The sequence below is a fragment of the Ahaetulla prasina genome, chromosome 2 (genome assembly GCF_028640845.1).
Source record: "Ahaetulla prasina isolate Xishuangbanna chromosome 2, ASM2864084v1, whole genome shotgun sequence".
Lineage (NCBI taxonomy): Eukaryota > Metazoa > Chordata > Lepidosauria > Squamata > Colubridae > Ahaetulla > Ahaetulla prasina.
In genome coordinates this window covers 213743079-213815167 of record NC_080540.1, presented here as the reverse complement: position 1 = coordinate 213815167, position 72089 = coordinate 213743079, and positions in this window count along the sequence as shown.

Sequence of the window (72089 nt, the reverse complement as noted above, 5' to 3'; positions counted from 1 at the left end):
TACCACACAAAGCAAGAAGATCTTCTGCACACAAATTCCAATCATGCTTTCTATAATTTTGTTAACAACAAACTTAAAGAATCAAGATCCATCCCACCACTAAGAGAATCTAATGGCAATGACTATAACAATGAAACAGTTAAAGCAAACCTCTTTAACACATTCTTTGGCTCAGTCTTTGTTAACAGTGATGGCTCATATCCGACATTGCCCAATCGTACTAACAATGATTACAACGACTTAACTCATATAGACTTCACAGAAGATTATGTTGAAAAAGCTCTTCGCAAACTGAAACCATCTTTATCTATTGGACCTGATGGAGTATGTGCATACTTCTTAAAAAAACTTTCCACTAATATAGCAGAACCCCTAAGCATAATCTTCAATAAAGCTTTCAAGACTGGTTCCCTTCCCAAACTTTGGTCTCTAGCCACAGTCATCCCTATCTTCAAAAAAGGAGATCCCAGCCTAGCTGAAAATTACAGACCAATCTCTCTATGCTGCGTCACCTGCAAAGTAATGGAATCTATCATCAACCAATCCATTACCCTCCACCTAGAAACAAACAACCTACTCTCTAATAAACAATTTGGTTTCAGAAAAAAATTATCATGTAACTTACAACTTCTCCACTGCAAAAACACATGGATTACTAATCTTGATCAAGGCAAAGCAATAGATGCAATCTACATAGACTTCTGCAAAGCTTTTGACTCAGTAGTACACGATAAACTTCTCCTAAAACTAAAATCCTACGGCATTTCAGGACCTCTTCATAATTGTATAACTGCTTTCCTGTCAAACAGACAACAAGTGGTCAAAATTGGCAATGCTCTATCAAATCCTGTCCCTGTCAAAAGTGGTGTTCCTCAAGGTAGCGTTCTTGGACCAACGCTCTTCATACTATACATAAATGATCTCTGTGACCATATCTCAAGTTATTGTGTCCTCTTTGCTGATGATGTCAAACTATTTAACACCACCAACAATAGTAATACCCTTCAAAAAGACCTTGATTTTGTATCCAATTGGTCTAAAACTTGGCAACTCCAAATCTCAACCAGCAAATGCTCAGTCTTACATATTGGAAAAAAGAACCCAAACACTAAGTACAAGCTTAATGAACATTATCTTACAGATGACCCCCACCCTGTCAAGGACCTTGGAGTTTTCATATCAAATGATCTAAGTGCCAAAGCCCACTGCAACTATATAGCAAAAAAGGCTCTAAGACAGCGGTTCTCAACCTGTGGGTCGGGACCCCGTTGGGGGTCGAATGATGATTTGCCAGGGGTCACCTAAGACCATCGGAAATATGGGAAGTATACTTGGAGTAGAAGAATTGCGCTCCAATGATTGACTCCACATGCCAGCCGCAGGCTCTTCAGATCGCTAGCCAAATTCGGCTTCTAGCACGATGAATTAAAAAAGAGAGAAATCTTTGCTCTGATGTCTCCCTCTCAAGCCAGCTGCAATCACTCCCAATCGCTAGCCTAATCTGGCTTCAGGTGCGATAAACTTAATAGGGGAGGAGTCTCCGCTTTAATGCCTCCGTCCTCAAGGCAATCGCAAGCAGTTCAGATCGCTAGCCAATATGGCTTCAGGCGCGATAAATTCAAAACAAAAATAATTTTACAGTTGGGGTTGCCACATCGTGGGGAATTGTATTAAAGGGGTCGCAGCACTATAAAGGTTGAGAACCACTGCTCTAAGAGTTGTAAACCTAATTCTGCATAGCTTCTTTTCCCAAAACTCTACACTACTAACCAGAGCATTCAAAACATTTGCCAGACCCATTCTTGAATACAGCTCACCTGTCTGGAACCCATACCACATCTCTGACATTAATACAATTGAACGAGTCCAAAAATATTTTACAAGAAGAGTTCTCTGCTCCTCTGTAAACAACAAAATACCATATTCCACCAGACTTGAAATCCTGGGATTAGAGAACTTAGAACTCTAATGACTCTGACAAGACCTGTGTTTAACACACAGAATCATCTATTGCAATGTCCTTCCTGTTAAAGACTTCTTCAGCTTCAATAGCAATAATACAAGAGCAAACAACAGATTCAAACTTAATGTCAACCGCTTCAATCTTGATTGCAGAAAATATGACTTCAGTAACAGAGTTGTTAATGCCTGGAATATACTACCTGACTCAGTGGTCTCCTCTCCAACTCCTAAAAGCTTTAACCAAAAACTGTCTACCATTGACCTTACCCCATTCCTAAGAGGTCTGTAAGGGGCGTGCATAGGAGCACCAACCTGCCTACTGTTCCTGTCCTATTGTTTCCTTTCAATATATGTTCCTGTATATAATGTTGTGACAAATAAATAAATAAAACATCAATCTTTATTGTGGTCACAGACACAACAATTTTATAAACCAAGTTAACTTAATTTAATGATTTAATTTAATGTAATCAGTTTAAACACTGCCCAATGCCAAGCCATCCTGGGTGGTTCACAATGTAACCATGATAAAATATAATATGAAGGAGAAAGTTAGAGAGATAAGGGAAAACTGAATTTGCACTTATTTCGTAAATGAAGTGTAAAATTAGCTAAATGCTAAACGCTAGATATGGATAAATTTGTCAATGTACTTTGGTATCTTTTCCAAAGTTGATAAGAGATACAGAAATGGGAGAAAAGCAAAGGTAATCATGTGAAATGTGAATTCGCTAGCATGCCACTAAATGTAGTTATATGAGTGCAAAGGTTGGGCAAAACATTTTAAAATAAAAATGTTTCAAGCTGAATACTTTCAAGTTTACTATGTAGCAGCTATTTTGACCTCATGCTTAAAGAGGCCTGATGTTGTGATGAAGGTTAAAAGTCACTTTATATATTTCTTTTATCTTTTATATTGCATTCATACTTTTCCTTTTTCCTTTTATTTCTTTTCCATTTTGTATATTTTTTTCTTCCTCTCGCGCTCTCTTTTTTTCCTTTTGTCGTCCTTTTAGTTTGTATTAAATTTTACTATTGTAATTAAATTCCTTCATAAAATTAGATATATATTTTAAAAAGTGGCCTGATGCTGTTTCTGATTAATTCTGGAGATTTCCAGGCTCTAAAAAAGCCCAATTTTCAACGTAGAATCTTTTTCAATTCTGAGACTTTTCTACAATGGTTTGAACAGCATCAAAATCACTTCTGAAATGGGAAGTGTTTTGAGTACAGGTAGTCCTTGACGTATGACCACACTGGAGTCCAAATTTTCTGTTCTTAAATAAGACATTTGTTAAGTGAGTTTTGCCCCATTTTACAACCTTTCTTGCCACATTTGTTAAGTGAATCACTGCAGCTGAAAAGTTAGTAACCCAGTTGTTAAGTGAATCTAACTTCCCCATTGAGTTTGTTTGCCAGAAGGTTGCAAAAGGGAATCACATGACCTTGGGACACAGCAACAGTCATAAGTATGAACCAGTTGCCCAGCAGCTGAATTTTGACCATATAATCATGGGGATGCTGCAAAAGTCATAACTGTGAAAAATGGTCATAAGTCACATTTTTAGTGCCGTTGTAACTTTGAATGGTCACTAAATGAACTAATGTAAGTCAAGGGCTACCTGTATGATCTGTGTTGATCATTGTTTATTGCAATTGTCTAAATATGTGTAATGCAGTGGCTATGAGGTTCATTTTTGCATTTTCTTGTATATGTGTAATTTGCAAGCAAATTTCTTTGAGTGTCATGGCACTTCATGTGTTACTTTCAAAAATATATTCGTACCTGCGTATGAAATATATTCGTATATTTTTAGCAAAATATACACATTTCAAACATCTAATTCATGGGTATTAAACTCGCCACATCACATTGATCTCACATAATGTATTGTGATGTTTTTGCCTTTGTGGAGCTTGGGTGGCATGACACATCCGGCCCGTCGGCCACCAGTTTGACACCCCTGATATCTTGAGGCATTAAACACTGGTGACAGCTCAAGAAAATTGTCCGTGTTGCTCCTGCTGTGATTTCACGAGCATCATTTCAATTTCTTTTTGTTATTGTTGTCCAGTTGCTTCCAAGTCTTTGTCACCTACTGGACATTATTTCACTAGGATGAGCAGTAGCTGCTTTTATTATTATAAAGTATTTATTTTAGTTCATATTTAAAAGTATCCCCAACCAAGAGGAAAAGCTGAAAAAAGAATAACATAGTACAAAAGAGATTTACAGGCTGTATTAAATTGAATAAAAAGGCCAGGAAAATGTTTGATTAGTGCTGCATATTAATGCATCATATTAATTTAAGACTTCAGGGCCATTATAAGGAAGTCAATATTTATTAATTAACAAAAATGATCAGTATGATACAAATCATAAATCAGGATGAGAGATAATTAATGAAAATTTCTATCTAGTTTTAAAATTATAGCCATATTCAATGAATGAAGCAAAAGTTAATATGTTGTAGCTGTTACTAAAAATCAAAATTTCAAATGGGATACATGCTCACGTGTACAACTATAATTCACAACTGGATTCCAATTTAAATTAAAGCCTGTATCAGATCTACCTTTTCCAATGTTATTTTTGACATTAAAGCATATTCCCACAACCTAACCTGTCATTCTTCTAGAGAGGGAATTTTATGTGATTTCCAATAAAAGTCATGAAGTTTCTTGGCAGCAATTGCTATATCTGAAACCAACTCAGTATATACTTTGTAGGGGTATTAGATCTGGTGATGTTTAGCAGAACAGTTTTGGCAAAAATGAGAATTCCTTCTCCAAGTTCTTATCTCAAGCCTTGCCAACAATGATGATATGTATCCAGTTTTTCTTCTGTTGGCCAATATCAAGGTCTTCTCCAATGACTTTTGTCTTTGCATGGCAGGTGTCCCAAAATGCTTTTGGTTAGTGCTTCCATTGAGCAATCTCATTTGGTTCTTATTAATCAAGTGACTTTCTTATAACATCCCATGGCATATACTGTAGGCAAGGCAATATATATGTCCTGAGAAATACATGGTCATCTTCTCTTGTGGTCATTGTATGTGACAGGAGCTGCTTGCAAGTGGTAGGAAGAGTTGCTTAGCTCTTCACTTGTCCATTAAATTTCTCCTCTTACCATGCAAGGCTGTTTGAAATGCTTCTTCGATTGGTGAAGTTTCCATATAGAAATCGCCATGTCTCCAGCATAATAATTCTTGCTAGACAATCCGCCCCCATCCTCATGTCAATATTGCTTCAGCAATTGTGGGGATCTTCCTGAGGTAATGTATTTTTATTTCATTCACAGGTGATCTCCTTCCTTTCTCATAACTCATTTTCTCCCATCGTTACCTACAAAAGCTTTTTATGCTTAAGCAAAACACTTCTTCTTCCTAACTAAACAGCCTTATGTAATTTATTTCAACTATTCCTTTTTTATGATAGGCCAAACTTTGCTTTTCCTTAATAGTACCATGACAGCTGAGGGTCAAGCTCAACCTTAGTTTCAGTGTTTAAGTAAATGGTTTTGGCGGAAATATCTTAAATAAATAAAATTATTCTTGGCAAGGGTAATTTGTTGGGTACGCCTACACCCATTAGCCTGTCAGTGACCCAATGATGCTGAAAGCTTGGTGGATAATTAGGCTCAGGAAGAGTCCTAAATTGTTTTAATTGGATAGCAAAATATTCTATACTGCAGATTCAAGATCTCTGTTACATAAACAAACAGGGTAGTAGTTTTACTTGCAGGACAATAAAATCACCAGCATACAAGATAATGGACTATAGAGGAAAGGATGGGAGATTAAAAAAAATACAGAAATATAGTCCTACCCTTGAACTAATGAACTGGTGAGACAGAGTTGGTATTCAGCAGGTTCGTACCAGTTTGGGCGAATGGGTAGTAAAGATCGTGGGTGTGTCAGCCCACCCACCCACCCTCCTGCCCTGGCTCTATGACATCCTATTTAGGCCCATTTTCGAGGCTGGGCGCATGCACGGAAGGCACGCGAGTGAGCAAAGAGCATATGCGGAAGGCCGGGTGCATGTGCAGAAGGAGCGTACGGGGCTAACCGGTGGTAAGAATATTGTGAACCCACCGCTAGGTGAGACCCAATTATATGATTTGAGTTGAATCACTCAGTAAGAAACAATGTCAGATCATAGCTCCTCCTTGCTCATGTTGACTAAAAAAAATGGAGGGAGAGAGGTCTTGTTAGCCCTATCTGAAGTAACTGAGGATTGAATCTGAGATCTTCTACTTGAGAAACATTTATTCTGCCACTGGATTATGCCTCTCTTTCATCCTGTCCTTCTCTGTTGCATCTAGTTTCCAACCATTCCTGGGATAACTTTTCAGTGACCCTATTCCAGCTTCTGCTGTCAAAATATCAAAGGAAGCCTTTAAGGAAAGCGAACGGTGTAGTACTAATTTTAAGGCATGATAAAGCTTCATGCCTTTAGATGAGGGGTGGACAATTAATTTTCCCAAGGGGCCACATGAGAAACTGAGACTGTTGTGGAAGACAGCCACTGCTGCCCCACCAGTGCTATTGGCCTGTCACCCCACCACCACCACTGACCCCAAACCCGTTGTTGCTGCGGGACAGACAGGAACGACCAAAGTGCTGGCTGTGATTCACAGGCTGTAAAATACCCAGGTCTGCTTTAGATACAGTGAAATAGGACAGTGGAGACTCAGCTATTCCACAGTAATGGAGAATATCTTTTACTTTCCCTAATGTTTGCTCTGCATACGTTTGGTTCAGTATTGACTGAGGTCTCTCTCTGTCTCTGTCTCTGTCTCTGTCTCTCTCTCTCACACACACACACACACTCACACACACACAAATAAATAAATCGGCAAGTAGAAAGATAGCCAGTTTCCACACAAATTTGAGAGTTGTATTTTAATTTGTTTTGCATCGGGGTGGGCAATTAATTTCCCCAAGGGGCCTAATTAGGACCTGAGATTGCTGCCACCCCACCCCCAGCTTCCCAATCTTCTCCAGAATAAGGTATCTATCTATCTATCTATCTATCTATCTATCTATCTATCTATCTATCTATCTATCTATCTATCTATCTATCTATCTTCCAAGTTTAGGAGAGACTTTTTAAGTTAGGAGTACAACCCATGCAATGCCATTTCTGGAAATCTAAATGCCTACCAAGCTTTAAGGGCAGCATAAAGAGATGTTCTTTTCTGCATGCTTTCGAACTAAGTTTAGATTTATGGTATTGCACTGATGGATTGCCCTTGTTTTACAGCTAGTGTTCCTGTGCTTTTATCTTTTGAAATATGTTTATATTAGAAGCTTATTATTGATTGCAGGCATGCCTGAGAGTTTGAAATTGGAGGGAAGCCTAAAGTTATATAAAAGTTTCCAAAGCTGAGTATATTGTGAAGCACCAGAGGAAAACCTATGTCTTTTAAAATAAACACATCCACACAAAAAACGGATACCTTGATATTTAAATCTCTTAATAGCCAAACTGCACAGTATTTGAAAGGTTGTCATCTTAGGGAAATCTGTATAATTTTGGGATGATACAGTTAGATTAAATTCTTTCATTCAGTTTGTGGGGCTGAAAAATAGCCTCATCAGTTGAAGTCCACACATCTTAAACTTGCCAAGTTTGAAAAACACTGATTTAGAGCTGAAGTACAATAGAAGAAGGGGCAATGGCTTTGAAGTACCCAACACAACACCTGAGCAAGCAAACTGAGCAGATAAATAGGTCAAGCGATTATGCTTTTCCCCACTATGTGGATCTGTTCCTTACTTTGCACCTAAATTAACATATACAAATATAAATATCTACCTTATTTTTTTGGGGGGGGGTATTTTCTCCTTCTAATTCTAAAGAAAACAGATGTTAAACTTCTACACCACCCACCTCCTCTAAATGATTCGGTTCAAAGAATTATTGGGACTTACTCTTCACAGTTAATACCAGGCCCTTTAATTGGTGTAGAAAGTCAGCTTCTTCCCACACTGCTATCTTCAAAGAAATTAGACATGAAAACTCCCAGAGTTCATTTCCACTGGAGATGCTGGCTGGGAATTGGGAGAGTCATAATTTCCTAATTGAGTTGGAAGAGGTAGGGCTATGCATTCATTCTTCTTTCTCTTTAAAAAAAACCATTGCTGTTGATTATAACATTTTAATAATGGTAGAGACTTGGCAATTCTACTAACCAGCTTTGTGGACACCAAGCATGGGGAATCCATTGTCCTCTCATTTTAAAAGAGTTAAAGTTTTTTTTCTCCCCTGTAAACATTGGCCTAATAATTAGATAATGTGTGGCATTGATTTTTGCTTTTTAGCACATTTTTTGTCTCACAGGCAAAAGCGTATCCACACACAGACACACAGACACAAATATAAAGAAAATTGGCACTCTCTTAAGGGAAGGATAAAACATAAAGCAAAACTCCAGACAATTTTTCTTGGCAGAAGAATTTAGGAGACAAAAGCAATTCCTATATACTTCTAAACTGCTTTTTTCCAAAGAAGAAATTATTACTAGAAAACTACTGAAAAGACCTTGGAAGCTCTTCTTGATTCCAAATTAAATAGCATGAAGGAGGTGTGGCCTTATATCATTAAAAAGTCGTTTTGTTCAAGGGACTAGGAAAATATAGTCTTAGTTAGATGACAAAAGATTAATCTGTGTTGATAATCTGAAGGCCTTAAACAAGCAGTGCTGAAACAACTGCAGATTCTATCCTAAACAAAATTAATTTATTGGGAAGGTAGACAGGTTTTATAAGTACTAACATAACGTTTCTCAGTACTTTGTGCTAAAGTGATATTTATTACTATATCTATCTATCTATCTATCTATCTATCTATCTATCTATCTATCTATCTATCTATCTATCTATCTATCTATCTATCTATCTATCATCTAGCTATCTTTTTGTCTATCATCTATCATCTATCATGTCTGCCTATCATCTACCTATCATCCATTTCTCTCTCTATCTTCTAGCTATCTATGTTCCTATCTTCCTGTTTTCTATATCACGATAATAATGATAATGAGTATTATCATAAATCTAATATCTATCTATCTATCTATCTATCTATCTATCTATCTATCTATCTATCTATCTATCTATCTATCTATCTATCTATCTATCTATCTATCTATCTATCTATCTATCTATCTATCTATCTATCTATCTTTTCAGCAATCCCCAGTAATCTGTGTGAAATCTTTGGATAATCATCAATCAGAAGAAAGATAATATGAACCCAACACATTTATAGGATTTAGAAAAAGCCTAATTCATGAAAAATGATAGGGGTTTTTGTTTTAAAGAAGTTAATGCTTTCCTACATTTTGTGTTTAGTGACTGCTTGAAATTACAATATCATTGAAAAAAGTGACTTATGAACATTTTCCACACTTTTGACCACACTTTTGCAGCATCCCCATGGTTATGTGACTAAAATTCAGACTATTGGCAACCGATGCATATTATATGATGGTTGCAGTGGTCAGAGTTCATGTGATCCCCTTTTGTGACCTTCTGACGAGCAAAATTAATTGGGAAGCCAGATTCACTTAATAACAGTGTTGCTAACTTAATAACTGCAGTGGTTCACTTAACAACTGTAGCAAGAATGGTTGTAAAATGAGGCAATGTTCACTTAACAACGGTCTCAGTTAGCAACAGAAATTTTAGGCTCAGTTTTTTTCTTAAACATTGTGATAAAGAAAAAGGTAAAAAGAAAAAAAATCATTAACAGTTCTTATTCATTCCATTTAAAAAGTAGCTTGTTATGTTCTTCTCTTCCTTTGTCCTTTTATAGTTTCACTTTCCTTTGTATATTGCAAACACCATTTTAAATCCACTCAAGTTGAAAGTTAGTTCAAAGGAAAGCTATTTAAGAGCTGAAGTTAAGATTTATTACTTGCAAATTCTTGCTAGTCCTCCTACTTTGTTCTGTCTGTGTTGAGTTCTCTTTAAAAATAAATCTTGGCACAGAGATGGTCGCGGCTTCTCGTTCTGTATAAACAGAAGCACCCTGGGCATGGAGCTTCATCAGGCTAAAGGGGAGCTCTCACCCTTCGATCCCCTGGTTAAATTCCAGAGGCTCCCGGGGAGCTCTACCCAAACCTGACCACTCTTCCGTCCCCCTTCTCCCGGGGGAGAGAATTCCAAACCGTTTGACAGCCCATTTACGCTGTCAGGGACAGTTTGACGAAACCCAGGGCAGACGATCCCAAAGGAACGTCCACGAAGCCTGCGTTGCCAGCAGAAGTATAAGAGACTGTATATAGGTTGTTGGAAAATAGAAATAAAACTTTTTTACTAAAAAAAAAAAAGAAAAAAAAAAGAAAGAAATTTTAGGCTCAGTTGTGGTTGTACGTCAAGGACTGCCTTTACATGCTGATCACTGTTACTCAGAGTGAGACCTGCGTGATGTAACATAACCAGCCTGGATATCAGCAGTTTTGCTGGAGACCAGCTGATGTTTTGCCCAGCCCAGCCCAGCAGTTTTGGTACATGAAAAGCTCACTACAGCCATCTCCTTCGATCTTATATATAAAATCTGCCACTGAAGCAGAAATTTCTTTCCTTGACCACACGCTTGATTTATAGCACTAATAAAATCAAAGTCACTCAGGTACAGATCCTTCCAAAAAGAGATGAAGCCCAAGTACCTTCAGGTCAGCTGGAAATCTAATTCACAGCATAAATAAAGAGATCAAGATATGATTAATCCTCTTTAACCAGATAGCCTCTAACCTACAGACAAACAGCACCTTGTTTGCAGCCTCCCATTGTTGTTCTTTATTTATTATATTTCATGTTCGATAGGAAAGGTAAGTGAATCCTTAATACATTAATAAGTCCTTGAGAGGCCCCATGTCAGATGCAGCGGCGCAGTTAATTTAGCACACACGCACATGTCTGACTTCAAAACAAGTATGAGCTATGAAGCTTGTCTTCAGATCTGAAATGTAGGATGCTGACCTGAATGTGCTGCTTTTATGCTTGTGATTGTGAAGGTACAGGACACCCAGCCAATCCAACTTGTTTCTACTAGCTGTAGACCAGGGATGTCAAACTCAGTTTCATTGAAGGCCACATCAGGGTTGTGTTTGACCAGGGGGGGGGCAATGGGGGCATGGCCAGCTCGATGTCACTCATGTCAGGGGTGCCTGTGGTGGCCCGAGCATTCTGCCAGTGAAAACGGGCTCCCGAGCTCCATTTTTGGTTTTGACGGCCTCCAGTAACCCATTGCCAATGGAAATGGAGCTTGGGAGAGCTGCATGTGGCCCTCCTGACTTCTGTTTTTGCTGACAGACGGTTGCAGGAGGCCGTCGCAGTCAAAAACGGAGTTCAGGAGGGCTGCAGGCTCCATTTTTGCTGGCAAAGGCACCATTGGCTGCTCCTTTGCTGTTTCCAGGGCAGCCCCGTGGGCTAGATTTAAGTACCCTGTGGGCTGGATCTGGCCAGCAGGCCTTGAGTTTGACACCCCAGCTGTAGATCATGCTAAATGATTTGGGTCCAAGAACTTTAGTGAGTGGGGCTATGACTCAAAGTGGGCGGGACTGGCCAGCACTTTCCAACTATCCTGGTTTGCACCTGGTTTGCACCTGGTTTATTTTTACTGGGGAGAGCAATTAGCAGAGTTAAGTCTATTTAAGTAATTTATGACTCAAAACAGCAAAGACCTGCCTTGTTAATTTTCACCACTAGGTTTTGACAATTTCAGAGGCCAAAGATGCTCCACCTTGCCAGAAGTGTTTGTGGGGAGGCTAAGGGGGAAAAAAAATATAGTAGGCACAGCTATGCAATCCGAGCCCTGTCTCTTTAAGTGGCCCATATTCACATATAAATAAAGTGAAGTAGGATAGTATTAAATGTTGTGGGAATGCAGGCACAATTAAACCATATGGAATTGTATTATGGCTTTCATGCTGCTGCCTATCGTTTCAGCGTTTTCAGCTATTTTATTGTTCATAGCTGACTTTTTTAGATTGGTTTTCAAGTCTTGAATATAAAATCATAAACATAAAATAAGACGGGGGTAATAAAGCAAAGATTAAACAGAAAGGCTGGATTGCTGTGGAAAATTCAAAATGCTTCCAATTCTCAATTTGATGATTGTGCCCTGTAGGGCCACTGTAAGTCCAAACTCTTAATTCCACATCAGTAAATCTTGTCTACATCATTGCACATGGATTGTTTGGTGAATGGGATAATACCAGATTTGATCTGTTACAGTGCCAGCTGTTACATCTAGTTTTGTCTGAACACAAGCAGCTAAAGGAAAAAGGTAAAATCCATGTGCAGCTTCTCTTGAAATTTCTCAATGCACTTTAAATGGAACGTAACAATGGTGGAATTTTTGCTCACATTTCAGAAATTGTGTTAATTCATCTTGGTTTTATTTTAGAAGTTTGGTCAAGGTACAGAATCTTCAGATGTGTTGATTTTCCTTTGCATCTTATTCAGTAGGAAGCTAGAAACACAAATATGTGCAACTCTTAACAGTAACCAGATAACAGACAATCATTACTGAACAGTAATCAATTCTGAACAACTGTTCATATTTATTGCATAAGAAATTGCCTTGTTAAAAATACTTCCAATATATAATTATGCCCTTCCAAGTTGTTTAATACATTTAAGTCTTATTTATTTGCTGCTTTTGCATCCAAGCAGAAAGCTCAAAGCAGATTACTTTTAATTGCCATGTGCAGAAATAGACTCAGAACCAATGAGTCAACATCATTTACTTAGTATTGAGAGAGACAGTTACATAAATGCTAAATCTTACTGACTGCAATATGCATTGAGGGTGGCAGTTACATAATATTTAATAATGGATATAGGTTTCAGCTGGCCTTGTTCTTTGTCCCATTCTGTCCCTTCTTGAAAACAAATTTGTTCAAAACATTCCTACCTTGCCATTCTTCTTTTTTTTTCAATTTCTGAGAAATACATGATTTTCCCCCCTTCAATATAATAATACAGCAACAGTTTCATTTGAAAGAAACTCTTTAAAATGTACAATAGGTCAATGAGAAGGTGGTTGGGCTGTCCTCTTCTTTGGGAGAGTAGGCGTTGAATAACTAATCTCTGGTAAAAATGGAAGGCTTTAGTGAAGAACTTTATCTATAAAGGATTGAGATCAGTGGTGGGTTTCAATTTTTTTTACTACCGGTTCTGTGGGTGTGGCTTGGTGGGTGTGGCGTGGCTTGGTGGGCGTGGCTTGGCTTGGCCATGGCAGGGGAAGGTTACTGCAAAATCCCCATTTCCTCCCGATCAGCTGGGACTCGGGAGGCAATGAATAGATGGGGACGGGGCCAGTCAGAATTTTTACTACCGGTTCTCCAAACTACTCAAAATTTCCACTACCAGTTCTCCAGAACTGGTCGGAACCTGCTGAAACCCACCTCTGACTGAGATAGGGAAAATGTTCCTGTTTGGGCTCTAAGTGGTTTTAGGTCTTTCAAAGACAGAAATGGCACCTTGAACTGAGTATGGGGAGCCATTATTTAGGTGCAACTCATTGTATCATTAGCATTTCATCTACCAGCTGGCATTCATATTTTACACCACTTTATCTTATAATTAATATTCAAAGAAAGCCAGTGTATGATATATTGTAGTAAGTTAGCTGAGGGGCTGATAAAACATCTATGATATGGCCAGGGGGATTAGGTCAAAGGCAATCAATGCTACCTAGGCTATTAATAGAATTTGATCAAAGAGTACTTATTGATTGTGAACTTCTGTTTCAGGAAGAGACCAGCCATTTCAAAAACAGGATAAACATCAATCCTCCAGATTCATAAACTATGTGTGCCAAGAACATTTCCAACTTGCTGGGATTCTATTTATGGGCCAACATTAAAGTTATAACCAGATTCAAGTTCCTGTTCTATACTTATTAGGATCATGTGACTCAGATGATTGAGGAGAAACAAAATGCAGATCATCAACACAACCATGGCACTTTGCTTGAAATCTCCAGGTGATTTATTCAGCTGCTTAACATAACTGCTGAATAACATGGAGGTAAGCTAGAACTTTGTGGAATCCCAGTATACAATTGTCTCAAGGTCAGGCAGACATAAATTCTACATGATGGAATCCTTGTGTCAGGTAACAAAGAACTACACTACTAACCAGAGCATATATAACATTTGCTAGACCAATTCTAGAATACAGCTCGCCTGTCTGGAACCCTCACCACATTTCTGACATCAATACAATTGAATGTGTCCAGAAATATTTTACAAGAAGAGTTCTTCACTCCTCTGAAAACAACAAAATACCTTATCCTACCAGACTTGAAATCCTAGGCTTAGAAAACTTAGAACTCCGTCGCCTTTGACAAGACCTAAGTTTAACTCATAGAATCATCTATTGTAATGTCCTTCTTGTTAAAGACTACTTCAGCTTTAATTGCAATAATACAAGAGCAACCAATAGATTTAAACTTAATGTTAACCGCTTTAATCTAGATTGCAGAAAATATGACTTCTGTAACAGAATCATCAGTGCTTGGAACACTTTACCTGACTCTGGGGTTTCTTCCCATAATCCCAAAAGCTTTAACCAAAAACTTTCTACTATTGACCTCACCCCATTCCTAAGAGGACCATAAGGGGCGTGCATAACAGCACAAACGTGCCTACCGTTCCTGTCCTATTGGTTTTTTCTTCTTATATATATATACTTATACCTCCTAATATTCCCTCATATATATGTTTATATACTATATAATCTTTTTGTGTGATGCTTATATATATTGTTGTGACAAATAAAATAAATAAAATAAAAATAAAATAAACTATCGTATTGCTGACTCTGGGGTTTCTTCCCATAATCCCAAAAGCTTTAACCAAAAACTTTCTACTATTGACCTCACCCCATTCCTAAGAGGACCATAAGGGGCGTGCATAACAGCACAAACGTGCCTACCGTTCCTGTCCTATTGGTTTTTTCTTCTTATATATATATTTATACCTCCTAATATTCCCTCATATATATGTTTATATACTATATAATCTTTTTGTGTGATGCTTATATATATTGTTGTGACAAATAAAATAAATAAAATAAAAATAAAATAAACTATCGTATTGCTAAGTTCTTGAATCCAAATCCAGAAATTGATCTAAAATAATCATTGGGCCCAAAATTTGCTATGACGTCAGGGAAAATGATAGTTCACATTACATATATTTGAGGCAATCCATGAGGATAATTAAACCCTTTTCCAAAGAAAACTAGACTCAAATCAGTATTCAAAACCAGAATAGGAGTTTCTTCAGACAGTCCCTAATGCATATTATCCTTCAAGTAAAAGGTATAATTTGCCAGTAGGAGCACATTTCATGGGACTTAATTCATCATTGTCTAGGGAAATTTAATTCTTTGCAGATACAACATTTTACTAAAGGATTGCCAATAATGCATGCCACACTTCTGAGTAGTTACACATTGTAAGGAAAACAAATAATTGTCATTGAGTCCTTAATATTCCAAATAAGTCACAAGGGAAAAAAACCCTCAAGAAAAATATAGAGCTACTTTAAAGACAGGCAATTTGATTTATTTTTATACTTACAAAATGATCCACAATGTATTTTTATTTATTCATTTTGACATGCTGACACTGACAAAGTGGAAATAGTGCTCGCTAGCATGGGTTCCACCATCTGTGATTTAGAGCCATATTCTTCCTGGCTTCTTCAGTGCCAGAAATGGGGTGATGAGTGACAATATCCAAGAAATTAATGGCTTTTGGGGAAAAGACCAAGGGTGAAATTCAGCAGGTTCTGACAGGTTCTGGAGAACTGGTAGCAGAAATTTTGAGTAGTTCGGAGAACCGGCAAATATCACCGCTGGCTGGCCCCAGAGTGGGGTGGGAATGGAGATTTTGCAATATCTTTCCCCTGGAGTGGGGTGGGGATGGAGATTTTGCAGTATCCTTCCCCTGCCATGCCCACCAAGCCATGCCCACCACCCAAGCCACGCCCACAGAACCGGTAGTAAAAAAAATTGAATTCCACCATTGATAAAGGGGTTGTGCCAGATCTGTTCAAAGAGGCATGGGGCATCCCTTTTGAAATCGCCTTCCTTGGATATGGCTACTTAAAACAATTATCATTCTGTCTCTCACTTTCCTTTCTTACAAAGGATATGGAGAAGGTGATACAAGTTCAGGCACAGAAAGATGGGCTACACAGAGGCATCAATAGATTATCTATATCCCTTTTACTCATGATTCAGTTCTGTCAAAGATCAATGATTGCTCTGATGATGAATTTTTGGGCTCTAGGTGAGATGAGTGAGGTTCTCCTGGTCTTTGACTTCTGGTGTTCAGTACCATCATCCATGGAATTTTTCTGGATTGCTGGTGAAAGGATAGTAGGGTTTTGCAGTGGTTCTTGTTCTCTTTGCGGAACAAGGCAGAAGAAAGGAGGCTAGGCAGAGAAACAGTTCAAACTGTTTATTGAGCTAACTGTGACTCACTCTGTTTGCTTAGGGCTAGGCTAGAGCGAGCGCCATCTGAGGCACTGACAGCTCTTTTATACTGAGCTGTCAGTGCATGGACCAATTGGCAGATCTTAATTTCTTGCCAGCAATTGGACCAATCAGCGGCTCTTGCTTCCTTGAGTAAGGGACGTCCATACGCAACAGTTCTACTAATTCTTCAGCAGTTGACATGAGAGAAAAGTCGATTCAATGAAAAATATTCCTCAGGCTTTATCTCAAAAGGAAGCAAAAAGGCACCTTTTAAGTGGCTCATAAGCGGGCAATGTAAGGCTTATAACCATGACAGTGTAGGCTTGCATATACTTGTGAACATTTATGAATGACATTCACATACCATCTTGCCACTCTCATTGGTTTGCAGCAACAAAATTACAAAGTATAATAAAACCAGGGGCACAATGCTCAGCAACTAAAGACGCCGAGCTTGTCAGATGGAAAGCTGACAGCCCAGGTTCGAGACCCAAGAGCCATACAATAGGGTGAGCTTTCATTACTTGCCCCAGCTCCTGCACACCTAGCAGTTTATAAGCATGCAAATGCAAGTAGATAAATAGGTACCACTTTGGTGGGAAGGTAACAGTATTCTTTGCGCCTCGACATGTAGTCATGCTGGTCACATGTCCACAGAATGAGTCCTTGGAAAATGCTGGCTTCCTTGGCGAAGAAACAGAGATGAGCACCACCCTGTAGAGTCGGACATGATTGGAAAGGAGATATCTAAATAGGTACAAATAAAACAATAAATGTTTTAATCGCCACATATACCTAGACAACACTGGGTAACAGCAACCTTGCAGAATAGTTCAGGGATCATGTTTCAAGTGCACAGATGGGTACTGCCTTTGGAATGACCGTTCTACCAGGTGAGCACCATCATCAAAAAATATAACTTCTGGGCCTCACTAATCTCACTTGTTTGTGAGAACACCCACTGTTTTCAGCTGTGATGAACGTAGCGGACAATTTTATTTTGTGTTCCGTAGCTATTTAAGTTTCAAAATGAATAGTTTACTTACCCAATTGAGGCAGGCAGATTGAGTTGCTTACTGATGAGATGGATTGCAGGCAGGTGGATTCAGTTGCTAGCTGATGCAACTGATTGGAGAAGCCGAAGGAAAGCATGGCTTTGCAGCACGAAAGGAGCAGTAATTAGGTAAGTGGGGGAGGGGGGATTGGGTGGGCATGAGTGGGGAATGTTGTAAGAGGTTGTAAAAAAGTGATTTTAAAAGCCTGTGATGATCAGGAAACTCATCTGGGCTCAACAGAGGAAAAAAAGATTTTAAAAGGCTCCTCTGACGATCTTATGAGACTTGCCTCATGGCAGCCCAGAATCTCTTAAAAAGATTTTTAAAAAAGATTTTTTCTGCAAGCTCTTTCGCTGAAGAGCTTGTAGAAAACATGTTTTTTAAAGGTTCTAGTGCTCAGGCAATTCAGCTGGGATCGCCAGAGGATCCTTTTAAAACCTTTTGTTTTTACAACCTCTTCAGCCAAGGGAACCGTTCGGGGGCATGGCCAGCTGGGCATCATTACCGGTTCTGCGAACTTGACCAGATTTTTGCCAGCTGTTCTTGAGAACTGGTCAGAACTGGTAGCAACCCACCGCTACTCTGGGCCTCTCCCTACCATTGGTCCTGACCTTGTTCCATAGTTTTAGTATGGCAGCTTCAAGCCAATTCAGCTGGGCTGTTATTTTCTTCTGGCTCTTTCAAGCTGAAAGTCAAAATGTTTGGTTCATTTCAAGCTTCCTTAGAATTTTGCTCAATTCAGCTCCAGCTGCCAGCAAAACTTTTCTCTACTGGACTGAAGTTCATCCTCTTATAGTACCTTGACTATGTGGTCAGCATCTGCAGGTGGGGCTATTAAAAGCTTTCTTTATTTCCACTCATGCAGACCCTTCCTGCAATGCTAATGCCAATTCAACTTATCTATACTGGGCTAACAGATATTGAAGTCAACAATACTATGATCAATAGAGACAAATAGTGAAAAACTGGTGCTGGTATGATAAAATTCTCATTGTAAGTTGAGAAAATAACTCTCAAAATATCTTTGCTAGTAAGGTGCTGATGACTCCATAGTGTGGTCATGTTCATTTGGCTGAGCAGTAGTACCACTATAATAGACTTAGGACAATCTGCCCAAAAGTTTTGCTCTATGATGTGTGTCATTCAGAAATGGGGGCAGAGAGGAGAAACTGGTAGCTAAAGAAAATCCAAAGATTAATCAGATCCCGAATTGAGCTTCGGCATGAGCTTAAAAGGCCAAATTCTGAATCCCCAATTTCATCAAATTCAATACAAATATATTCAGTAAAAAATAAATACAAAATCAGGAGTGCATGTGAGAAAAAAATTGTTTTTTGTAAATAGCAAACTGAATATGAGCCAGAAAGGTGATGTGGTTGTAGAGCAATCTTCAATTGTATTAATAGACGCTTCTTGTCTAGTTCTAGAACAGGGGTGTCAAACTCAAGGCCCAGGGGCCAGATGTGGCCTGTGGGTTGCTTTGATCAGGCCTGCAGGGCCGCTCTGGAAACAGCATGATGCCTCTGTCAGCCAAAATGGAGCTTTTGAGTTCCCGAGCTCCATTTTGGCTGGCAGAGGGTTGCAGGAGGCCATCGCAGCCGAAAATGGAGCTTGTGAGCCTGTTTTTGCTGGCAGAGCACTCAGGCCACCACAGGTGCCCCCAACATGAGTGATGTTGAGCTGGCCACCCCCCTGGCCAAACACCCCCCACAAGGTCAAACAGAACCCTGATGCAGCCGCAATGAAATAGAGTTTGATACCCCTGTTCTAGAACATAAAAATTCCAATTTAGTCTTTTATTTATTTATTTTATTTTGTCACACAGTATATATGAACATAAGCGTGAAATAACTATACAGTATATCTATATCTATATCTATATCTATATATGTATATATCTATATCTATCTATCTACCTATCTATCTATCTATCTATCTATCTATCTATCTATCTATCTATCTATCTATCTATCTATCTATCTATCTATCTAATAACTAAATTAATTGACTATAAAGAAAGGAAACAATAGGACAGGAACGGTAGGCACTCTTGTGCTCTTATGCACGCCCCTTATAGACCTCTTAGGAATGGGGTGAGGTCAATAGTAGACAGTTTTTGGTTGAAGATTTGGGGAATTTGGGAAGAGACCACAGAGTCAGGTAGTGTATTCCAGATATTAACAACTCTGTTACTGAAGTCATATTTTCTGCAATCAAGATTGGAGCGGTTAACATTTAGCTTAAATCTATTGCGTGCTTGTGTATTGTTGCAATTGAAGCTGAAGTAGTCTTTGACAGGAAGGACATTGTAATAGATGATTCTATGAGTTAAACTCAAGTCATGCTGAAGGCGGTGGAGTTCTATATTTTCTAAACCCAGGATTTCAAGTCTGGTGGCATAAGGTATTTTGTTGTATTCAGAGGAGTGGAGAACTCTTCTTGTAAAATATTTCTACATAAACTTTTCTGCATAAATATTTCTAAATATTTCTACATAAACTTTTCTACATAAGTTCTGCTTTTTGTGAAGAATGTGCTTACATACACGCGGGATTAGTATTGAGAATTATCAGGGAAACTGGGATGGTGAGACAACGCCAATAAATCAAGGCCTACTAGGATGATTATAAGGAAGATTAAATGTATTGAGTTGATTTAACATAGAGAGGAGAAGGTTATGAGGCTACATCATGCCACACTGAAATAAAGATTCCTTTGTACTGACTTCTGCTGTCTTCATGGGTGTGTCCATTAGGGTTTTGCAAAGGCAAAATGTACTTTAAAGCAAATATAGTTCCTGTCTATCACTCCTGAAAGCACCATCATCATTCTGTAGGATTACCTGGGGTCATGTAAAGCCCAGGTAGTTTTCTTGGCAACTGTGCAGAAATGGTCTGCTATTGGCTTTATTCTAAGATATTTTTTTCAAATATGTGACTATATTTCTCTTCCTTACCGTGCAACTTTAAACAGTGCCTTTATCCTGCTGATGTATTACGGGCTGTCTTCAATCACTAGCTGTGGTATCTTTCAGTCTAGACGCTTGTATTTTAAATTCTGCTCTTCTCCATAGCCCTCTGTTCACTCATCTCGTAGTCATCCCCATTGCTGCTTTGGTTTTCTGGTTTTTTTCAAGCTGACATTGCAAATCCATTGCAGTTGGATTAAGTTTTGTTTTGGGTTTGGGTTTTTTTTTTCCTTTGGGCTATTCGTTATTCTTTTCTTGGTAACTTTAAGAATAATCTACCGATGCCTCTACGTAGCCCATCTTTCAATATGCTCTGAGATGCATGCACATTGGAATAAATCTATATTATTTTTTAAATAATCCTGTAGAATAGGTAAGCAAGAATTATCATTTTCCTAGAATAGCTATGTGGTACTGGGAAATTATCAGACAATAATAACAACCACAGATTATTAAATTGGTGGAGAATCTGATTCATGCTGTGAATGGATCAGTGGAGAACTTGATTCACATTGTACGAAGCCATGTTTATTGAGCTGTTGTTTGCTGTATAAATGACAATTAGATCATATAACATGTTTAAGCCAAAATCACACAAATCACATTATATTTGGTCTGATTCACTCATTGTATTGTAGGTTTCATTTAATAATAATAATAATAATAATAATAATAATAATAATAATAATAATAATAATAATAATAATAATAATAATAATAATAATAATAATAATATTTTAATTTGTATACCGCCCTTCTCCCGAAGGACTCAGGGCGGTGAACAACCAAGTAAAATACAACCACAGTCAAATACAATATTAAAAAATAGCCCTTAAAAAACTTATTCAATTTGTCGAAAAATTTTAAAATACAAATTACACCCATAAAATTACAGAAATTTAAAACCCAATTAAATAAATTAAAATTTATTTATTTATTTGCCACTTATCCGGTCTTGTCTAGGCTGGTTGACCCAAATTTTACCTGAAATCATATCTGAAACATCATGCAATATAATCAGAGCCTTGCCCCTTTTCACATGTTGCTTCAATATCATACACATGTACAAAAGGGCATGGTTTCAATCATGTTACTGCCATCTTGACTTTTTTTTTTTTACTCACACATACATCCAGGGATGGGATTCAGCCAGTTCGGACTGATTCGGGCAAACCGGTTGTTATGATTTTGCACAGTTCAGAGAATTGGTAAAATCGACCATCAGCTGAACCCACCCACTCCGCCCTGCCTCACCCTACCCTATATATTATCTTTCCTTTGCCATGCGGTCCAGCTAATCTCCATGCCTCGCCTTTGCACCTCATCTGCTCTGCTTACCAAAGGTAAGCATGTCTCCCGCACATCCTTTGCTTCGAGTTGGGGCCCAGGGACATGCCATTCCCTGGTTCTGGCCTTGCCCCGGAGCCTCTGCCCACTTGCCGCCCGCCTCGGCCGGATCAGGGAAAGCACCATTCCCTGTAATGGCCTTGCCCCGGCCTGTGCCTGCATGCCGCCACCCCTCTTTGGCCTGAAACTACCGGAAGCCATGTGTGTGCGCATGCATGGAAGCCAGGTGTGCATGTATGCGCATGCGCGCACCCTCACATTCTCGGTGAACCGGTTGTTAAATGGCTGGAATCACACCACTGCACGCATCTTGTGGACACTCCTTGGAAAGTTCGTCAGCTTTTCAACAGAGCTGATGCACACAATCTGTTGCAAAATTTCAACCAAATATAATCGAGGGATAAAAGATATTAACTTAGATGCATGCATTGCTGAGCAAAATCCACTACAAAATTTGTTTCATGGGTCATTTAGGAATCTTAGTGGAATTAGAACAATGAACAGTATGACCGCTAACTGGAACATTCAGCATTATGGAAACTCACTTACATATAGAGACATATGGATGTATCTTACTGCATTATTATTGAAGCTCAAAAGGTTAAGGCTGAAGACAGTTTCTATTAACTAGCTCTACCACCTTGTCCAGTTCCTCATGGAAACTCATTCCACCCTGCTGGCATAGTTTCCCCTTAGATTGAAAATTTCTTCCCAAAGCTGGAGAATATCTCACATCTTGCATTACCATGGTTTCACATTTCCAAAATTGGTCTCACCAATTACTTTCTGTTCAGAAATCAAGTAGATCTTAGTGCACACATTTCTGATTGGATTTTTTGGGGGGATAGTGATAAGAGAAAGAAAACGGGGAAAAATAAACAGCCGTTTGGAAGAATTTGCCAATGGGGTGGGAAAAAGATCTTTACTTGCTATCACCTGTGCAGAAATAATTTGGATATTTACAGATGTCAGGACTGAGATGATTTGCATGCAAAGCAGATCTCTACTCCTGGGTGAAGCTATTCTTTCTTTTCCTTCCGCACATACTTGCTCTCTTTGCAAGAGATATATTTGCTCAAATTGTATAAGTGATTAGTTGTGGGCTTTGATGACACAGGTCTTCACAAAATCTCATAGCTGCATGGTGTGGTCTATTGATCCTTTGCTCAGAAGCTTTAGAGGATGAACTTCTTAAATGAGGAGATGGTTTGCAACAATGGCTTATTACATGACTTACAGGGACACGGTGACTCAGTGGCTAAGATGCTGAGCTTGTTGATTGAAAGGTTGGCAGTTCAGTGGTTTGAATCCCTAGAGCCACGTAACGGGGCGAGCTCCTGTTACCTGTCCCAGCTTCTGCCAACCTAGCAGTTCGAAAGCACATTAAAAATGCAAGTAGAAAAATAGGGACCACCTTTGGTGGGAAGGTAACAGTGTTCCGTGTGCCTTTGGCATTTAGTCATGCTGGCAGTATGACCACGGAGATGTCTTCAGATGTTGGCTCTAAGACTTTGAAACAAAGATGAGCACCGTCCCCTAGAGTCGGGAATGACTAGCACATATGTGCAAGGGGAATCTTTACCTTTACATGACTTACACCTTTACTTACTCCAATGTTTGAAAGGATAGATTGCGTGCATCTCTAAGGATAACTAATGCTGACCCTTGGTGCTATCTACACTCTTGTGTTTCAAATAAAGCAACACCACATGTAATGTACTTTAGCTTCTTTGAATTGCTCAGGAAGTCTGCATTCATGAATTAGGGTTATCAAGAAGGCAAACTTAGAGGACCATTTCGATGGTTAGATCAAAGGAAGTTCCACAGGTCACAACACAAAGGATCAACAAGAGCATGAAGTAACAGATTAAGGTCTACAAATTGAAACAAGACATTGCTTCTGCAACCAGAAGCTTGGAATGGAAGGTTGTTCCTTGAGCAGCCTGTGAGAAATTTCTACTGATGGGCAGAGCCTAGTCCCTTATATGAGCACTTCTGTGCCTGATGATGGATGATCCTGGAAAAGGGCAGGGATTCAACGTCCCCAGCCACCTCTTTCTTTTGAGATCAGAGATTGGAAGTCGCTATTTGTAACTTGAAGAACTAGTCTGACGGCATCTCTAACAGTTAAGGATTCCAGGTATTACAATGAAGTGAAGTTTGGCAGTGTGAGACACATCTGTCTTCTCTTGAGCCTTTAGAAAAACAAAGGCACCTAAACCTAACAATTTAGAAAACATCTACCATAGCTTCATATCTTATTCTTTATTAATTTCCTTAATTCAGTTTTGAGGCTGCTTGACTCCATAGCAACTTTGGGTGGCATACATTTTAAAAAGAAGCCAGCCAGAAGACTAATGTAAGACCAATTAAAACAAACTTATAGGCCTTCTACAATCACCCTCTCTCAAGACCTGGGAAAACAACCAAGTTTTAATGGGGGGTGGGGAGTGGAGGGGTTGAATGCCATTCAGATGGAAGCTGTATGGATCTTTGGGGAGATGTCATTCCAGAGGCAGGCAATGTAATTGAGAAGGCATACCTCATGGGTCCTATATGGTGATCTTGCTTAATCAGCAGGACAATCAGCAGAACCCCGGATACTATTTTTTTTATTTGCATTTATATCCCGCCCTTCTCCGAAGACTCAGGGCGGCTTACACTATGTCAAGCAATAGTCTTCATCCATTTGTATATTATATACAAAGTCAGCTTATTGCCCCCAACAATCTGGGTCCTCATTTTACCTACCTTATAAAGGATGGAAGGCTGAGTCAACCTTGGGCCTGGTGGGACTTGAACCTGCAGTAATTGCAAGCAGCTGCTGTTAATAACAGGCTGTCTTAGCAGTCTGAGCCACCAGAGGCCCCATTTTGTTCATTTAACAAAATGAAATTCAGTGATGAGGAAAGTAAGGCTTTTAGGCAAGAAAACAAAAAGTAAGGCACTTAGGCAAGAAAAACCAAATGCGCAGCTATAAAATAGGTAGTACCTGCACTAACAGTAGTAACTGTGAGAGTGATTTTGTAGTCCTAGTGGACAATCACTTAAATATTAACCAACAGTGTACTGCAGGTACCAACAAAAGCCAACACAGTCCTAGGCTGCATTTACAGATGGATAGAATCAAGATCACATGAAATGTTAATACCACTTTATAATGCCTTGGTAAGACAGCACTTGGAATATTGCTTCCAGTTTTTGTCACCACGATATGTAAAAAAAAGATATTGAAACTCTAGAAAGAGTGCAGAGAAGAGCAACAAAGATGATTAGGGGACTGGAGGCTAAAACATATGAAGAATGCACACCTACTCTGTCTGGTCTCAATAGATTGGCAGAAATAATGGAAGCTAAGCAGTCCCTCCCATAACCAGGTCCTATGACAGGAAAGTCTTAAAGATGACAACTAATACTTTGAATTGCACCCAGAATCCAATTGATAGTCAGTGCAACTCTCATAGCAATAACAACACGTGAATATATGATGACATACCCATCACTGCCCAAACCACTGCATTCTGGATTAGTTGCAGCTTTGGGATGGCCCTCAAGGCAACATCTCATAGAGTGCATTACAGTAATGCTATTGTGAGTTGTCCAGTGTGAAAGTGATTGTATGATCCAGGAGCGGACACAGCTGGCATGTTAGTTGTCACCTGCTCTTTGAGCAGAGGCTATAAGTCTAGAATGACCCCAGACTGCACATAGGACTTGAATTGGAAAATGCAATCTCGATGAAGACTAAAGAAGGAATATCCCCAGAACCAGGGAGTTCAAAACAAAAGCAGCCACTCAGTCTCATCAGGACTGAGACTGAATCTGTTCCTTCACATCCAGACCCACCGCAGCCTCCAAACATTGGGACATTTTGACAGCATTGTTTGGTTGGCCACAGATCCAACTGAACAATTGGGTATCATCAACATATTGATGATACCTGAAGATGATGGCACAAAAATGTTGTACCCAGATGATACACGGATTGATTAATAATGTACAGGAATGATAGAAGAGATGTAATTATAAAGTAAAAAAGAAATTTGAAATGAAGATGTATGTAAATAGAAATTGGGGCTACTCGAATACCATTTTAGATTGAATTGAAAATGGAAACAAGGGAGTGGTAAAGGGGTGAGGAGTAGAGAGAGGGAAGGAGGGCAGTAGGGAGGCAAGGAGAGAGGAGGAAAGAAGAAAGGGAAAAGGAGAGGAAAAAGGAAGGGGAAAGAAGAGTAGGAGAGAGGGTAAGAAAGGGAGGAAGAAGAGAGGAGAGAGGAAAGAGGAGAAGAAGTAGAAAAGGGAAGGAGAGGAGGAATGAGGAAAGTAGAAAAAGATAGAAGAGGGGAGAGAAGGGAAGAGGAAAAGGGAAGGTTGTAGAATAGAATATAGCATAGAATTTTTTATTGGCCAAGTGTGATTGGACACACAAAGAATTTGTCTTGGTGCATACACTCTCAGTGTACATAAAATAAAAGATATGTTCATCAAGAATTCTAAGGTACAACACAATGATAGTCATAGGGTACAAACAAGGAATCAGGAAATTGTATTAAAACAAAGGAAAGAAATGGTGAAAGAGTAGGTCTGAACAACTAACTAACAAATGGAAGTTAAAAGATACGATGAAAGAATAACAATTAATGATGGATAAGATGAAAAATAAAAATAAAAAACCTTTAAAAAAACATATTGATGATACCTGACCTCATACAAATGGATGACCTTGCCCAGAGGTTTATTTTATTTATCCAATTTGTATAACTGCCCATCTCAAACAAAAAATGTGACTCACGGCATTTAATATCAATGTTAAGCAAAATTATTATATTAATAGTATATTAGATAATATTTTGATCTTTTCTATATCATTAAAAGTATCAGAGAATCTCACTTTCTAGAGATATCTGTACATGTTCGTTTTCTTCCTATTTTCTCCTCATATCTTCAATCTATGTTGCTTTCAAAGCTGAAATGAAATGAAATGGCATCTATAATGCTCACAAAACTAAAACAAATAGTTTAACATGGGTAGGGTTCAATGTGTGAATATAGTCCTCCTGGTTTTTCAATTGTTTAGTCAACTGTTCCAGAGATAATTACTCTGCACTTATTTGACTGGCCCAGTCTATGAATGAAATGTTATGACTGAACAGGCTCATCAATATTTCAGATATTTTAAAAGTTTCTTAATGGGCTCTCCCCTGTAGTGTGAGGATGAAATCAGGCACAATAATTTATCATGATAAATTAATTATTAAAGCTCCCCGGCATCTTTGCTAATGTTACAAATTCTTCTGAGGAATGGGAGATGATCTTTCTGTTTCTCCCCAGAACGTTCTTAAATATCTGTAAGGAACAGCAGACATCTTCTTTTAGACCCTCAACGAACAAAATAAATGTCAGTAGTAATGTATCTAAATTGGGTTGCCATAGAAATAAACACGTTCCGGGTTCTAAATGCATCTGCTAGCATTCTGGACCTTGCTTGTGTCCAATCCCCCACGGAGAGGGATTAGTAAGAAGATAAGATGGGTATATTTAACAGAGTAACTGGTAGTTCCTAGGCCAGCCTACTTTCCACTTTTAACAGTAGTGTTTTTCTGGAAGAACTTGTGGCTTGCAGGTATGTACCATCAATCCTGCCACCACCAACTGCAGTTTTCAGAATAAAGGTAGGCCTCACTGCCTGCATTCTGATAGGCTCGATTCCATGTTGATTTATTATTTCAGGACAAAATCAAAGCGTCTTTCCTGCCCTTTGGGTAGCTGACATTATTGTGTGAAATGTTAAGTCCCTCGCCTACATCTTTTTGTCTGCTGCTACTCTTGAGGTGTTGACGCACAAAATTTCATGAGGGTCCACAGCAGCAGTGAAATCGGGCCAGATCTATCCGGCTCATGGGAGTCAGTAGGGTCGGTGGCGGGAGGCTCCGCCCACCTGCCAGGATGTCATTACGTCCCACTTTTGACCCTCTGCGCATGCGCAGAAGAGGTGTGTGCGCTCACATTTCTGAGCCAATAGCGAAGCATTTCACCGCTGGTCCACAGCAAGCACACATCATGTACATATGTGACACTGCCCTCCCCACCCCTGCTCTGCAGTTCTTAGTTGACGTTTGGGTACAATTCAAGATGCTTGTTATCATCTATAAACTCAAGCCATGGAGCCTGCCTATTTGAGGATTCACTTGTGTTTGGTTGTTTCAACCCTTCTAATGGGATCGAGCAGACGGGGCGCTCTCTAAGTCCCATTGCTTAAGCAGTATTTCTTATTGGATACATGGAAACGTACCATCTCTGTTGTACTATTGGCTTTCTGAAATATTATTCCCTTAACAAATATGGATGATTTCCACCTGATTGATGTTTGGAAAGCTTTAAAGACATAGCTATTTTCTCAGGCTCTGGGGCAGAGTGGAAATTGAGTAACTGCAAGATTCTTTCTTTCTTTCTTTTATTTATTTGTATGTTATCTTTATTACTTTTACAAATAATTCAAGGCAGCTAACATATCTAACACTCCTTCCTATTTTCTCCAATAACAGCAACCCTGTGAGGTGAATTTATTTTATTTATTTTATTTAATTAATTTTGTCAAAACAATATATACAAGCATAACACTAAAAGATTATATAATGTATAAACAAATATATGAGGAGAAACAAGGAAGTATAAGCATATATATATATATAGGGAAAGAAACAAAAGGACAGGAATGATAGGCACGTTTGTGCTCTTATGCATGCCCCTTAGAGTCCTCTTAGGAATGGGGTGAGATCAACAGTGGATAGATTTTGTTTAAAGCTTTTGGGATTATGAGAAGAGACCACAGAGTCAGGTAATGCATTCCAAGCATAGATAATTCTGTTACAGAAATCATATTTTCTGCAATCCAAACTGGAGCGGTTGACATTAAGTTTAAATCTGTTGGTAGCTCTTGTGTTATTGTAGTTGAAACTGAAGTAGTCGTTGGCAGGAAGGATGTTACAATGGATGACTCTATGAGCTAAAACCAGGTCCTGTCGAAGGCGACGGAGTTCCAAGCTTTCTAACCCCAGGATTTCAAATCTGGTGGAATAAGGTATTTTGTTGGTTGCGGAGGAGTGGAGAACTCTTCTCGTAAAATACCTAAAATTGGGCTGAGACAGAGAGTGGCCCAAAATTACCCAGTGAGCTAAGGCAGAATTTGAACTCACAATCTTCTGCTTTCTAACCCAATCTTTTCACTAGTAGATCAAACTGGCTTTCCCTACTTCCTATGTTGGTGTTGGAACCTAGGGAGGCCTATAAATTGTATATATAAATAATAAAATAAATAAATATATCTGTGTTAGAATTCTCTAGGTCATCATGTACAAGTTGCAGCTCACAATTTTTCCCTCTCTCAACCTGCCACCAAATAGGAAGCTTTTTTTTTTTTTGAATCAATGAGAAAAAAAATTAAGTATACCAGAAAGAACATATTTACTATTCTCAATTAACTTAACTATTAACAATCAAATATTTATTACACTCATCAGTCAGAAAAAAGTAAAATGTCTGAAAATGAAAATATGTAAGGCTAAAAAAGGAAAATTGAAAATACACATTTTCAGACTTGTAGAGGTGGCTAAAGCATAGAAAAGTGCAGAACTGGGGAATCTGGAAAGATATAGAATAGAATAGAATAGAATAGAATAGAATAGAATAGAATAGAATAGAATAGAATTTTTATTGGCCAAGTGTGATTGGACACACAAGGAATTTGTCTTGGTGCATATGCTCTCAGTGTACATAAAAGAAAAGATATCTTCATCAAGGTACAACACTTACAACACTTAATGATAGTCATACGGTATAAAGGTAACACTTAATGATGCAACACTTAATGATAGTTATAGGATACAAAATAAGCAATCAGGAAACAATATCAGTATAAATTGTAAGGATACAAGCAACAAAATATATTTAAATTATAATCAGATTGGAGAAATAAGAGATAGAATTCAACAATGGATGGAAACTAATCAAGGAGAGAAATAACCTGGAATTAAGGAGACACTTCCTAACAATGTGAACAATTAATCAGTGGAACAGCTTGCCTTCAAGCAAGTTGTGGGTGTTTCATCACTGGATGTTTTTAAGAAGAGACCAGTCAGCCATTTGTCTGTAATGGTGGAGGGTCTCCTGCTTCAGCAGGGGGTTGCACCAGAAGACCTCCAAGGTCCCTTCCAGCTCTATTCTGATTTATTGATTGAAAGTCATTTTCTCTCCCTGCATTTTTTTCCCCAGGATAGTTTGAATAAAAATTATTTGGGATTCACTACAGATAAAATTGTGGAAGTCCTCCCCATAGAGACATACTGTAGGTGTTGAAAGAAAATATGTTTATAGTATCCCAACACCGAGTCAACATTGCCAAAATTCCAATACAATTTTAGGACTATGATAGGTGAGGGATAGCAGGCTAGCATATACTGTAGCTGCTCAACTTATGACTGATTGCTTGACTACCAAAGATATAAGTAACTAAAAAAAAAGTTACTTACGACCCATCCTCAAACTTACAACTGGTGCCCTTCCCCCATGGTCACATGATTGCAATTTGTGTGCTTGGCAGCCAGCTTGCATTTATGACCAGTTACAGAATCCCTCACTTAAGTGATTGCATTTTGCAATGTTTTTGCCATTTTTAGAAAAACAACAACAACAACCCCAAATGCCCATTGAATAAGCTGGGTTTGGACTTATGACGAAATGCTTCACTTAATTGTCATTTGATTCACTTAATGACTGCAGTGACTTGCTTAACAACCATTGTAAAACTGATCGTAAAATTGAAATTTGGTCAAGATGATGATTCAATTTATGACCACAGCAACTTGTGATCAAAATTCCAGGCATGATTGTGGTCATAAGTTGAAAACAACCTATTTATCCTTTTGAAAAGATCCTAGATGCTGTGAGCTGGAGATCAGGCAGGTTGATTTGAAGATAAATGTCCCGAATACAATGTTTAAGGATATTTCAAGTGTTATCAAAATCTAATAGGCAAAGGCTATCCAGAGAAGACTGCTAGGGAGTAAAGCTTGCCAAATGCTTTTTGTCAAAATCAGGTTGATCTCAATGGTCTCTGGGACCCAGTGGGACCAAGCCTATCAAAAGAAAAGAAAACTTCGTTCAACGATTCCAAAAAAAAAAAAAAAGATTCCAAGCTCTAGCATCAACAGAGGTTAAGCCTACCTTTTGCAGTATTTTAAATACATTTGGAGACTGCAATCTAGGCAGAATAGCTTTAAAAATCTGAAGATTTTTTTTTAAAAAAAATACAGTCCTCGACTCCATAGAGAAGCTGGGAGATGATCTTATCTACAAAGAACTTGCAAAATACATGGATAAAATAGACTCCTTTCAGACAGAATAAAAACAATCTCAGGAAAGCTGAGCAAAAATATTCTCTTCAGAATAGTGACGCCTGGAATAGCACTCCAATGCTGTAAGTGGGCACCTACTCAATAGCATCCTCATTCATTTGCTAAAGATGAATGTTATCATTATTTTGAATAAATGCTAGATCTTTACTTGTCTGATAACACATTATTAGCATTTTTCTTTGAGCGCAAAGAAAGCTGAAGCCCCCTGTCTTTCCCCCCCCCACCTCAGAGATGGACATTGTGATCACAGTGTCAGTTATGCATCATGTAAATTAGATCAACATTTAGGTGAACATTTACCTGAAAAGCAGATACTTCATATTGTTCTGAAATGAACTCATCAAGAAACAGATTCCAGATGCTTTGGGGGTTTGTTCCCACAATATATCACTCAAAGGCTAATTTTGATATTTTGGAGACATTGCAAATCTAATCTTCGCTCTTCTTGGCTTAATGAAAAAAGCAAAGAAAATATTCAATTTTGCAGTTACTAAGATTGTTGGCTGAGCAGGTACAAAGATAGTGAGGGAAATGATGGAAGTGTGGGAAACAGGCCCCTTGTCAGTCAACAGGAGTGCTGATTTACCACCAACTTATCAGGTACAGGTAGTCCTCGATTTATGACCACAACTGAACTCAAAATATCTGTTGTTTGGTGAGACATTTGTTAAAATGAGTTTTGCCCCATTTTACAACCCTTCTTGCCACAGCTGTTAAGTGAATCTGGCTTCCCCATGGACTTGGCTTGTGAGAAGGTCGCAAAAGTTGATCGCATGACCTTGGGACACAGCAATGATCATAAATATGAATCAGTTGCCGAGCGTCTGAGTTTTGATTGCATGAGCATGGGGATGCTGCAAAGATCGTAATTGTGAAAAATGGCCATAAGTCCCATTTTTTTAGTGTGATTGTAACTTTGAATGGTCACTAAACAAACTTGTTGTAAGTTTACTTAGGAGCCAAGGACTTGGCAGCACAATGAAACAACAGACAATAACTTAATAGGTGGCCATCAACATGCCAATCAACCAATTGAAGGCCACATCCAACCAGACACCACATAAATAGGATGCATAGAATAGCCCAAAGCACAGATTCCAGTAGAGAGAAGTTCCCTGAGAATAGGCTGCAGCAGGAGTCCAAAAGCTTGGAAGACTAAATCTCTGGTCCCAGTGACCGACCCAGATTGAATCCTGCAACATTATTTATTTATTTTTATTTTTTATTTATTTATTTTGTCAAGCATATATAAGATAACAGGTAAAAGGATAAACATAATTTGAATACATGAAAAGAGTAAGTAAAAGGGAACATTAGGACAGGGATGGTAGGCACACAGGTGCACTTATGCATGACCCTTACAGACCTCTTAGGAATGGGGTGAGGTCAACAGTAGACAGTCTAAGGTTAAAGTTTTGGGGGTTTGGGGAAGAAACTACAGAGTGAGGTAGTGCATTCCAGGCATTGACCACTCTGTTACTGAAGTCATATTTTCTGCAATCGAGTTTGGAGCGCTTCAGTTTGTATCTATTATTTGCTCGTGTATTGTTGTGGTTGAAACTGAAGTACTCATTGACAGGTAGGATATTGTGACAGATAATTTTATGTACTATGCTTCGGTCAGACTGAACTCGGCCTAGTTCTAAGTTGTCTAAGCCCAAAATTTGGAGTGTGGTGGCATATGGTATTTTATTGCGGGTAGAGGAATGGAGGACTCTTCTCGGAAAATATCTCTGGACACTTTCAATTGTATTTATGTCCGAAATGCAGTGCGGGTTCCAGCAGATGAGCTTTTATCTGGGATATGTGTATATGTATATATATAGGACATGTATATTATCCTGGGACATGTATATTTGCCTTCATTTGTCAAAGCAAAAGAGCTACATATGCAATAGATTGCATAGTTTGGCGCTAAATTACAGTTTATGCTAGTTCTGTAGCTTTCTGTCTCAAATCCCTGATTTTTTCCATTTTATCGGCTCTTCTGCAGATGAAGTTTTTATTCCAGACAATCTGACAATTACTCTTTTTTTCCCTTTCTTTCATAAAAACTGGAAAGCAGATATGCCAAGTTTTTAACCCCAGCTCACCCAAACTATAAGATTAGATTTCACCATCCCATTGTTGTAAAAAGCAGTCGCAGGAGATTGAAAGGCAAGTGAAAGCATCATGTATTACTTCAAAAGTTGAAGTACTTCCGATTGTTGCAATCACCTTTTCAAACAGAATAGGGTTGTTTCTCCCCCACTCCCTCCCCCCAAATCAGTGCATAAGTTGCAGAGGTGTGATTTGACTTGAAGAATTTTGGATTCACACCTTCGTCTCTTCACCACTGCAGTCCTTCAGAAATGTATTTTTTTTTATTTTGTCACAACAGTATACACAAACAATTGTCATAGATAAAACAACATGTATTGAAGAAAATATATAAGTAAAAAAAATATGCATCAACTATATTAATTTGATATAATGAAGGGAACAATAGGACAGGAACGGTAGGCACTATTGTGCTCTTATGCACGCCCCTTATTTCTTGCATCTTTTGTTAGATTCCCTGTACTTATTGGTGGTAATGCACTCTACTGTACTAATGTAGAAATCTGAGTGCTTGGAAAGCTGTAGTATATGACATTCAGATCATCTGTCTGATCTGTGGTTTTTGACAACAGATACGCTTAATCTGTCAATCAGATGCAGAGTTCATAAACAGCAAAACATTTGGCTCCAGCTCCCTCTTCAGACAGACTCTCAAGTGCCAATTTGCTGAAATATGAAAGAATTTGGCCAGCACTAAAGTCATCCGGTTCTAATAAATCTTGCCTTCCAGCTGCTATAGTACAATTATGGGTTTTCATGAGCTTAATATTAGACAAGGAAGGAACTTGGGTGGAGAAATCATTTTTTTTCCATAGCAATAACGGAACAATGTTTCGTTCAATAATTCCAGGGTAAAATATTTGTGGCTGATATCTTAAATACTTTTACACAGCTTTCATTTCTGCAGCTTCAGAATCAAATTTCAGAATCAAATTGAACTTTGGGCAAACATGGTTAGGATTAAGAGTTACTGATTTATTAAGTCAGTAACATCTAAACAGCCATGGAAGTGAAGCCTATTAAAGAACATTTAGTTCAGCTGGTTCCATCTTTGTTCTACAAAGATTGTCTCAAAAACAGAAAGAATTCTTTTGTTCCAAAAGTATATCATCTGGTCCATACATTACATTAAGACAGGGGTGTCCAAAGTTTTTTTGGTGAGGGCCAAATACAGAAAAATAAGCAAAGGCCCGGGCCACACACAAGAGGTGACATATTGACACATGATTACTGTGTGTATTTCTAACTCACCTATAATGTGAAGAACATTGCTCTCAGTGGGAGCAGTGATGCTGTCCTTTGGATTGAAGGCGAACTCGGCCTCGGGATGCTCCGGGGACAGAAACGCCGCAAAAGAGCGACGGCTCAGCTGCCCCAAGGGGAAGGGAGGACCCCGGAGAAGAGCCCGACGCTTCGCCGCAGCCACGCACCTGATCGGCCTTTCAAGGAGCTACGGCCGGGGTGCCCGTCAACGAGCTCAGCTCCCACAGCCAGCCCGGCCTCGCATTAGCCGGGGCCCCTTTCCAGCGGCTGGCGGGCAGCGAGGGCGTGCGGGGCGCGGCCGGGGCCTCCAAAAGCAGTAGGGCCGCCTGGGCCTCGAGTCCACGGTGGGCGTCCTCCGGCCCTTGAAGCAGCAGCGGGGGCGGCGGCCTCCCGCGGCCCTTCGTCTCTAGGCGGAGAGCAGGCGGCAGTCAGTGGCTCCCAGGCGGCGATCCCCTCAGCCTCTTCCCCCCACTCCCCGCCTCCCGCCTGACTCACCAGCCCTGGGCCGCCTCCCGCCTGGCCCGGCCTCCAAGCGGGACTTGGCCGGAACCACCAGCGGCTCTCCGCCTGCCTCCTGCCGCCTCTTCCTCCCGGGCGGCCGAGGGGCACCGCCTCGCTTTAGTCCGGGGGGACGGGGCGGCGGCGGGAGCAGCGCCTTTGCCTATCCCACGCGCCGCTGCCCCCGGATCCGCCGAAATTCATCCTCAGAGTCGCCATTTTGGCGGCGCAGCTACGCAGGCGCCACCTTTCCATCACTGAACTCCCACTGCCGCCGGCTGAACTGCCCCAACCCTCTTTGCAACAGCCCCGCCGGGACGAGTCACGACAGAAACAGGAGCCATCTCGATTTTTATTACATTTATTTTATTACATATTTTACCGAGGCGTTGCGCAACCTTCTATTGCACCAGGCCGCCCAACCTGGGAAGCCGGGCAGAATGGTGAAGGCGGCAGCCCCAGGCGGCCGCTGAGTTTCTAGTACTTGGTTGAGAAGTGCAACAGAGTTGAGCTCAAGCGCCATGTGCGGGCCATATTCAATTATATTTTCAGAATTTGCTGCAGGCCAATAAAAACTGACCTGCGGGCGCGGCGGGGCCTCAAAAGCAGTAGGGCCGCCGGGCCTCGAGTCCACGGTGGCGTCCTCCGGCCCTTGAAGCAGCAGCGGGGCGGCGGCCTCCCGCAGCCCTTCGTCTCTAGGCGGAGAGCAGGCGGCAGTCAGTGGCTCCCAGGCGGCGATCCCCTCAGCCTCTTCCCCCCACTCCCCGCCTCCCGCCTGACTCAACAGCCCTGGGCGCCTCCCGCCTGGCCCGGCCTCCAAGCAGGACTTGGCCGGAACCACCAGCGGCTCTCCGCCTGCCTCCTGCCGCCTCTTCCTCCCGGGCGGCCGAGGGGCACCGCCTCGCTTCAGTCCGGGGGGACGGGGCGGTGGCGGGAGAAGCGCCTTTGCCTATCCCGCGCGCCGCTGCCCCCCGCTGCCGCCCCGGCGGATCCCGCCGCCGAAATTCATCCTCAGAGTCGCCCATTTTGGCGGCGCAGCTACGCAGGCGCCACCTTTCCGTCATTGCGTGAGCTCCCACTGCCGCTCGGCGGCTGAACTGCCCCAACCCTCTTTGCAACAGCCCCGCGCCGGGACGAGTCACGTACAGAAACAGGAGCCATCTACGATTTTTATTACATATTTTACCCGAGACGTTGCGCAACCTTCTATTGCACCAGGCCGCCCCACCTGGGAAGCCGGGCAGAATGGTGAAGGCGGCAGCCCCAGGCGGCCGCTGAGTTTCTAGTACTGGGGCTGGTTGAGAAGTGCAACAGAGTTGAGCTCAAGCGCCATGTGCGGGCCATATTCAATTATATTTTCAGAATTTGCTGCGGGCCAATAAAAACTGACCTGCGGGCCGCAGTTGGCCCGCGGGCCGTAGTTTGGACACCCCTGCATTAAGACATAGTTTGATTGACAAACCATAATTAGTTGTGATCACACAGCGAGACAAGCCATAAATTATGCTTTACGAATCATTGTACTGAGCCTCTCCAGCACGCCAAATGATATTTTACATAATGTGCAAGCTTTACCTCTGCTCAGTCCTAGAGGGGAATATATTAACCTTAAAATGGCAGGCAGGGACTCTCCAAACCTGTGAGAGTCAGTTATGCCTAGAGCTTTGGTGTCTCATAAAAAGGGAATCTGAACGACTTGCTCATCACATCACGGCTCTGCCAGCCACAGCCCAAATTTTACCTGAAGCAAAATGGGAAGCAGCCTGAGGTGAAAAGATAGGAAATGAATCTTTCTTTGGCAAAACAAAGAACTTTAGAGAAGAACAAATCTCTCTCCCTCCCGCCTCTCTCAAACACATTCTTTCTCTGTCTGTCTGTCTGTCTGTCTGTCTGTCTGTCTATCTATCATCTAATATCTATCTATCTATCTATCTATCTATCTATCTATCTATCTATCTATCTATCTATCTATCTATCTATCTATCTATCTATCTATCTATCTATCTAATATCTGTCTGTCTGTCTGTCTGTCTATCTAATCTACCTCCATCTATATCATCTCAGAAGAATTGTCCCAAATTCTAGGTTGCCAGTCGATTGCACAAAAATGAAATGTGACAGAATTTCTGCTTCAGGCAAAATGTCTGAGGGACCTCTAAGAAAGTCAAATATTTCTTACTGTCAGTAGTTGCAGGACTATATACTGTACTTCCTTTGATAAACCTTTTTTTTCCTTAAAGCAACTTCATGCCAGGTTTTAAAAGTTGCCTAGGCTTAAAAGTAATCTTCTTTTGACTTTGATTGGATTTTGCCCCCCACAAAGTGCCCCCCTCCCCCCCAGTCAGGTAAGAGAATACTTTCACTTTAAAATAGAAAAGATTGGGATCTCATTTGAACTGCCTACCCCAAAGCTACTTTGCATGCAAAATCAAAGCAGCGGAGACAAATATGCAGATTCTAAACAAATGATGATTAGTATAATATGTTTTGCCACTGTATTAGAGTCCTAATGAGGCATAGAAGCAAGACAGAAATTTTAAAAGCTGCTTTATACTTAATCAGGCTACAAGTACATCTAGTTGTGTCTTATTGGTAGAAAGTGTTGGGTGATGATCTTTTTAGCACTCTTAGTACAGGTAGTCCTCGACTTACAACAGTTTATTTAGTGACCATTTGTAACTACAACGGCACTGAAAAAGTATCTTATGACTGTTTTTCATACTTATGACTATTGCAGCATCCCCCTGGTTATGTGATCAATATTCAGATGCTTGGCAACTGACTCATATTTATGACGGTTGCAGTGTCCTGGGATCATGTGATCCCTTTTTGCGACCTTCTGACAACAGTGAAACCAGATTCACTGAATAGTAATTTGTTACTATCTTAACAACTTCAGTGATTCACTTAGCAATTGTGGTGGGAAGAGTTGTAAAACGGGGCAGAATTCACTTTGCAACTCTCTTGCTTAACATCAGAAATGTTGGACTCAGTTGTGGTTGTAAAGATGAGGGCTACCTCTACCATCTTAGGGCACAGGAGAAAGATGATGTAACATTGTTTCAAAGTTTTGGGATGAGCAGGAACACTCTACGTTGGGTGTTACCTTGAGTCAAATACAAGTTTGTGCAAAATTTGGAGGATACGCATGGCCAGTAGGAGTCTGTCATCATTGTTATGAGATTTATTAAAATTTATATGGTCACTATCTTATACAACAAAAGCCCTAAGCAGTAAAAATAGAAAAATAGCCCTCAATCATGCACCCATCATAAAAAAAATGGTTCCCAACATGGTTCTGTAATATCTTCTTGATTCTACGATTGGAGTTCTTGATGCTCTGTGCTTGTTTGCTTGTAGACATTTCATCCCCCAATTATGTAACTCAACTGGATAATGAAACATATGCAAGCAAAGAGGTTCAGAGAACAACACAGTAGCTCTAACTCACAGTGACAGATGTTCTCTTACTTTAGAATTCCACAATTACTAGACTCCCATCCTAGTCCAGGGCCTGAAGGAATGACTAGGCTTTCACAGACTTCTAGAAGGTGAGAAATTAAGAGGTGGCCTTCCTGATCTCCACGGTGAGGCTCTTTCAGCATCTACAGAGCATCTACAGCACCAGTGTCAAACTCGATCATGTCATGTGACATATTGTGACATATTGTGATGTTTTTTGCCTTTGTGGAGCCGGGGTGGGAGTGGCCTGTGCCTGTGGTGGTATTCAGCTGGTTCTATCTGGTTCGGGCAAACCGGTATCACCGGCTGCGGGTGGCTCCGCCCACCTGCCTGGACGTAATCACGTCTCATTTATCCATGATTTTGACATTCTGTGCATGCGTGGAAGGCCCCATGCGAGTGAAGCGAGTGGGCGCACACGCTCTCACATTTGCGAACCAGTAGCAAAGGTAAGTTAATACCACCCCTGGCCTGCATGTGATGCATCCAGCCCATGGGCCACCAGTTTGACACCCCTGATCTACAGGGAACAAATCTACAGGGAACAAATAATTCCAAGGTCCCACCAGATGACAAGAATTCAGAGAATGGGCTAGGAGGGCATTCCCCATTTCCAATCTGGTGGTCATGTAGCCTCAACTTACAATGCAATTCATATCTGTCGCTACGCAAAGCAGTTTTTAAATGAGCTGCATGCAATTTTACATCCATCTTTTGCTGTGATCATTAGGTGAATTATGCAGTCATTGAGTGAATCTGCCTTACCTAAGCCCCTTAGGAAGATTGCAAACGGCGATCCCATGAACCCAGGATGCTGCAACCATCGTAAATACTTGCCTGGTTTTTGATCTCATGTCTATGGTGGCACTGCGAGAATTATACGTGCGAGGACTGGTCACTTTTTTTCAGTACTCTCTAACTTTGAATGAGAGTTAAATGAAGGGTTGTAAGTTGAGGAATTATCTCTACTCTCAATAAATAGCCTGTGCCTTTGCTATCCAGGATTTTAAAGATGACAGCCAGTGCCTTGAATTGCAGCTACAAAGAACTTGAAAGCCAATGCAGTTTATGCAACAGCAGTGTAAATAATATAATATAATATAATATAATATAATATAATATAATATAATATAATATAATATAATATAATATAATACAATACAATACAATACAATACAATACAATACAATACAATATATAATAATATAATAATATAATATAATATATAATATAATATAATATAATAATATAATATAATATAATATAATATAATATAATATAATATAATATAATATAGTACAATAATCCTATCCTATCCTATCCTATCCTATCCTTCTGTTATATTCTTCCTATAACAGAAGAATAGAATAGAATATAGTTAACATAATATAGTATAACATAATATAATAAAATAAAATAAAATATATAACATAATATATAATATAATATAATACAATACAATGCAGTTCATGCAGTGGTGGGATTCAAGTAATTTAACAACCGGTTCTCTGCCCTAATGAGTTCTTCCAACAGCCAGTTTGTCAAACTGCTCAGAAAGTTAACAACCGGTTCTCCCGAAGTGGTGCGAACTGGCTGAATCCGACCACTGAGTTCATGCAACAGCAGTGTAAAGCATAGGGTTCCCAAAAATGTATGCACTGCTGAGTTTTATTTATTTATTTATTTATTTCGATTTTTATACCACCCTTCTCCCGAAGGACTCAGGGCGGTGTACAGCCAAGTAAAAATACTATATAAACATTAAAAGAAATTAAAAAAACATATTATAATGTGGCCGAAGTAATTAAAACAATTTAAAATCTTAAAATATAAATAACCCCAATAAAATTTCAATCCAGTCCCTCTTGAATAAATAGGTGCGTTTTCAGTTCACGTCGAAAAGTCCGAAGATTAGGACCTGTTTTGGACCTGTTATAAATTCCATTGGGTGTTCCTTAAGGAGAGCCTTGTTTATATCACATTACAATAATCCTATCCTATCCTTCTGTTATATTCTTCCTATAACAGAAGAATAGAATATAGTTAACATAATATAGTACAATAATCCTATCCTATCCTTCTGTTATATTCTTCCTATAACAGAAGAATAGAATATAGTTAACATAATATAGTATAACATAATATAATAATATAATAAAATAAAATAAAATATATAACATAATATATAATAATATAATATAATATAATATAATATAATATAATAATATATATATAGGTCTTTGGTTGTTCGGGTTTTCTCCGTGTAAAATTGGAAGTGTCTTGGCGACGTTTCGAAGTCTCATTCGTCATCTTCAGGCTTCAGCTTCGTGCTTCTGGGAGCAATGTGTGATCGCAGCTGTTTCTTCCTTTTAACTGCTAGTGGGGGTTTGAACTGATTGGGTGGGAGCTTGGCTGTGCTCTGATTGGATGGGGGTTTTTCTGTGCTCTGATTGGCTGGGGGTGTGTCCTGTGTTGGTGGGGGCTTGGTTGTGCTCAGTCTAATCTGTGCTGCAGGGGGATTTGAGCTGGTGAGCTGCACTGCTGCTGTTTGGCTTCGTGTTCGTGGTCGCTACATCTTCGTAGTGGGTGTCAGTCTGCTGCATGTATGGATTGGAGGGTTTGAAATGGCTAATGTTGCAGCTGCGGTCTGGCTTCTGGTCCTTGGTCGTGCTTCCTGATCAGTGTGGGTTTGGGTGCTTCTGGGTGGATGTGTGGTGGTGACATCCTGTGTGGACCTCGTGAGTGTGGGTCTGGTGTCATTCCTCGTGTTAGGGACACGTTTGTCAATAAGGGCAGGTTTCCAAATGGCTGGTAGGCGGAGGTATCATCTCGTTTGTTCATGCTGTGTGGGCGTTTATCTCGATGGCTTCTCTGATTATTCTGTTGTTAAAGTGTTCAGTTTTGGCGATAGTTCTGGTCTTTAAAGTCAATATCGTGTCCTGTGACTTTAAAGTGTTGGACCAGGGAAGAAGTTGGTTCCTCTTTTGAATGAGTTCTTGTGTTCTTCAATGTGCACTTATTCTTCTGTTGGTTTGTCCAATGTATGTGGTGGGGCAGGCGGTGCATGGGATTTCATATACTCCTTGATTTTCTAACTCAATTTTGTCTTTGGGGTTTCTTAGGATGGTGGATATTTTTGGTTTGTGCAGAATGCTGTCTTGATGTTATGTTTGTGGAGGATCTTGCTGATTCTGTCTGTGGTGCCTTTTATATATGGGAGGAGGGCTGTGCCATTTTCTTGCTCTCTGTCTTGGGTTTTAGTGGGGGTTCTTTTGGATTAGTTTGGTAATCTTATTTCTCTGGAATCCATTGGATGTTAGTACGTTTGTGAGAGTGTGTAGTTCGGTTTTAGGTGTTGTTCGTCAGCTAAGCATTTTGTTCTAGAGATGAGTGTCTTGGCTACGGAGTTGATCTGTGCTGGGTGGTGGTGTGAGAGTGCATGCAGATAGCGGTTTGTGTGTGTTTTCTTCTGGTAGATGGTGTGTCCTAGGGAGCCATTGGGTTTCTTGTAGACTAAGACATCTAGGAAGGAAGTTGGTTGTTAACTTCTGTTTCCATGGTGAACTGTATTTTGGGGTGTAGGCTATTGAGGTGTGTGAGGAAGTTTCAAGTTTTCTTTCCCGTGTGGCCAGATTATGAAGGTGTCGCCTACGTATCTGAGCCAGAGTTTGGGTTTGTGATCAGATTTTTCTAGTGCTTGGGTTTCAAAGTGTTCCATGTAGAGGTTGGCAATGACAGGTGAGAGGGTGATCCCATGGGTGCGCCTTCTATTTGTTTGTATTTTTGTCCGTTATAGATGAAGTATGTGTTGGATAGGCAGTGGTTGGTCAGATCTAGTATGTGCTTGGGGGTTATATTTGTTTTGGATAGCTGTCAAGGCTTCTTTGATTGGCACTTGGGTGAAGAGGATATGACATCAAAGCTCACGAGGTCGCTGGGCTGTAAGTTTTGTTTCTTTATGATCTCTATGAACTGGAATGAGTTTTTTACGTGTGAGGCGATGGATTCTGCATAGGGCTGTAGTTGTTTGGCGAGAAATTTGGCTAGGTTTTGTAGAGGTGGGCCTATGGTGCTGACTATGGGTCTGAGTGGGGGTTCCTTCTTTGTGTATCTTGGGAGGCCAGAGCTTAGGGCATCTGGATGATTTCTCTCTGGGAATGATTCTTTGTTGGATTTCTTCGCTGATGGGGGAGGCTTTTATTTTGGATCTAGTGGTTTTTTCTAGGTAGGTGGTGGGGTCTGTTTTTAGGGGCTTGTATGCAGGGTCTTGGAGTAGGTTGGTTAATTTGGTTTGGTAGTCAGATGTGTTGGTAGAAGGCGCACCCATGGGATCACCCCTCTCACCTGTCATTGCCAACCTCTACATGGAACACTTTGAAACCCAAGCACTAGAAAAATCTGATCACAAACCCAAACTCTGGCTCAGATACGTAGACGACACCTTCATAATCTGGCCACACGGAAAGAAAAACTTGAATATAATATAATATAATATAATATAATATAATAATATAATATAATATAATATAATATAATATAATATAATATAATATAATATAGTACAATAATCCTATCCTATCCTATCCTATCCTATCCTTCTGTTATATTCTTCCTATAACAGAAGAATAGAATAGAATATAGTTAACATAATATAGTATAACATAATATAATAAAATAAAATAAAATATATAACATAATATATAATGTACCTTACAATACAATACAATGCAGTTCATGCAGTGGTGGGATTCAAGTAATTTAACAACCGGTTCTCTGCCCTAATGAGTTCTTCCAACAGCCAGTTTGTCAAACTGCTCAGAAAGTTAACAACCGGTTCTCCCGAAGTGGTGCGAACTGGCTGAATCCGACCACTGAGTTCATGCAACAGCAGTGTAAAGCATAGGGTTCCCAAAAATGTATGCACTGCTGAGTTTTATTTATTTATTTATTTATTTCGATTTTTATACCACCCTTCTCCCGAAGGACTCAGGGCGGTGTACAGCCAAGTAAAAATACTATATAAACATTAAAAGAAATTAAAAAAACATATTATAATGTGGCCGAAGTAATTAAAACAATTTAAAATCTTAAAATATAAATAACCCCAATAAAATTTCAATCCAGTCCCTCTTGAATAAATAGGTGCGTTTTCAGTTCACGTCGAAAAGTCCGAAGATTAGGACCTGTTTTGGACCTGTTATAAATTCCATTGGGTGTTCCTTAAGGAGAGCCTTGTTTATATCACATTACAATAATCCACACGGGAAGTGATGGTAATATGAGTGACAGTTAGCAAGACCTCCTGGACCAGAGAGAATTCCATCCTCTTTTGTGATCCCATTGAATAACAAAGAACTTATAAATACTGTAGAGCCCCACCAGTTGCAAAAGATTAAAGCAACAGCAGTATTCTGTCCCATGAAGCTGCTGCTAGGACATTTTGTTCATCTCACGCTGTCAGTGTAATAAAAATCAGGGAAAAGAGCTCAAGAGATCAGCCAGATAGTAATTGGTCTTTAAAGTACTGAAAACAGACTTGCTATCTGTTTTATTTTTAGTTATTAAAGTCAGAGGTCACTGTTTCTCTTCATTGGCAACTTTAGGATATGTGGACTTCAATTCCCACAATTCCCCAGGCAGCATGGCTTGGTTAGGAAATTCTGGGAGGGGAAGTCCACCATATCTTAAAATTGCCAAAGGCAGAGAAACACTGCCTTAAGGTACTACAAGGAGGGTTTTGGAGGGGCTCTGAATCTTTCTTCAGATACAGGCTTAGAATCGATACAAACTCAAGGTAAACCGCTCCAAACTCAATTGCAGAAAATACGACTTCAGCGGCAGAGTGATCAACGCCTGGAATGCTCTACCTGACTCTGTTGTTGCATCCTCAAACCCTCACAGCTTCAACCTTGGACTGTCTACCGTGGACCTCACCCCATTCCTAAGAGGTCTGTAAAGGGGGTGTGCATAAGCGCACCAGCGTGTCTACTGTTCCTGTCCTACTGTCCCCAGAGAGCCTTCTCTGTGGCAGCACCGGCCCTTTGGAACAAGTTACTTCCGGGGTTACGCCAACTCCCCGATCTCTGAACCTTCAAGCAGGAACTGAAGACCTTACTATTTAATCGTGCAGGACTAGCCTGAGTGCATTTTAATTATAATTTTAAATTTTAAGGGTTTTTACATCGGTCTATGACCGTTTTAGTTAAATTAGGCCTATTTAATATTTGTTTTAAATTCGTTTTAAAGGCTTCTTTGATTGGCACTTGGGTGAAGAGGGATATGACATCAAAGCTCACGAGTAGGTCGCTGGGCTGTAAGTTTTGTTTCTTTATGATCTCTATGAACTGGAATGAGTTTTTTACGTGTGAGGCGATGGATTCTGCATAGGGCTGTAGTTGTTTGGCGAGAAATTTGGCTAGGTTTTGTAGAGGTGAGCCTATGGAGCTGACTATGGGTCTGAGTGGGGTTCCTTCTTTGTGTATCTTGGGGAGGCCGTAGAGCTTAGGGCATCTGGATGATTTCTCTCTGGGAATGATTCTTTGTTGGATTTCTTCGCTGATGGGGGAGGCTTTTATTTTGGATCTAGTGGTTTTTTCTAGGTAGGTGGTGGGGTCTGTTTTTAGGGGCTTGTATGCAGGGTCTTGGAGTAGGTTGGTTAATTTGGTTTGGTAGAAGGCGCACCCATGGGATCACCCCTCTCACCTGTCATTGCCAACCTCTACATGGAACACTTTGAAACCCAAGCACTAGAAAAATCTGATCACAAACCCAAACTCTGGCTCAGATACGTAGACGACACCTTCATAATCTGGCCACACGGGAAAGAAAAACTTGAAAACTTCCTCACACACCTCAATAGCCTACACCCCAAAATACAGTTCACCATGGAAACAGAAGTTAACAACCAACTTCCCTTCCTAGATGTCTTAGTCTACAAGAAACCCAATGGCTCCCTAGGACACACCATCTACCAGAAGAAAACACACACAAACCGCTATCTGCATGCACTCTCACACCACCACCCAGCACAGATCAACTCCGTAGCCAAGACACTCATCTCTAGAACAAAATGCTTAGCTGACGAACAACACCTAAAACCGAACTACACACTCACAAACGTACTAACATCCAATGGATTCCAGAGAAATAAGATTACCAAACTAATCCAAAAAGAACCCCCCACTAAAACCCAAGACAGAGAGCAAGAAAATGGCACAGCCCTCCTCCCATATATAAAAGGCACCACAGACAGAATCAGCAAGATCCTCCACAAACATAACATCAAGACAGCATTCTGCACAAACCAAAAAATATCCACCATCCTAAGAAACCCCAAAGACAAAATTGAGTTAGAAAATCAAGGAGTATATGAAATCCCATGCACCGCCTGCCCCACCACATACATTGGACAAACCAACAGAAGAATAAGTGCACACATTGAAGAACACAAGAACTCATTCAAAAAAGAGGAACCAACTTCTTCCCTGGTCCAACACTTTAAAGTCACAGGACACGATATTGACTTTAAAAAGACCAGAACTATCGCCAAAACTGAACACTTTAACAACAGAATAATCAGAGAAGCCATCGAGATAGAAAAACGCCCACACAGCATGAACAAACGAGATGATACCTCCCGCCTACCAGCCATTTGGAAACCTGCCCTTATTGACAAACGTGTCCCTAACACGAGGAATGACACCAGACCCACACTCACGAGGTCCACACAGGATGTCACCACCACACATCCACCCAGAAAGCACACCCAAACCCACACTGATCAGGAAGCACGACCAAGGACCAGAAGCCAGACCGCAGCTGCAACATTAGCCACTTCAAACTCCTCCAATCCATACATGCAGCAGACTGACACCCACTACGAAGATGTAGCACGACCACGAACACGAAGCCAAACAGCAGCAGTGCAGCTCACCAGCTCAAATCCCCCTGCAGCACAGATTAGACTGAGCACAACCAAGCCCCCACCAACACAGGACACACCCCCATCCAATCAGAGCACAGAAAAACCCCCATCCAATCAGAGCACAGCCAAGCTCCCACCCAATCAGTTCAAACCCCCACTAGCAGTTAAAAGGAAGAAACAGCTGCGATCACACATTGCTCCCAGAAGCACGAAGCTGAAGCCTGAAGATGACGAATGAGACTTCGTCGAAACGTCGCCAAGACACTTCCAATTTTACACGGGAGAAAACCCGAACAACCAAAGACCTATATACAAACACCCGTGAAAACCTCAGAAAATATATATATATATATATATATATATATATTCGTAGGTTTTTACGGGTATAGGTATGCCAAGACAGACAGACAGACAGACAGACAGACAGATATATCACTCGTGCTCCCAGAAGCACGAAGCACGAAGCTGAAGCCTGAAGATGACGAATGAGACTTCGTCGAAACGTCGCCAAGACACTTCCAATTTTACGCGGGAGAAAACCCGAATAACCAAAGACCTACATACACACACACACACACACACACACACACACACACACACATATACACATACATACACATATGTATGAATGTATGTATGTATGTATGAATGAATGAATGTATGCAATTTTTACGATCCTTGCATTTTATCCAAGCACACGCACACGCACACACACATGTATGTATACACATATACACATATACATACACACAAAATAATGGCCACAGGGGAAAAAGTGAAAAGAAATCTATATAGCTATTCATGCAGATTCTTTAAAAATATTACAAATCAGATAGAATGAATTTAATACCAGGAAAAAATAGAACAAAAGAAGCCTAAACAAATATACACATTCATCCCAAATCTCGTTTCCCTCTTTATCTATGTACCTTTTACTATGCCGTCTAATTATAATGGATATACAGCCAGACCAAATATGTGTGCTGTTTGTTTCTTATTCTTTTTGAAATATATTGTATAGTTGTATAACTATTAAAATTGTCATACAAAACCTGAAAAGCATGCCTTTTCTCCATTTTGTTCTTCACTTTCATCTTGTATGTTGACATTTAGACTGTAAATCTAATGCATTGTCCTACATGTGTATTTTTTTAAGTAAGACCCACGGTGTCAGCAAGCTAAAGCTTAAATAAATCAAAATTAGTCAATAAAATGTTGCCAAATAAAGTGATTAAGCAAAGATTTAAAGACTCCACACTGTCTGAATTGAATATTTGGTCTTAGATGTTATTATCAACCAAGAATTGCAAAGAGATCAGTCAGCCAGCTTTCAATAGGTGGGAAAAAAACACTCTTCTATCTGAAAAGAAACTTGTTGTCTTTGGAGTCATTCTGGATAAGTGGTGTGTTGCTTTTTAGATGAGAAGAGCAGATTCTATCGTGTCTAGATTTGTTGTTATGTTTCATGTTTCCCAACTGAGCTGAACTATTTGCTATATGAAGTTGGCTGCTACGCTCTTTCCTTCTTCCCCATTCTTCAATGGTCACCTGTTGAGATGAATGTGGCCCTAGAGCCTACAAGTGTGGGATGGCAGAAGGAAGCACCCAGCAGTTGCAGTAATACAGGTGGAATGCCATGGCAGGTGTAGTGGGCACAGATCCAAGGCAAGATGACCTGTTCTTAGCTGCCCAAATAAGATCTGGAAAGGCTCTGAAGAGTCCAGAGCCAAATAAAGTTGCCAGCCAGGGAAAAAAAAAAGCATCTTTGTGAAAATGGTACAAAATCAAAGTTATATTTATTTAAAACCAACAAAACCCCTCTTTTAAAACTCCCTTTTTACTACTCTGTAATCCCTTAATTTGGGGTAGAGTCGAGGTGACTAGATGGAGCTGAGCGTTTACTGGCTGGATGCCCTTCCTGATGCCACACAGAGTTCGCAGCAGATATTTTCCCATTGAGCCCTAGGAGAGAAACATCAGTTGCTACCTAGGATTGAACTCTCGATCTTCTGAGTGGGAGGCAAGCATCTTCCCCACTAGACTATCATGCTGCTCAAAAACCGTTCACGCTTTGCACAGTGGCAGTATTGTAGCCAATGAAGCACAATTATTGCTAATTGAAAACTCATTAATTTTTTTTAGAACAGCCTGCTTTATTTTTGCTACAACTCAAATATTTGTTTTCTCATTGTTTTGATTTCCTATGATTAATGCTGTAGGATACATGACCCTTGTTGCTGTTGAATGTTAGTGTATTTGGTCTGCAATATTTTAGCAACCCATCTTTGCTGTTATTTTGTTGCTTATAATTATGTAATGATTTCTGGTAATCATCACGAAGTATTTGCAGGACTGTTAATTTTTGATTATATTATTTAGTAATATTTCATATTTGAAGTGAAGTATTGAATATTATTTGCCTGAATAACAAATGGTACTGTTAGTCATAATTTATTCTTGCTGGACTAAATTGCTATTGCTAACATGATTTTTGTTTCATGTTAAACTTTTATATAATTTCGCTTTAGCATAGCAATATATACATTAGTGTGATTATGTGTATAGATTTGTGTGTGTGTATGTATGTATGTGCGTGTATATATATATATATATACATACACATGCACACATGCACACACACTATATATGCATATATATACATGCACACTGTATAGGCAGTATATACATGTTTGAAAAAATATGAAAAATAAAAATATAGGGAGATTTGACATATAATCGTGTATCTGATAGCTTCTCTACTTCTTTACAAGACAACTTCATTTCAAATAATATCAAGAATTTTACAGCATCCATAAGATTGGAGACTTTGATCAAAGTGATGAAAACAGCATTATTGTTGTGGCCCACCAGCTGGCAGCAGACTCAGATGAAGCAGAGGTTGGGGAGGAATTTGGGCCAGTTCTGGAGTCTGGGGAAGGCTCTGATGGATGCTCTACGTCAGGTGCAGAGGTAGAGCCAGGGCCATCTGACATTTCCAGCTATCGGAGATAAATGGGGAGGAAGAACAGCTGGGGCCTGTTCTAGATTCACATATGCATAGAGCTGTTAGCAGAGGAGAACAACCAAGGACAAGGAGTTGACTTGGAAAGCAAGGGTCATGTGGACACTGAATGTCCCCTTCCTGGCTGGGGAATAAATAGAAGGAAAGGGGAGTGGTGGTTGTAGGAGACAACAGTCTGGATTTCTGAAGATTTGGCTCATGTTTCGTGCCACAGAAACTGCTTGCCAGAACTTAATTTGCAGCTTTTTGGCTGGGAGTTCAGGGCCTGGCAATTATCACAAGGAACTGATAAGGTCTGTTACTGCAGTTAACTCTTTGATGGAGGATTGCCTGGACTTTCTGGGTGTGTGAATGCCATTAATTCACAGGAGATAAATAAAGAGTGGTTTTTCATGACAAGAAGTCTGTTTCTTGTTTTTGCTAAGGCTGGGTCAGCACAATTATATAATTTTGACCCAGGTCATTTTTGTGCATTTGTATATGTATGGGTATAAAAAAGTGGTGGAATACGCATCACAAAGCTGTGATGCTCCTTTTGTCATTTATCCCTTGGATACAATACATCAGGCAGACATACAGTAATTCTCTGTTATGCAAAGAATATGTCATCTTGCAATCCAAACTCTATATGTGCAGTAGCTCTCAAAAACAACTTCATGGGTTATTCAAGGTATAGATCATGGCCATTTCCAGTAGGGAAGATGGCAAGCAACTGAAAAGGTGATGGAGGCACTGACCACAGCATATATGGTAGCACACAGAGCATTGTTCCCGTAAGTACATCATTGTACACCACTTGCTTTTCCACAATTTCTGCCTTATGGAGGACACAAGTAACTGAAACTGTTAATAGAAATGGATAGGCTTAAATTGTAAATAATTAAACAGTGTGCTCTAATGCGTCCTGTAAAGCTACTTGTCCTTTAGATAGTACAGAAATGACCGGTGAAAGCTATAAGAAACTATTTGAATAAATCTAATTCTTTTCAAAAGTGAATTTGGTGTTATGGCTAAGGCACCAGCCTAGGAAACAGGAAGAATGGGAGTTCTAGTCCTGACATACAGACAAAACCAGCTGGGTGAATTTGAACAGGTCACCCTTTCTCAGCCCTAGGAAAGAGACAAGGGCAAGCCACTTTAACAAATGTCCTGCTTTAGGTACAAAACCAGATGGATGATTTTGAAGCACTCACTTTCTGTCAGTCCTGGGAAGAAGCACGGGAAGACCGCTTCTGAAAGTGTTACCAAACTGCAGACCTGTCCAAGTGAGGACTCAAGTTACCGTTCCCTCCCCCACAACTCTGTGTAATAGGAATGAGTTGATTGTCTCATTTGGCGGCCGATACTTTGAGCATGTACAAAGAAAGTATAAGATTTTCAAGCTTCAAGATCTATCAAGCAGAGAATGTGTAATCACTGGAGATTACACTGGAGAATATTGTATGTGCTTCCCTGGATCCTTTGCCTTGATTTATGACCAAATCGTAACCATTAAAGCTTAGCTAGAAGATCAAGGAAGTAAAGATTTGAATGATAGGCTGGCAAATTCATTAAGCTATGAGCATGCTCTGAAAAGCATCCTGAAAGGATTGGAAGAATCATTGCTAGTAATTTCTGCCCTAAGAGAGAAAGTGAGTTACTGGCTAATAATTGGCCAGGAAATCTTTCCAAAAGCATGTCTTTTGGGGGAAAAAATGTATCTAAATATATCTAGGTCATCCTTCTCCATCGTTCACTGAGTCATTATAGATCTTTATTTAATGTGAAACTAGTCATGCATTATGCTATAATTTCAGGTGTAAATTATTAAGTAATTGCTGTAAACTCCAGATATTTGTAAGCCACCTAGAGGTCTGAAATGGGAGAAAACACACACTTTAAAAAATAAATAAATCCAGCTTTAGAAAAGCTATATTTGAAATACACTTCCTTGATTGTCCTGAAGTATAAAAAGGAAATAGGTGTAAACTAATATATTCACAAAAATGTACACTCATAAATTTCCAAGTTTGGAAGGAGGTCTAGCTACTTTCATGGGATTAGAAGAAAAGGGTTGGAGCTGGGTTCCAATTACCATTTTTTAAAAAAAAAATAAAAGCAATAGGATGACTACCTGGGCAGAAGGCTTTGTCATTCTTTTCTTTTGCTTCAAGATGTCACCATATTTCTGAATCTCATTGGCTGAATGGTCCAGCAGCATTTGCAGCAAAATGTGAGACACACAGAGCTCCAGCATCCCAATGGAAAGCTTAATACTTAGGTATTACATGAGATACTGTTGAATATTACAGAATAATAGAGTTGGAAAGGAACTTGGAGATCTCCTAGTCCAATCCCTGCACAAACAGGAGACCCTAGGGCAATGGTGGGATTCAGCCAGTTTGCACCACCTCGGGAGAACCGGTTGTTAACTTACTGAGCAGTTTGCAAACTGGTTGTTGGAAGAAATCATTAGAGCAGAGAACCGGTTGTTAAATTACTTGAATACCACCACTGCCCTAGGGCCTATACCATTTCAGACAAATAGTTGTTTCATCTCTTCTTAAAAAATCTCCAACAACTTCTGAAGGCAAGCCATTCCACTGATTAATTGTTCCATCAGGAAATTTCTCCTTATGACTAGGTTGGTTTTCTCCTTGATTAGTTGATTAGTTTCCATCCATTGCTTCTTGTTCTGCCTTCAGATGTTTTGGAGAATATTCCCCTCTCTTTGTAGCAGCCCCTTAGATATTGAAATACTGCTATCATGTCACCCCTTCTTCTTCTTCTTGTGCCATATCTGTCATCGGACATTGACGATCATGTTGGCAATTCTATTTTTATCAACAGCTGCATGAAAAAGTGCTGGTGAGTTTTGTCCAAACCAGTCCCTTAGAATTTGAAACCATGATATTCTTCTTCTGCCTGGACCTCATTTGCCTTCAACCTTTCCTTGGAGGATTAAGTGAAGTGTGGTGGATTTTTCTGGGTGTCGCATCACATGTACAAAATATTCTAACTTTGGCTTTTTTATGGTTTTGATATGTCACTCCTAGTCCTTCTTTTCATTCAACTTTTGTTGTTGTTAGTTGCGAAGTTGTGTCCGACCCATCACGACCCCATGGACAACGTTCCTCCAGGCCTTCCTGTCCTCTACCATCCTCTGGAGTCCATTTAAGCCACACCGACTGCTTCAGTGACTCCATCCAGCCACCTCGTTCTCCGTCGTCCCCTTTTTCTTCTGCCCTCAATGTTTCCCAGCATTAGGCTCTTCTCCAGTGAGTCCTTCTTTCTCATTAGGTGGCCAAAGTATTTCAATTTCATCTTCAGGATCTGGCCTTCTAAAGAGCAGTCAGAGTTGATCTCCTCTAGGACTGACTTGTTCGTTCACCTTGCAATCCAAGTGACTCGCAGGAGTCTTCTCTAGCACCAGGGTTCAAAGGCCTCCATTCTTTGGCGCTCAGCCTTTCTTATGGTCCAGCCTTCACAGCCATATATTGCAACTGGGAAAACCATAGCCTTGATTATACACACCTTTGTTGGCAGGGTGATGTCTCTGCTTTTTAGTACACTGTCTAGATTTGCCATAGCTTTCCTCCCCAGGAACAAGTGTCTTTTAATTTCTTGGCTGCAGTCCCCATCTGCAGTGATCTTGGAGCCCAAGATCACTGCCTCCATTTCTTCCCCATCTATCTGCCAGGAATTGAGAAGGCCGGATGCCATGATTTTAGTTTTCTTAATGTTGAGTTTCAAGCCAACTTTTGCACTCTCCTCCTTCACCAGTTTCAAGAGGCTCTTTAGTTCTTCTTCGCTTTCTGCCATTAGAGTGGTATCATCTGCATATCTGAGGTTGTTGATATCTCTCCCAGCAAACTGTGCATTCAAGAACATACTTGAAAATTAATACATTGTATATTAACTTTTTATTGATATAGTGGTTGATGTGAGGATTATGTCATTTGCAGTACAATCTTTGCAATAAAAAGTTTATCTAACAAAATGAAATTCAATACAGTATAGAGAAAAGCAAGGTTTTATACTTAAGGAAGAAAAACCAAATGTACAGGTATAGATTAGGTACAGATTGGCTCAATAGCAGTGACTGTGAGAGGGATCTTTGAGTCCTAGTGGACAATCACTTAAATATAAGCCAACAGTGTGTGGCAGCAGCCAAAAAAGCCAACACAATCCTAGACTGTATTAACAAAGGAATTGAATCAAGTTCACCCTTGGAATACTGCATCTAGTTTTGTTCACCATGATATAAAAAAGATATTGAGGCTCTGAAAAGAGAACAGAGAAGAGCAATTAAAAATGATTAGGGGGCTGGAGGCTGAAACATATAAAGAACATTGCAGAAATTGGGTATGTCTAGTCTAGTGAAAAGAAGGGCTAAGGAGACCTGATAGCAGTGTTTCAATATTTGAGTAGCTACCAAGAAGAAGAGGGGGTCAAATTATTTTCCAAAGTACCAGAAGGCAAGACAAGAAACAACGGATGGAAACTAATCAAGGAGACAACCAACCTGGAATTAAGGAGTAACGTCCTAACAGTGAGAACAATTAATCAGAAGTTGTAGGTACTTCATCACTGGAGGTTTTTAAAGAAAAAACTGTACAATCATCTGTCTGAAATGGTATAGGGTTTCTTGCTTGAGCAGTGGGTTGGATTAGAAGACCTCTAAGGTCTCTTCCAGCTCTATTCTGATTGATTTATGACCTCGTTTGAGTCCAAAATTTCTGTTTTATACTGAGCAGAATGACTAGTGGGGGAATATATTATCACTAGAGAATATATTATAATTTCATATGGTGACTTTATATCACCATGAAGAACAGTTGCAGAGTTCAACTGGGATCAACCAGGGGTCAACCTTCAAGAGAGGTCAACCTATTCTCTAAAGCACCTGAAGGCAGGACAAGACGCAATGGATAGAAACCTAACCAAGGAGTGATGCAACCTAGAACTAAGAAGAAATTTCCTGACAGGACAATTAGCCAGTGGAATTGTTTGCTTTCAGAAGTTGTGGGTGCTTCATCACTGGAGGTTTTTAAGAAGAGACTGGACAGTCACTTGTTTGAGCAGAGAATGTTTGTGTAGATGGAACTGTTTAGTAATGAATATACACATGATCAGAGGTATACCTAATATTGGACTATGCTTGTAATCAGCTATGCATATATATTTATATGGCTTAATATATGGCCACACAATCAGGCCAGCTAACAATAAATTCCATGCGATAATTAAAAATAATTAAAAGCTCTTCATGCACAGAGCAAAACCTAGAAAAGGCTTTTTATTTGTTTTGTCCTTCTGATGCGGTGGAAAACTTTGTTATCCGTAGTTGGTAAGGTCAAAAGGTTAACCCTTTTTTGACAACCCTGTGGTGCCATCTTCATTAAAGTACTTTGGATATTCACATTTTTATATTTTTTGGAATATTTGCACTGGAAAATAACTTATTGCTGAAATCCCGTTTTCAGGTAGTTCCACTTCCACTGTCTATGGTTGCTGCATTCTGTATTCCAATCAGGCATGCATGTCCCTCACAATAAAAACAGAACTGTACGGTATACATCTCAAGCTCCATAAAGCTGGACATCATTGCAACTAACAAATTGTCAGGAAAAATGAATCCACCTGAATTCCAACGGCCTTGTTTTTTTTTTTTAACACATTGCAAGGAAAAATAATAGAAATGAATATGAATCAGCAAAAGACAATAGCAGGGGAGGCAAGAGCTCTGTCTTTAGATTTGTAACACATGGGAAGAATCAATTTGTGCAGTTTTAAAAGTCACACAGTACCCAAGTCCAACAGGTTGAGTTTATTCATAGCACTGGAGGACTTCCACCTTCCTATCTAAAATCAAATTACATATCTAACTATTCATGGGAAGAACAGCACACTTTGGGGAAAGGGATCTCCAGCTCTCTAGAGCAGTAGCGGGTTCCACTTACCTTCGCTAGGTTTGGAACTCGCTTCACTCGCGTGTGCAGAACCTTCTCCGCATGTGCAGAGCGTCCATGATGACATCCGGATGGGTGGGCGGAGCTTCCTGCCACCACCACTACCGGTTCGCCAGAACCAGGGCAAACTGGTAGAAACCCACCACTGCTCTAGAGGACCTGAAGTCAACAATTATGAACTAAGCAAGAAGCTACAAGCTCAGAATGTTCATTTTATCTCCAGACAGTATTGATTGCTGGCAGAATTTGTATATGAAAACATTCCACAATAGAGGTAATTCTTGGCTTACGAGCAGAATTGAGCCCAGCATTTCTATTGCTAAGCAAGACAGTTGTTAAGTGAATTTTGTCCTGTTTTACAGACTTTGACACAGTTGTTGAGTGAATCACTGCAGTTGTTAAGTGAGTAACACGGTTGTAAGCGAATCTGGCTTCCCCATTGACTTTGCTCCTCAGAAAATCACAAAAGGTGATCACATGATCCCTCAGATACTGCAATCGTCATAAATGTGAGTCAGTTGCCAAGCATCTGAATTTTGATCATACAATTGCATGGAGATGCTGCAACGTAAGTGGTCATAAGTATGAAAAACAGTCATAAGCCACTTTGTTCCGTGTTGTTGTAACTTTGAGCAGTCAGTAATCAAAGCAGTGTAAGTCAAGGACTACCTCTTTAACATGCCAGTCATTTCTATCTTGTCTAAGGCCTATGACACAAGATGTGAATCAAAGATTTTCATGTTCACAATAAAAAGTTTTAAGCTTTATGCTATACCAGCTTTGATTTCTTTCTTTTAAAGGCGAGCATAAGAACTGGACAGTTTACAAACATAATCCATAAAATTTGGAGAATTCTCCACTGACATATTGAAATAAGCAGCAGTTTGTTTTCGGTGTGATTTCTTAGCCCCACAGATTCAACTCTTACATAATGCTAACCCATATACCATGATTAATAAACCACAATAATTAAACTTTACACAAGCCAAACCAAACAAGCAATTCTTATTCTATATATGAACACAGGTATTAAATCTCCTATGTAGTTCCTTTGGAGCTGCATTACTCATGTGGGAATTAACCATGAATTGTAAGTCTCTTCGGTACTCTTTATCTTGGATGAAAGCAACCACGGCTGGTGTATCCAGCTAATTATGTGCACGTTGATAAGGAATCAGACATAATTTTAGATTTGAGGAAAAGTAGAACCATGACTTTGGAGCCATAGACTCTCAAAATTAAAAATTAAAAAGAAGAGGCAAATAAATTATTTTCAGTCAAGAGATTTACCACATTTTGGAATGATTAGATTGCTGGACCCTGGACAAAGAGCAGATCTGTCTTAGAAGTTGCTGCCTAAAGGGATACAAGGAGAAAGTGCCATTCTCCAGAGAGGACTGATTAGCGTCTTGCACAATATCTCAAGAACCTTCATATTCTTTCATGGTTTCCTCCTCAGTTGAGAATGAGCCTAAGGTAATTGCCTTTTTTCCCAAAGGAAATAAAAGCAACATATGGGATTTTTTTGGGGGAAATTGGGACACCCTCTTTTTTGAGGGTCCCTAACCAACATGCTTGAGTTATTTGAATTATTATATTCATCTGGAAGACTGAAGCCTTTGCATAATTTACATGTCATTACAATCTCTTTAAATGTATTTTGAATTTTCCTTCAAACTTTCTTCCATTCTTTTCTTCTTTAGTTCCCTGTCTCTTTTAATCCTCTTACTCCATATCCCTAGACCAGTCCAGCCCCCCTCCAGTTTACACCCAACTTTGTTTTATTTGGTCTGCTGTAAATCTTACAGTGATTGGTCAATGTTCATGTAGTCTTCAGGTCCATTGACATTAATATATCTTGGTGCCCCCCAAAACTATTCCATATCTGATCCATTAAAAAAGGAGATGTCAGTTCTTCTGGAACTCACTCAAAACTGTAGAAATGGTGATAGATTTTAGGAGAAACCCTCCCATACTTCCATCTCTCATAATACAGTATCAACAGTAGAGACCTTCAAATTTCTAGGTTCTACCATATCTCATGACCTAAAATGGACACCCAACATCAAAAACGTCATCAAAAAAACACAACAAAGAATGTTCTTTCTGCGTCAACTCAGAAAGCTCAAACTACCCAAGGAGCTGCTGATCCAGTTCTACAGAGGAATTATTGAGTCTGTCATCTGCACCTCTATAATTGTCTGGTTTTGTTCTGCAATCCAACAAGACAGACACAGACTTCAGAGGATAATTAGAACTGCAGAAAAAACAATGGCTACCAACCTGCCTTCCATTGAGGAACTGTATACTGTGCAAGTCAAAAAGAGGGCTGTGAAAATATTTACAGACTCCTCACATCCTGGACATAAACTATTTCAACTCCTACCCTCAAAATGAAGCTACAGAGCACTGCACACCAGAACAACTAGACACAAGAACAGTTTTTTCCCGAATGCCATCACTTTGCTAAACAAATAATTCCCTCAACAGTGTCAAACTATTACTAAATCTGCACTACTATTAATCTTTTCATTGTTCCCATCACCCATCTCCTCCCACTTATGACTGTATGATTGTAACCTTGTTGCTTGTATCCTTACGATTTATATTGATATTGATTTTTTCCTGATTGCTTATTTATACCCTATGTATCATTAAGTGTTGTATCTTATGATTCTTGATGAATGTATCTTTTCTTTTATGTAAGCTGAGAGCATATGCACCAAGACAAATTCCTTGTGTGTCCAATCACACTTGGCCAATTAAAAAAAAATCTATAAATTCTATTCTATTCAAGACAGACCAAACCAGGAAACCAATGTCATTTAGGACAATACTACTTTTAGCAGTGGTGGGCTGCTGCATGGTTGTGCAGGTTCAGGCAAACCCTTAGCTGTGATCACTGACTGGGCCCGCCCCCCTGCCCTTGTGGTATGCTTTCCATATATAACTAACTTTCTCGCTCATTCCCCCTGCCCATGCTGCCCAGCTGAGTTCCGCGCCAGCCCTGCTGTACTCACCGGAGTTGCCTGAGTTGATTAGCAGCATGTTTGAAGCTTTGTTTCAGTCCCAAAAGGGCGCGTGCACTCACAACCAGCGAACCCATTGTGAACGTAAGTGCAGCCCACCTCTGACTTTAATGTAATATAACATAATAACAGAGTTGGAAGGGACCTTGGAGGTCTTCTAGTCCAACCCCCTGCCCTGGCAGGAAACCCTATACCATTTCAGACAAATGGCTATCCAGTGTTGGAGCATTCACAACTTCTGCAGGCAAGTTGTTCCACTGATTAATTGTTCTAACTGTCAGGAAATTTCTCCTTAGTTCTAAGTTGCTTCTCTCCTTGATCAGTTTCCACCCATTGCTTCTTGTCCTGCCTTCAGGTGCTTTGGAGAATAGCTTGACTCCCTCTTCTTTGTGGCAGCCTCTGAGATATTGGAACACTGCTATCATGTCTCCCCTAGTCCTTCTTTTCATTAAAGTAGACATACCCAGTTCCTGCAACTGTTCTTCATATGTTTTAGTCTCCAGTCCCCTAATTATCTTTGTTGCTCTTCTCTGCACTCTTTCCAGAGTCTCAATATCTTTTTTACATGGTGGCAACCAAAACTGAATGCAGTATTCCAAGTGTGGCCTTACCAAGGCATTATAAAGTGGTATTAACACTTCACGTGATCTTGATTCTATCCCTCTGTTTATGCAGCCCAGAACTGTGTTGGCTTTTTTGGCAGCTGCTGCACACTGCTGGCTCATATCTAAATGGTTATCCACTAGGAGTCCAAGATCGCTCTTCACAGTGTAAAGCTATAGTAATAAAATATTGTAAATCTGAATGTGCTTTCCCTTCCCTTTTATCTTCATGTGAACTAGGGAGGTGTTGGTCTGAAAATTTTACTCACATTATTTTCTTGGACCAGACTTAGGGTCTTTTTATCTGACTATTGCTTTGGTAGCAGCTCTTCATCCTGTCCTTCAAGGCTATTCCCTCTTCCCTCTACATCTACAGATAGCTCTCATTGAAATACATGTTTATGTTCCATTCTACAAGTTATCAATAAAAAGCTGCAGCATCCAATGCACTCAAGTTTGTAAGCTAATTCTGGAACTGGCTACTTTGTAACAACCTGAGATTTTACTAATGGGTCATTAAACTCTAATGTTGGAGCAAGGGGTAAGAGGAAGCAGTAGTTCCAACATTTATAATTTTTACAGGAAGTTAAAAATTGCTTTGATGCAGCTTTGGAGTTGCACTTAAGTCCAGGCTTAGAATTTTCAAAAGAGATATCTATAATCTCTAGGAAATGAGTACAACTCTTAGCGATAATGGGAATACAATGTGAGTCTATTGATTGTGGTGTATAGATTCCATTAAAATATTGATTGAGATAGTAAGAGCTAAATCTTCCAGAAGGGAACAAGGTAATTGAGCATGGAGGACAGCAGCAGCAAGGGCAACTATCCACATTGTAATGTTTTCTCAACCAACAGTGACACCGAACGCTCACCTAAGGATGCAGATGAGGTTATGAAATGACCACAAGGAATGGAAGCTTTTGTGGTGATACATCATCATCTCCAACAAATTATTGCATATGAGTTGCATTTTGCCAAATTACATTCTCCCTTCCCTGGAAGGTCTCTCATTTGGGGACCAAAATCTATTAAACTACAATATAAACAAGGCCTGGAGGAACGTTGTCCATGGGGTCACGATGGGTCAGACATGACTTCGCAACTAACAACAACAACAACAAAAACAACAACAACATAAACATCCTTTGGAGAAGACTTGCACCATTTCCTTCAAACTTTTGTAAACAATAACAGTTCTCCCATGTGTTTGTTTGCTTCTTAAAAAGAATCAATTTTGTAGAGAGGACCCAATAGAGCAAGTTATTCAGACCAAAAGCAGACAATGCAATTATTTCTCAGCTCAGCTATTTCTCTATCTGAGTACAAGTCATGGGGAAACAAAAAAACCAGCTCCAATAAATTTTACAGGCCTCATCTGTTAGTCTCACAATATTATGACATGCCAAATCTGCTTGGACCGGTGATGGCAAAACTTTTCGGCACTGAGTGCTGAAACCCAGTGCCGGAAACCTGAAGACCAGCTGGCCAGCATGCGCATGCCCTTTTTTTGGCCGTTTGTGGCCATTTTTGGGGCTGTTTTCAGGCCATTTTCAGGCCACATGAAAAACAGCCAGAAAAATGGCCAGAAAACAGCTTCTTTTTGGCCGTTTTCAGGCTGTTTTCCAGCACCTGCGAAGACCAGCTGGCCGGCGCGCTGGAAACCAGAAGAAAAGCTGGCGATGGCACCCGTGCCCACAGAGAGGGCCTTATGTGCCACCTCTGGCACGCGTGCCATAGGTTTGCCATCACGGGTTTAGACTGTTTCAACTTTTACTTCATTTTATAAATACTTCTGGGAACTTTCATACAGCTATATACCTTAAGGGTGCTTGAGGATGAATATATTTCTGCTGGCCGCCTATTACAAAGATGGTGTCAATAAAATAAATCGTTCTCTTGTATTAATGAAGCTGGCTTCAAATAGAGTCTCCTCTTAACTGCTGATGCTGCTTGTATTATGGTAGGAAATGAATGGAAGGTTTATGTAGCCTTTTGCATCTTACAATCCAGGGGTGCTGTGGTAGACACAATTGCTTCCACATCCTTTCCTCTTTTCCTGCCCAGCATTGACTTTCCTTTTCAATACACCATATTTCAGTATAATGTTCAAAATCAGAAGAGAATAAGATCAGTCTTAACACTGTTTTGTTGAAAACTTTCCAACTTCAAACCTTGACTTATGACACTTGTCTTCATAACAATAACCAAGTTTCCAGTGTATGTGTTTTGTTTTTGTTTTTACTTTCTAGGCAGGCATAACAGCTTAGTTAAAATACAAGATACAAGGTCTCCCAGAGCCCATAATTCCTTGGCTAATAATATGAAATGCTAGCAGGAAAACAAACAGGCTAACAAACCTTGGCATAAAATATGCTCTGCTCCAAAAAATGTCTTTTAATAATCATTTGTCTTCAGCTGGCAAATGCAAGTCAAAATCAAGATGAATTGAACTGAAAAGTAAGAAAACTCCATAATAGATTCTGCTAGGTGAATCCATAACAGGAGAAATGCTATTAAGAATAAAGTTCAAGCAGCATTCATTTTCCCCCTACAAGTTAATAAGTAGTAAAGTAAATAAATGCAAACAAATGAATAAGCTAATAAATAAATAAATAGTGTGCTCCTCTTCAGAACATGGATTGGTGTATTAAGTATTCTGGCCTAATTATAGGAAAAATACAGAGAGAATAGAGTTTACCCAATATGAAGCACACAGTGCAAAGGAAATGGAGAGTAAATAGAGGAGAAAAATAAAAGAAATAGAGGATCAGTGGTTTACATGTCTCAGCAAAGCTGAGATCATACTTCAGTTCTGGATGATTGATGCCAAATTAAACAATATATTGTGCATAGGTTACCCTCTAGAAAATCTGTAAGGTAAAGGTAAAGGTTCCCCTCGCACATATGTGATGGTGGTTCCCGACTCTAAGAGACAGTGCTCATCTCCGTTTCAAAGCCGAAGAGCCAGCATTGTCCGAAGTTGTCTCTGTGGTCATGTGGCCGGCATGATTAAACGCCAAAGGCACACGGAACGTTGTTACCTTCCCACCAAAGGTATTTTTCTACTTGCATTTTTTATGTGCTTTCGAATTGCTAGGTTGGCAGAAGCTGGGACAAGTAACTGGAGCTCACTCCGTTAAGTGGCACTAGGGATTCGAACCGTTGAACTGCCGACCTTTTGATCAACAAGCTCAGCGTCTTAGCCACTGAGCCACCCTATCACCTCAGACCACAATCTAGAACTATCTTATTTAGAAAGAGCCAAGAGAGGAAAGAAAACCATTTTTCTCCAAGGCTGTAGCCCTAGTAAATGGAAAAGGCTGTGTTGGCAGCACGGGTCCAAGCTTAGCCCCATATCCTTGGGTTCTCCTGGCTATGAAACAAATGGTCAGTTGAATCATTGGCTCAGCTGCTGTGCTAAACTAACATTATAAAGGTGTTCTTTCTATTTTACAGTGTTCTGAAGCAATGAATTTGAGTAGTTTTCCATTGGCAAGGAGTTTTAATCTGGGTCTCCTTCTCAAAACATTTGAAGCCATGTTGGGTGGCCATTGTTTTATATAATTTCTAGGTACTCTGATCGGGTGGGGTTTTGCCATTTTGGAGCTATTTATATAGTATTGGCTATTTATATTATATTTATATTCATCAATAAAGGAGAATATTTGTGGCTCAGGGTTGAAATAAGGGGCTCCTTGGTCCTTTCTGAGCTTTCTTGTTTTCTAGCTTGTTAAACTAGCACTGATGATGTTACCTAGTTAGGTAATGAAACATCTGCAAGAAAACTAGCAAGCTCAGAGAGCAGCAAGGATCCCTCATATTTATATAGTGTTTTGTCTGCACCCCCCGAGCCGGGCCTGCTGCCAGAAAGTGACTTGGACAGTGAGGGGGAAGGGCCGTCAGGACTTACCTCAGGAGCACCGGCTTGCCTGGCTCAGCTCCAGGAGCCAGAAACAGGCCAGGTGGAAGAGATAACGAGGCCTCCATCCCCTGACTCTTCCCCCCCCAGGCCACACCTGCAGACCCAGCTGATGGCAATCAGGCTTGGTTTTATAGGCAGGAGAGGAGGGAACAACAGAAGCATGGGTGGGGCAGGCCTAGGAAGTGCTGAGTCATGGAGCCACACCCCACAGGATATAAAAGGCAGCAAGAGCTGCTGTGTCTCTTTGTAACAGGCAAATCCACTGATTAAGAGCTGAAGTTTGTTTCTAGGTGACTCACCAGTGTCGTGGAAGATAACGGAGGCTCTTGGCAGACGCTGGCTATTCTGCTGCCAGAGCTGATAGTGACAGCTAATTAAGCCATCATTCGGACGGAGGGAGGACAGAACAGGGAGGCATACTTTCTTTGCCTTGAAGGGCAAATACGGGGAGAGAAACATAGGAATGGGGATGCTACCTAGCTCCCCAACTAAATACGAGAACATATCAAAGAGAGAACTCATACAATAGGAACAGCGGTGAGAAAGTTCACATGATAGCACTGAAATATTGCTGAGGATTTGGACAAGGGCCAGTGGATGTGTGAGATAGCCCTAAGTCATCTTTAGAGACTCTATAACTCACCAGTTTGGTCCAACCAGATTGAAAACTAGCTAATAAGAATTTCAAGTGATTTGAGAACTTAGATAGCAATCTTCCTCAGTTCCTTGCTTAATCTCAAACCTCATATGAAGAACTTTGGCTTCTGTCTCTGACACAGTGGGTGATTTTAAAAGGAATAGAGGTGGGTTGTTCCCAATTCGCCCTGGTTCAGGTGAACTGGTAGTGGTGGGAGGCTCCGCCCGCCCGCCCAGAGGTCATCAAAAATGCTCTGCGCATGTTAGAAGCTTCTGCGTATGCGCAGAAGTGCTGCACACTTGCACGCTACTGACAGCGAACCAGTAGCGCCGGTAGGGATTTGAAACCCACTACTGGCAGAGTATCCCAAAGTCAAATAGATCCTTCAGGATTCATGACAAGGGGATCATATGGAATAATGAAATGAATGGCTTTGCATGGAGCCAGTGGCTAGATGGGCTCCTTATCCAGCATTCGATGTAGCGCTAAGAGGAGTATTTTGGAGAGAGAATGAAACCTGGGTTCATTTCTTTAGCCCACTCAGCATGCAATTCTAGGTTAACAACAAACAAAACCAAGAGCACTGATAGAGTTTCAGGATAGTTTCAGAAAAAGATGGAAAATAATTGATCAATTCTAGGAATGTGCTCAGGACAAGAAAACAAGGAACTCTTAAGTAGTAAAAAGCTACCCCAGAGTGCTTTGTTGATTTCTCTCAGAAGATGGAGGCTAATAAAAACAATTATGTGTCTGTTAGTGCAAGAAAAGGATTCTGATCATTTGGACAGTGCTGTGTTCTTCTTAATATTGTAAATTTTAGGACTAGGTCATTTCTCACTGGGGTTCTGGATTGATTTGGTGTGGTTTTCATACGGCTAGCAGTTTTCAGGTACTATTATCTCTCTGGAAAATTCTACTCAGTATAATGTGTAGGAGAAGACATACATCTCTCCTTCATTCAGTGAGTAATCAAAGTACATGAACAGTCATAACTGTTCACTTCCCTGGCAAACCCACCAAGATCCATCTGGGTGCCTTTTTTCAAACTAAAATAGAAACTTCAGGCCAAGGTTTCTGGTTAATGTCTAAATAATACAAGAGAGAACCAGCATAACAATATTAGCGTGTTTAACAAAGATTATGCAATATGTTTTATTAGGCTTTTTTTTTTTGCACAATTCACTGTTTAAACTGAATTATTTTTTGTTTTGTTTTGTGCTAAGTTAATGCTTACATCTTACTTGAAAATAGAAGCATGTTTGCTTTGCTTTGTTTTGTTTTTATCTCCCAGTCCAGATGATTCATTATCAGCTGAAATTTCAGAACCCACAACCATCTGTGTCCCTGCATAATCAAGAAGGAAAAGGTGAAATTTTCCTTGTTTGTTTGAATTTTTGCAGCTTCTAACATGGAACTTGAAGAAACAGTCTGCTATGCAATAAAGCAGAGGTGGGGAATGGTGGCTCTTTTATGACTCCTGGACTTCAACTGAATGCCTGCTGGCTCAGGAATTCTGGGAATTGAAGTCCACAAGTCATAAAAGGGCCCTTCAAATCAAAAAGTTATCCCATCCCAAATCTGAATGGATAAGATAGTGAGTGATCAGGGGAAAAAAAGGCAAAGTGGGTGGCCAGTATAAGGAAGAAAAAAAAAATGAAATAAAAAATAATTTCCTTCAAATTCTAACCTGAGTTGGTGACTTCATGGGTATAGTCATGTAATATTATATAGTAAAGTCTTGGATAAAGATGAAATTAGATCTTGCCCATTGCATTAAGCTATGATGTTCTTAATTATGGATTACTGAATAAACACCGTCAGCAGAAATTGGACCATATGCTTAGCCAATGTTTCTTAAACTGTTCTCCCCTCTAAGACTAGTTCCCACTTTTAAAAAATATGGAGAACCTCAAAGGAGCTTTTGTTTGTATGGGTTATATTTATCAATATTTACTATATTAAAATTAAATCAGGCACATCCATTTCCACTACTCTGTCTCATATTTGTTTGAAGGGCTTTTAATACTGTATTATGTTCAACATAGACCGGCAAATAATTTTGATTCAGAGAACCCTTGACATGGTCTGGACTTTGGGGGCAGGGGCAGGGGCAAGGTCATAGAACTACACTTTATGAAACACAGGGCTAAACCAAACCCCAAAACATCATGTTACTGCAAAAGTTGAACCTCAACATATGACAAATATTCTGTACCCTCAGGAATTCTAATGCTAAGGGGGGAAACTATGCAAGGGGAGAATTCTGAACCAAACTGGAGATGGTTAGTCTTTCTTAACTTCTGTTTCTTCCAGGCAAGAATATTAACATGTTTAATTAATGTTATCTATGGCAGGGGTCTCCAACCTTGGTCCCTTTAAGACTTGTGGACTTCAGCTCCCAGAGTTCCTCAAAGCTGGCTGAGGGATTCTGGGAGTTGAAGTCCACAAGTCTTAAAGGGACCAAGATTGGAGACCCCTGATCTATGCTATCTCTCTATCAGTGGTGGTATTCAGTTGGTTTGAGCCAGTTTGGGTAAACCGGTAATTAAATTGCTGTCTGGCCCCACCGCTTCCCACCCAGGAATCCCCACATGTCCCATTTTCACTCCTACTAGGCCCAAATGGCCCCCCTCCTCCCCACAGCCTGTTTTTGCTCCCACGGGGGTGCAGGAGGCCGAGTGCTGCCTGTCACACACCCCTGGCCATGCCCACCAAGCCACAACCACAGAACTGGTAGAAAAAAATAATAATCCCACCACTGCTCTCTATGCTATCTTAATGCTATCTCTCCTATAAGAATCAAAGTTGATTCTCCTTACTGGTTAAGGACGAAAAAAAAAAGTAAAACCCACAGAAGAGGCCCTGGAAAATGGAAAAATGTTGAACTTGGAAGGTTTTAATATCTCAAGTCCTTAGCTTCCATTGTTTGGGAGATCAATATTTTCCAATATTTATTAGCCTCACTTTCCCCCAAGTTTTGTTTTTCAAAATATGTACTCCAATCCGTTGTCAAATAAATGATTTTTCTCATCATCACTGATGAGTAAAATATCACCAAGTATTTTATTAGTTTCCCTGCCAAAAGGAGAAATGTAAAGGACATTATGCGGGAAGTAAATGAATTTTCTTTAGGTTAGAAATACTTAAATGATAGTAGGTACAAAGAATGGAAAGACATTCGATATAGTTTCAGGAAATTAAGTCGCACAAGGGTAGATTAAGGGAACTGGGCACTTTAGCCTTGAAGAAAAAAATGCAGGAGGATACAGAAACCCAAGCATCAGGCAGAAGGCTGACTCATACACACTGTGGCTCCAGATTGTAAGATACTGAATTATGAATTTAAAGGACAGGAAGGCAGAATCTGATTTACTGTTAGAAAAGCCTGTGCCTAACAGTAACAGTGGTTCGTTTTAGAGAACTCCAGTGATGACCTTGGAGACAATATGAAATGACCATAGTAAAAAATGATCTTAGTGCAGGAAACAAGAAAGCATGAGAAAGAAACTCAAGGTTGCCTCACCTTGATTCTCTTTGGTAAGAGCCGGGACGGGGGGAGGGGAGGAAGGAAACATTGTCAGGCACTGACAAGATGCTGTTATGGTAGCCCATGTCAGTTAAATTCTACATCCGACATGGCCTGCTTTGAAGGGCTAACAATTAGGCGGTATAATCAATTACTTAGGGAGATTCCCCTTACTGGATCTCATCAAATGGGATGGGCACTGAGTCGTTTGGTTGATAAAAATTTCCTTTTCCAAAGGTGCTTTTTCAAAAGGCTACTTGATTTTGTTTTTTCTTGAAGATGTTTCTCTTCTCATCCAAGAAGCTTCTTCAGTTCAGAACTGAGGAGTGAAACTTTTCTTTTAAGAACACAGAGAAACTCAAAGAAACCATTAGCAGGATTGCAGTCAAGAAAATAAATTCTCAATCATTGCCACATTTATTTGAACTTATTGCAGATATGCTATCATAAATGAGAGTCAGCTTAGTGTAGTGGTTAAAATGTTGGCCTAGAAACCAGGAGACTGTGAGTTTTAGTTCCACCTTTTAAGATGAAAGCTGGCTGGGTGACTTTGGGCTAGTTAGTCCCTCTTAGCCCAACCCACCTCACAGGGTTGTTGTGGGAAAATAACATACCTCCATAGACACATACACCATATATACTTGGTTATAAGCTCATCTGTGGATCCTTAATTTTTTTTTACCAACATAATATAAAAAAATTCACCATAAGAGGCCTCATAATTTTCATGGGATTTTTTGTAAAAAATTCAAGGGGGAACTTATCCATAGATGGGCTTGCTTGAAATTTTATGAAAAATATGTATTTTAAAAGAGTATTATCATATATTTACAATTTTTTTTTGCAAAAAATCAACACCCTTCCCCCCCCCTTTTTTTTTTTACAAAAGTTAAGATAGCACATGTCCATTTGTTCTAATTTGTGTTACAGGCAACTTTCACAGCATATATTATTGTTAGAAATGCTTGATCTTATGAATAGACTTTTAATGAATTATTGAAATGAAAGTATTTGTAGTGAGAGGTTTCTTTTCTGAATAGTTACCCATCAGCTATATTTGAAATCTGTTTCTTTTCATGGGAATAATAGCTGAAATAAAGGGGGGGGAATGAGCCCATTCATTTAATATAACAAAAAGTAAGCCTAGAGTTAATGCAAACAAGTTTTTAGTCAAAGCTTCACTGAAGTGTCTGGGGATAATATTTAATCTATGAAGTTCAATCTATGGATAAATCTTTTATAAGAATTAGGCTGTAAGATAATGGTTACTTTAGCCTTAGTATCTGTGGTACAGTGCTGTGGCACAAAGCTTTGCAAAGCAGAACCAGATGTGTAGGTGAAAGGAACAAATCAAACGAGGAGTTACCTAAGACTTACCCAGCTGTTTTACCAAGCTCCCAATTGGTGGTGCCCTAGCTCAGAATTAACACCCTGAGTTACAGCAAGATCTCTGTTATTATATAGTATTTTGCTTAAATTCCATACCTGCCCCTTTTCTCTTCTTGGGATATACCATCTAATCCTCAAAGTCTTCCTTTTTGCGTGTTCTTCAGCGTAGTTTGAAAAGGAACGGACTGGGTGGTTGTTGTTGTTTTTTTTAAAAAAAGCTGAAGTTTCTCTTTATTAAAACAGCATTTAATCATGAAGGTAGCAACCTGCCATCTGAGCACAACTAAGCATGCCAGCAAATGGCACTTCAAAGAAAAATAACATCAAGAATAAACTGTTACTCCTCCAGCAGATCCTTTGAAGGTAGGAAAGTAAAAGCTGAAAGCAATGGGGAGACCAGCAAAGAGACCACTTAGCAAAGCAAGAGGGAAACAGAAGGCAGACAGGGGCACAAAAAAGGTGCCAGTGAAAAAACCCCCATCTGGGAGAGAATTAAAAAAAATCAAGCAAGCCTAGTGGGATTGTATAAAGAAACAACAAAGGCATCTTTTAAAGCCCAACACAAGTGTACCTACAGATAAAAAAAAAATATCTTCTGGCTTTTCTTTTCTAGAATCTTTTTAAAAATCCATTAGATGATATTTTTTCCATGGGACAGTTCAGTTCTTATCCATGGACCCACCCACCCACCCATCCATCAACACAATTATTGGATTGGTTATTGTTGACTTTACTATCTTAAGTCATTGGGATATGTTAATTATAGAACCCTGGTTAGAAAGTTTACATTCATTGTACTGAGTGCTTAGTTTACTTCGTTCAATCCAAGATCAATGCATTTTTTTTTCAGTACAGTATTCTAATCTCTTACCTTCCTATCTGATACCCCTCATTTTTCCCGTGGGCAATTTAAATAAAAGAGAAATCCTATTTTCAATAAAACATTGATTGGACATCATGTATACAAGCCACTGATTCTGATCATCCTCTTAGTACTGTAATTCATTCATACAGTAATTTAATTTTTGATTTGAGCTTCTAGCAGCAAAACATCTGGCAGTGCTTTGCTTTGTTTTGAAATTAGGTACAAATTGCAAGATGTGCAGGCATTTTGAACACGAAAAATAATTGTGATTACCATATTTTTTTATCAAGAAATGTTGCGCAGATGTCCAACTGCCAGATTAAAAAAATACATTTCTTCTTCCTCTTCCTCCTTATCTTCCCCCTCTTCCTTCTCCTCCTTTTTAAAAAATATTAAATCTTCATGAGCTTACAAATAAGTGATCAAAATAAGAAGAAATGACAGAAGCCAGCTTATAACAACAGCTCTTGTTGTAGGGGGAAAAAGAGCAAAATTAATTGAACAGAACACTGTGTTTCTCAGTTCTGCCTTACTTTTCAGATCGCCACTCTAGCCGCCCCCCGCCCCCAGTTGACTCCTTCTGTGTACCAGATATTGTACTAAGGAATCCCAGAAGTGTGAGCTAAAAGTTTGAATGGCTCTAATAAGGCACAAACTGTAATTTTCTATTTTTGTACCTGACAGACAGGGTGCAAAATATTCTTTAATCAGTTCCCATAACCAAACGTTTATTCATCTGGTTTCAACTAAGGTGGTCCACTAAGTACAGCGGTTATTCCACTACCCCCACCTCAACAGACAGACTACAAGCAGAGTCAGAAATAGCTCTCCGTACAACCTTAGCTAATAAATTATGCAGTGATATATGCATTAGGAGAGGCAGTGTTTGCTATTACAACTACCTGGGTGAGCTAAATCTTCATACTGCTTTTTTGTTGTTTTGCTGTTGTTGTTTTTCTGCGCTACAGCAGTGACAATATGGGAACGAATTCAGATGGTTTTCTACTATTAGCTTTCCTTTGAGAGACACTGGATTGGCAAGCTTTCAATAAGAGCAAATCACTTCCTACACAGGCTACAATAAGCCTATTGTAGGCGCCAATTGCTTCAAAGGATACAGGGAGGCCTCCATAGTCTTACATCTCCACCTGATCCTCAGAGGTCAACTGGGAATATTCTCACAGGATTAAGCCATTAAGCTAATTTGTACATCAAGAGTGCAAGAGTGCATCAGAAAATGCTGCTGGGAAGGCCTCCTTGCATTTGAGAAGGAGGTGATGGAGGCCATGTTTGAAGGTATTCCCACAAGAAGAAACATCTGCCTATGAAGAAAAGGGCTCATTAGACTCAGCCAACAGGCTTTCTATCCATGTTAGAGCTCTGCTTTCCCCCTTCATTTCTAATTATTTTTAACAATCTCAATACTGTATCCTCTTGTGTAGTGAGCAAGATGACATTCCTGAAAAATAACATTACTCCAACTAAACAAAAATCCAACTCACAAGCCAGAGTCACAGTGAAATCTCAGCACAGAAAGGATTGTGTTAGAATGACTTCTTCTACCTATTAAAGGTGAAAAAGATTTTAAGGGGAAAAATGGATGGTGACCCTAGTTTACTATCACAAAGATGGCTGAATAGCTAAGGCTTTAGTTCAGATTTTAAAAAATGCAACATTCAAAGCCTTTGGCCTGACTGGATAACTGTCAGTGTTAACACTATCATTCTCCCCTCTAAATGTTATTGTTTTATCTGTCAACTTCTTTTTATTTAGAAAAAATGTACAATTCTTTGTTCTTGCTATAGTGACAATGGGGGCACCTTTGGAAGACCTGAAGGATTATCTTAGCATTGCATATCTCTTTCAGGCTATAAATCAATATTCTTTATTAAAAATAGGAAACAAGAAATAACTTGGAAATGGGGTTCTATCTTTCCTGGGGCTTCATGTGAACCTTCACAGTTTCTCTTATTGGCAAAGCTTCATTTAAACTGATTTTCCTCAAACAGTATTACAGGGCCCAGATAGAATAGAATAGAATAGAATAGATTTTTTATTGTCAAGTGTGATTGGACACACAAGGAATTTGTCTTGGTGCAAATGTTCTCACTGTACATGAAAGAAAAGATACATTCATCAAGAATTCTAAGGTACAACACTTAGTGATAGTTATAGGGTACAAATAAGCAGGAAACAGTCAATATCAATATAAATCATAAGGATACAAGCAACAAAGTTACAGTCATACAGTCATAAGTGGAAGGAGATAGGTGATAGGAATGATGAGAAGATTAATAGTAGTGCAGATTTAGTGTTGAGGGAATTATTTGTTTAGCAGAGTGATGGCGTTCGGGAAAAAACTGTTCTTGTGTTTAGTTGTTCTGGTGTGCAGTGCTCTGTAGTGTTGTTTTGAGGGTAGGAGTTGAAACAGTTTATGTCCAGGATGTGAGCGGTCTACAAATATTTTCACAGCCCTCTTTTTGATTCCTGCAGTATACAGGACCTCAATGGAAGGCAGGTAGCAATTGTTTATTCTGCAATTCTAATTATCCTCTGAAGTCTGTGTCTGTCTTGTTGGGTTGCAGAACCAAACCAGACAGTTATAGAGGTGCAGATGACAGACTTAATAATTCCTCTGTAGAAC